The sequence below is a fragment of the Rutidosis leptorrhynchoides genome, chromosome 9, assembly GCF_046630445.1.
Source record: "Rutidosis leptorrhynchoides isolate AG116_Rl617_1_P2 chromosome 9, CSIRO_AGI_Rlap_v1, whole genome shotgun sequence".
Lineage (NCBI taxonomy): Eukaryota > Viridiplantae > Streptophyta > Magnoliopsida > Asterales > Asteraceae > Rutidosis > Rutidosis leptorrhynchoides.
In genome coordinates, this window is record NC_092341.1 from 305291897 (window position 1) to 305363985 (window position 72089).

The 72089-nt window shown below is 33.1% G+C and overlaps 2 protein-coding genes and 2 long non-coding RNA genes across 6 annotated transcripts; all 4 read left to right on the forward strand.

Moving 5' to 3' along the window:
• Positions 1-15638: 15638 nt before the first annotated feature.
• On the forward strand, positions 15639-17154 carry LOC139865662 (uncharacterized). Of its 2 annotated transcripts, none has more exons than XR_011765050.1 (3): positions 15639-15886; positions 16059-16313; positions 16882-17154. It is a non-coding gene; the product is annotated as an uncharacterized lncRNA (long non-coding RNA). The 2 variants fall into 2 exon arrangements; XR_011765049.1 differs by having other exon boundaries at positions 15639-15881.
• Positions 17155-17313: 159 nt separating this feature from the next.
• Positions 17314-23285, forward strand: LOC139866320 (uncharacterized). 2 transcript variants are annotated; one of them, XR_011765376.1, is made up of 4 exons: positions 17314-21444; positions 21639-21755; positions 22559-22619; positions 22960-23285. It is a non-coding gene; the product is annotated as an uncharacterized lncRNA (long non-coding RNA). The 2 variants fall into 2 exon arrangements; XR_011765377.1 differs by having other exon boundaries at positions 21680-21755.
• A 991-nt stretch (positions 23286-24276) lies between these two features.
• On the forward strand, positions 24277-26770 carry LOC139867350 (uncharacterized). Its single transcript, XM_071855720.1, has 6 exons — positions 24277-24538; positions 24973-25047; positions 25166-25254; positions 25367-25451; positions 25549-25630; positions 26401-26770. Exons 1-6 carry the CDS (start codon positions 24380-24382, stop codon positions 26490-26492), a joined length of 582 nt encoding a protein of 193 aa, XP_071711821.1. The 5' UTR covers positions 24277-24379; the 3' UTR covers positions 26493-26770.
• A 3062-nt stretch (positions 26771-29832) lies between these two features.
• Positions 29833-31793, forward strand: LOC139868525 (uncharacterized). Its single transcript, XM_071856863.1, has 5 exons — positions 29833-30021; positions 30303-30435; positions 30902-31026; positions 31158-31304; positions 31526-31793. Exons 1-5 carry the CDS (start codon positions 29833-29835, stop codon positions 31658-31660), a joined length of 729 nt encoding a protein of 242 aa, XP_071712964.1. The 3' UTR covers positions 31661-31793.
• Positions 31794-72089: the final 40296 nt, after the last annotated feature.

The following is a 72089-nucleotide window of genomic DNA, read 5'->3' on the forward strand; positions in this document are numbered from 1 at the left end:
TTTGTCTTCTGCTTTGTTGTTTACAGCTTGCAAGCGAGACCCAAAAGCTCTTGTGGTGCCATTATGTTGCTTGCTACCATCAACCGGCCACACAACCACCATCATCCTCGTCATAATTGTTTCTGTGTTCTAAATTCAATCAAACAACCATCAAAAACCCATCTTGAACTGCCTCCTACTGCTACAGCCTTTCTGTTATCTGGTTCCGATCAGCTTAAGGATCCAACCATAACCCATGATTGAAGAGCATTTTAGCGTACAGGCGTGTGTTGGGGTTTCGAGAGGTCACGGGTTCGAGTCTCGTCTGGGACATTTCTTTTTAGCAAAGCTTGGAGAGGGTATACACTTTTATTTTATTGTTATCATTATTATTAGTTATTATTATGTTTATTAGTATTATTATTATTGTGATTATTATTGTTATTGTTATTATTAGTATTATAATTATTATTATAAGTAGCATAATTGTATTTATTATTATCATAAAAAATAAGTATTATATCTATTATTATTATTATTATTATTATTATTATTATTATGAGTATTACTTATGATATTATTATTAATTTTAAAACTTTAATATTATTATTATGATGAAAAGGTTTACTATTATTATCATTATGAAAATAATATAAATTATTATTATTTTCATAAATACTAGTATTAGTATCTTTTTGTAAATAATAAAATTTTTAATATTAATATAAGCATTATTATTTATATTATCATGAGTAATATTATTATGTAATTACTAAAATCAATATCATAACAATCATTAACCGTAAAAATTATATTATTATCATTAATATCATTAATATTATCACTAATAGAATTATTAGCATTATTACCTTTATTAGTAAAATTAAGTATTATAATTATTATTATTATTTTTACCATATTTAATATAATTTTAGTATTGTTATAATTACTAATTTTAACAAACAAATGATATATATATATATATACTTAATATATATAACATAACAAAATTTAATATTTTTATGTATAAAATGAATATACGAAACATATATATATATATATATATATATATATATATATATATATATATATATATATATATATATATATATTAATATAAAAAGAATATAACTAATAAAATTTGTATATATATTTATTCGAATACAACTATGTATATTAATAAAAATACAAATGATATAGGTTCGTGAATCCGAGACCAACCCTGCATTGTTCAATGTCGTCATATGTATTTTTACTACAAAATACAGTATGATGAGTTCATTTGATTCCCTTTTACTCTTTACATTTTTGGGACTGAGAATACATGCGCTGATTTTACAACTGCTTTATTAAATGCTTTTGAAATATATTTTTTGAACTGTGAATGCATGAAATGCTTTTATAAATGTTTGACGAGATATTCCTCGAATGAATTATTATGCAGACAGAAGTTCTGTGGATTATTATTGAATTAGTTGGACGTTATAATTTCCACTAATTGTTGTGAATATTTCCCTTGATTATTATTGCTTGGTAACCTAAGAATTAGAATCGGGTATGGCCCTAATTCATGAGAATCCTAAAGGTAGCTACCGGGTTTAACACCCCCACCCAGAATGTTTACTAGACGGAAGGGCTAGTGGGCGTGGTGTTTAGTACTTCGAAGTTTATATATTATACAGACGAGATGTTATGTTTTGGGGATATTATTGATGCGCATTATATGTTAAGGTCAGTTACCAAGCCAAGCAATGAAAGTAAAGTGAATGTTATGTATCGAGAGAATGATTTTTATACACAGGTTATGTGTATTATTTTTGTGCACGAGATATGTTTACGGTTATTTAAAAATCGTGAGGCAACCTATGGGGGAGAAAAGGATACGAACCTACTCTGCTAAGCATTATGAAAAATGGTTTTGTACACAAGATATGTGTACTGTATTTAAATCTTATGGTCTATCAAAATGATGAATTTTATTGTTTATGATAAACTTATGAACTCACCAACCTTTTGGTTGACACTTTAAAACATGTTTATTCTCAGGTATGAAAGAAATCTTTCGCTGTGCATTTTCTCATTTTAAAGATATTAGTTGAAGTCGTTCATGGCATATATACGTCGGATCATCGCAATGGGATCAAATGTTGAAGACTTCGTCCAGGTGGATTAGGACGGGTCTCTACAAAATTAAATATGTAAATTAGGATACAAAATAATTAAGTGTAAATTTAAAATGAATCTATATATATAAATATATCTGATTTCTATGATTAATTATTATTATTACATGTATATTGCAATATATATATAATTCATAACTAATAAATGTTCAATAAAGGTTATCATATTATATATGATTATATTACGTAATTAATAATATATAATACAAATTAAAATATACTACGTAGTTGTTATATTAATATTAATACTTTCATTGTCATTATAAATATTAACGTTAATAAATTAATATCAGCATTATTAATTGTGTTATATGAAATTTGTTACGTTTGAGTTGTTACACTATTATTAATATTATCATCAGTACTTTTATAGATATTAAAACTTGTACAATAAATATTATTATTTTTAATACAAAAGATATATATAAAATTTGATATGTATAAGTTATTATATTATATTTATTATTAATTATTAATAATATTAACATTATTATAACTAATAAGATTGTATTATCATTTTTTAATATATTATTAGTAATTAAATTATTTAAAATTATCATATTTTTTTAGTAATAATATTATTTATCAATTATTATTACTAATTACTTTATTAATATTTATACTTGTTAAATATCAAGTTAAAGAATTTAATATATATATATATACATATATATATATATACACACATATATATATACATATATAAATACATATATATATATATATATATATATATATATATATATATATATATCAATACATATTTTTATACAAAAAAATACAGATTTTTATATATATAAATACAGATACAGATATTAGTATACATATAATTACAATCCTGTATATATAAATAAATAAATAAATACGTAATTAAAATTATAAAATCCAAAATCAATTTTCTATCCTTGTCGAACTATTCTGTAATTGATTTTAGGGACTACAAACTGGTACAAATTGAATCTAATAAGTCATATTAACAGAAAAATTCTGTTAGAGGTCGATTGCGATATTTTTTATCCAGACTAATTAACTTTTCGTACCAATCAAACTAGCAAACAAAGTTTAAGTGGAAGAAAATGAGCTGTAATGTGGTTAATTAATTGATATACATCTATCTGCTGGTCCCTTTGCACCCAAAACATCGAATTTAATATCATAATTTTAAGGAAACAGACGTGCTACTCTGTTCATGAGTGAAATTTCAAAAACTTCGAATTTGAGTCTTAATTCAAAATCTATTAGTGCAATTCTATTAGAAAGCTTTCATCTAAACTATCTGGAAAATCCCAAGTTTCAATTTTATCTACTGAGTTGAAATTTCGAAGTCAAAGTTTAGATTTTAAAAGTCAACAGTTTTGTTCATGGGGAAATTTGAAATTTTTTTGATGTTTAAGGATCAATTGAGGTTACATAAAGATTCTAGGAGTGAATTCACATCTTTTTCATGTTGTAATTTCAACCTAAAAAGGTCTAGATTTTAAAATCACGTTTTAAGTTCATAAGTGTCCAATGTCGTCATATGTATTTTTACTACAAAATGCAGTATTGTGAGTTTCATTTGCTCCCTTTTTAAATGCTTTCGTAATATATATTTTTGGGACTGAGAATACATGCGCTATTTTTATAACTGTTTTACGAAATAGACACAAGTAATTGAAACTACATTATATGGTTGAATGGATTGAAGCCGAATATGCCCCTTTTAGCTTGGTAGCCTAAGAATTAGGGAACATTACTAATTTTGAGAATTAGTGCACCCCTAATTGACGCGAATCCTAAAGGTAGATCTACGAGAACTAACAACCCCCATTCTGGAATTTAGAATGCTTTAGTACTTTGATTTTATCATGTCCGATGGGTGTCCTGAAATGATGGGGATATTCTATATGCATCTTGTTAATGTCGGATACCAGGTGTTCAATCCATATAAATGATTATTTTTGTCTCTATGCATGGGACGTATATTTATGAGAAATGGAAATGAAAATCTTGTGGTCTATTAAAATGATGAAAATGATTGATTATGATAAACTAATGAACTCACCAACCTTTTGGTTGACACTTTAAAGCATGTTTATTCTCAAGTATGAAAGAAATCTTCCGCTGTGCATTTGCTCACTTTAGATATATTACTTGGAGTCATTCATGACATATTTCAAAAGACGTTGCATTCGAGTCATTGAGTTCATCAAGATTATTATTAAGTCAATTATAGTTGAATATATTATGAAATGGTATGCATGTCGTCAACTTTCGATGTAATGAAAGTTTGTCTTTTAAAAACAAATGCAATGTTTGTAAAATGTATCATATAGAGGTCAAGTACCTCGCGATGTAACCAAATGTAATGTATACGTCCAGATGGATTAGGACGGGTCATTTCACATATATATCAAAGTATGATCGAAATATATTCACAACATTTTTTTATTACGTTTTAATGATTTAAGTTTGTTAAGTTAGCAGTCCATCGTTAGTAATCTATAACTATTTGTCCGCAGTTAATAGTATAGAAATAAATCAATATATATTATCTCAAATCAATCCACGACCCAGCGTATACAAGTCTCAGGATAGATCACAACTCAAAGTATATATATTTTGGAATCAACCTCAACCCTGTATAGCGAACTCTGGCATTACAGCATATAGAGTGTCTATGGTTGTTCCAAATAATATATATATATGACGTCAATTTGATATGTCAAAACATTGTATACGTGTCTATGGTCTATCAAGGTTACATAATATGTTAGAGTACATGTATAATACAATATAAGTTAGTTAAGTTATGGTTAGAATAGATTTGTTACAAATTTCACGTAGCTACAACAAGCAAAAATATCAAATTTTGTCTTACCCATAACTTCTTCGTTTTAAATCCGTTTTGAGTGATTCAAGTTGCTATGGTTTCATAATGAACAGAAATTTATGAAACTAAAAAGAAAAAGTATAAGTTTATAGTCGGAAATAGAGGTTACAAGTCACTTTTGAAAGAGGTAGTCATTTCAGTCGAAAGAACGACGTCTTGATGACTATTTTGAAAAACATACTTCCACTTTGAGTTTAACCATGATTTTTGGATATAGTTTTATGTTCATAAGAAAAATCATTTTCCCATAAGGACAAATTTTAAATCAAAGTTTATCATAGTTTTTAATTATCTAACCCAAAACAGCCCTCGGTTTTACTATGACGGCGTATGTCCGGTTTTACGGTGTTCGTCGTGTTTTCAGGTTTTAAATCATTAAGTTAGCATATCATATAGATATAGAACATGTGTTTAGTTGATTTTAAAAGTTAATTTAGAAGGATTAACTTTATTTGCGAACAATTTTAGAATTAACTAAACTATGTTCTAGCGATTACAAGTTATAATCTTTGAATAAGATAGTTTTATATATATGAATCGAATGATGTTATGAACATCATTATTACCTCAAGTTTAGTAGTTAAACCTACTGGAAGTGACAAAAATTGATCTAGCTTCAAAGGATCTTGGATGGCTTGAAAGTTCTTGAAGTAGAATCATGACATGAAAACAAGTTCAAATAAGATTATCACTCGAATTAAGATTGTTATAGTTATAGAAATTGAATCAAAGTTTAAATATGAGTATTGCCTTGATTTAGAAATATAACCTACTATAAATAACAAAGATTTCTTGAGATTGTATGATCATTTGAAATGGATTTGCAAGATTGGAAGTAAGCTAGTAAACTTGAAAGTATTTATGAAGTGTTCTTGATGTGTTCTTGAATGATGATGTTTCTTGATTGTAATTGAAGCTAGATTGACCTAGATGATCAATATTACTGAAGTATAGACGTTCTTAAGCTTAGAGAGAGTTAAGATGGAGAGAATTTGGATTAGAAAATCAAAGAAATGTGATGTGTGTGTTGTTTGAAAAAAATGCCTAATGCTTAGTCAATATAAGGTTACTAGTTTTTGTTTTCATGCTCATAAGTCATGCTAGTTGTCAAATGATGGTTCTCACATGCCTTGGTGACTCACAAGGGCTGCTAAGAGCTGATCATTGAAGTGTATATACCAATAGTAAATAAATCTAGAAGCTGTGTATTGTACGAGTACGAATACGGATGAAAACGAGTAGAATTATTGATGAAAACGAATGAGAATGTAATTGTAAGCATTTTTGTTAAGCAGGAATGCTTTGATATGTGTCTTGAAGTCTTTCAAAAGTGTACTAATACATCTTAATGCACTACATGTATATACATTTTAACTGAGTCGTTAAGTCATCGTTAGCCGTTACATGTAAATGCTGTTTTGAAACTTTTAAGTTAACAATCTCATTTAATGTAGTTAAACCATTGTTTATTAAATCTAATGGGATGTTAAATTATCATATTATTATGATAACATGGTGTATGAATATATCTTAATATGATATATATATATATATATATATATATATATATATATATATATATATATATACATTAAAATGTCGTTACAACGATAATCGTTACATATATGTCTCGTTTCGAAATTCTTAAGTTAGTAGTCTTGTTTTACATATGTAGTTCATTATTAACATACTTAATGGTATATATAATTATAATTTTATCATGTTAAATATAGTGTAACAATATTTTAATATGATACATATGTATTTAATAAGACGTTGTTATAACGATAATCGTTATATATATCGTTTCGAGTTTCTTAACTTAGTAGTCTCATTTTTATGTATATAACTCATTGTTAATATACCATATGAGATACTTACCTATAATAATATCATGTTAACTATATATATATATATATATATATATATATATATATATATATATATATATATATATATATATATATATATATATATATATATATATATATATATATATATATATATATATATATATATATATCCATATATATATATCATCATATAGTTTTTACAAGTTTTAACGTTTGTGAATCGCCGGTCAACTTGGGTGGTCAATTGTCTACATGAAACTCATTTCAAATTATCAAGTCTTAACAAGTTTGATTGCTTAACATGTTAGAAATATTTAATCATGCAAATAAAGTTTTCAATTAATATATAAACATGGAAAAGTTCGGGTCACTACATCATAGCCCCGTTTTTACTATTTCATAACTGTTTACAACTTGGGGTGAGACACATGATTGCTTTTAAACTGTTTTACGCTTAGACACAAGTACTCAACTGTTAACTATGATGTCTTGCTTTAATTCATGCTAAATCCCTACCGTAATATCATTAATTTCTACATATAAATGCAAACTTAATTATTGTGAGTAGGCCTATTGAGAGTAACGTCTCTAACCATTCGACCGTTGGTCTTTGGTTACATAATAATGATTCCACGACACTGACAGTACAAGGTGTCATAGGGTAAATTGTTTAGTAGCGATATTACAAACTGCAGCAACACTTTTAGATTGGTATTTCTATATCAATTAACTTTAAACTAAATCTTGTGGTCTATTACTATTACCGAAATCATGATTTATGATAAACCTATGAACTCACCAACATTTTGGTTGACATTTTTAAGCATGTTTTGTCTCAAGTACTTATATATTATGCTTCCGCTGTAGAACTTTGATGTACTTAGAAGTCAAGTCATGCACTGGGACCAGAGTTAACATCTGCGTTAATGTCGATTTTGACGAGGTGTTACAGTTGGTATCAGAGCGGTGGTTGTAGGGATCTAGGCAGTCTTAATGTGGATAACCCAGATTAATAGGGTGCATTAAAGTCTAGTCTACAGCCTGACCTATAGCTTTAAGATATTATTACTTGCATTATACATATACATATCTCTTATTCTGTAACTCCGGGAGGAAACTCCCATTGTGATTTAAAATATTCTATAACTCACGCGAGTTATCTTTATAAACCTACCTTGGTTAAGGGAACCAAGGGATGTCACTCATGATTTTTGAAATTCTTGACATTCCTATGTCATCTATCATGGTTTTGTGTATTACGTATGTATTACATGAAATGTTATCTATGATTTTTAAAATTTCTATGTTTGTTACTACTCATACTCAAACGTATATAACTCCCTATTATATTACGTACCTATGTGCCCTTATGCCTTTGTGCATTAGTTTGCGAACCGAAAAATTTCATTATTGGCTCATAAAGATTCTCGATAACTCTAAGACATTATAATGTCATCACTATTCATATTCATTACTTTTAAATTTTTGTTTTCTCGTTATTTATGATCATTGAACTTTCTTGACGGTTGACGTCTACGAAACTCTAGGATGGAAGAGTTTGGATTACCGATTTAAAGGATCCTATAGCTCAAGCCCCTAGATCTGAATAGGCCATTACGAATTGAAAGTCTTTAATCGAAAGTTTATCTAGTTACATACTTATCATTTTTAATCTAGACACGTCATACTGCAATTATTGCATAAATGGAGTATAGACAAATCATATCTTATCAGATCTATCCCAATAGACTTTGTCTAACACTTTTCCTAAATTTCCTTCGTAAATTACGGAATCTCTTTGCTATATATACGTATTCGAGGAGACGGATATATCATTCAGTATTCAACACCCATCTCATATCGAAAATCCTTTATTCGATCATATAATATGGATTTCTCACTTGATTCCTCGAACTCCTCGAGCTCCAATGGCAGCGTAACCGGAATGAACCAACCAATTAGTCATCATCTTTTCTGGATGAATTGAGGGTGAGTTCGTAGTCGACTTAATCAATGGAGACATGAAGAAGGTGATCCCTTTCACCCACAAAATTGTCCTATTGACGAAGAACCTGAAGCACTTACCGGCGAACCAATCCGGAACACCATTTTCACCCTCATTTCCAGGATATCCCGCCACGAGTATATAATATCTAGAATTCTAGATCTTATTCATCCCCTTGTTCCAACCGCCAATCATCCGGGAGTAATAGAAGAAGTCAACGAGCTTCACGTTCGAGTAGTGGCTTTGGAGAATATGGTGCAAAATTTACGAGCACCAGCAGCATCACCAGCATCAACACCAATAGTACCATTACCACCACCACCAACAACATACGCATCACATGTCTCAACATCACACTCGGTACCTCGAACATCAACATCATACGCCCCATAGATACCAAGGAATACCAACAACAATAACCGATGAAGTATTGATTCATAACTTCATTGGAGAAATATTCCGCGACGATTATGTAATCTCTAAAGTTTTAGAGATTATTCATTTCTAGTTCCAGCTAAAATTAAATGAGTTTAATAGTATATTAACTCATTAAATCTATATTACATATGCAGAAAGTATACATTTTCATAAAGATTATAAAAAAAATACTCTTGTACAAAATATTACTTGTGAAATTTTTTAACGGGTAGGTAATGCCTGAGAAATATTTAAGTTCACAATTAAATATGTTACACTGTACATTCTTCAATTTTGATTCAAAAATTATCAACTATACTCACTACTTTCACGACGATATACATTCTTTCATAGAAATCTAAACAACCATACTAATTCAAATCCAATTACATATTCTGATTTTAATAGATCAGAATCCAAGTCAAGATATAACCGATATCATCCCTCTCAGATTCTTACATCTTTCAAAGCTATACTTTGACTTCAAAATTGTGATAGAACATCACTTCTATTCATAAGACTCAGAAAAATATTCGTATCATTCAAAATTCTAGAACATCATATGTATATTGACGATTACAATTTGCATTCAAACTCTTCATGATTCTTGAAAACACCTCAATTAAGAAACAATCGAGAGGATGATCCAACCACACGTTACCTACGAAAAGAAAGACTTATGCATATAGTCATACATCTGGAAAACTCCCAGAACCTAAGTAGAAGTTTAACACGTACTTGTGTCAGATCCTTTGGCATTAACTTTGCAATTCCTTTTCAAAATAGCCAATTTTGTCACACCTCCAACAAATCAACTTTGACTTTTTATTCGGATTAACCTTATTATATACGTTTGCCCTTTTCGTCATCGTTACCGGGAAACCTTTTATATCCCACCACATTAGCAGTAAACTTACCAACAACTGCATTGACCTTTGAATTTTCAAAAAATCATTATATTTATCGAAACCCTATCATGTGCTCATTCGCATTTTGTAACGATAATTTCTATACCAAAAACCAGGAACCATCAATCATTATTTCAAATCTTGCAGCGTTTCTACGTCAACAGTTATACATATACATATAACGTCTATCTCCTGGACTTATGTATTTCAAGTCTGAACTTTTGAATAAGCAACCCAATTTACGAATCAGTTCTTGAAAGTTTGAAAATGCTGATGAAGAAGCAAAAACTATAAACGACCTTAACAGCCAAAAGTTTAATGATAAAGAATAGTGTGTTGGCAAAGCTCAGAAAAAGAGAATGTTTGGTACTGAAAAACAGATTGAGCAAACCATGAAGGAGGATGTGGATAAATCACAAGGACTAAACCTGCCTTCAAAGAATCTAAATGATTCAGTATCTGCTGGAGTCTTTAGCGAATACTTTGCTCCTTACTCTAAACCCTTGCGGACAAATCTTCTTCATCATCCCTCGATCTTAGAAATTCTAAGATATCATCGTATCTTTAAGTATAAATATCCTCAATATTTCTGAAGATACCTTCATAATTATTCTTGTCTGAAATCACTTATCTCCTTGTGCTATCTTTATTACATTATAAAGGAAACTGTTTAGTTTCTATATTCTGTAAATATTCGAATTTAAAATATGAATGTTTTTGAAGTAGTGTTGGAAATTGAAGCATGAGTTAGTATAATATAATGACACTTGATCAACGTGATTATATTACAGTAAGTCATGCTAAGTTTCTAATGGAACGTGATGATTCACAGACCATAACGTCATCATGTGCCATGTTACACGACTCTTACATTCTACCTAATCTCCAAACATATCGAGAACATATCTTCCTGATAGTTCTATCTTTTCTCTTGAATTCTGGTAATTTAACCAATCAAGATCGTGCTATTACAATTTCTCTCTTAGAACATTAGTCATGTTCATTCGAAACTCCATATCTACGAATTCTGGACCATTACTTGTTGTACTTAAAGTCGAGAAGAGAAAACAAAAGCATGAAGCTTTGAAATAGAGATAAGAGTATAAATCACAGCAAATAAGAGAGATCATTAAACATGGATGTCAATGTTTATAGAAAGACAGAAGCATGGATTCCGAAATATAAGGGAAGATATAAAGCCCAACAACAACCCAGAAATTACAAACCATATATATCGATGCGTATAACAATATAAAGACACGGGAGAACTAAAAACACTATAAAACCAAGAGTATAGTAGAAATGAACAGATTCTTCTGGCGACAGATGAAAAGGAAGAATGACAGATATGAAAGTTAGGAGTATATCAAGAATCAGAACTGGATGGAGCATATTGATGAATGCTTTAAAGTATGAATTAAGGAAGAAAATATTGGGGTGATGAAAATAATGAAACATAAAAGGTTAATTTATAGTGGAAATATCAGACATAGTAATCGAGGCAGATTACGAATTTAATTAAAGAAAATCCTAATTTCCTTAATTACCGAAGAATCGAATCTTGTAAAGATCACGAAGACTTCTTTAAATTCCTTGAATTCCGAAAATCAACCGTGACTACGTCAAAAGTTAAGGCGAAAATTTAATTTCCTCATTTCATTCTTTTGTGATACCTTCACTCATACTCTTCACGTAATCGAATTATTTTATTACTCAATAAGTGATAAAACTCTATTTTTTTTCAACTCATATTCGTCATGAATATATTTTTATTGTTAGCCATGATGACCACAATCAAATTTCGGGACGAAATTTCTTTAACGGAGAGGTACTATAACAACCCTCACATTTTCATACTTGAATTGACTAATTTGCCTATAGGGTTGTTATCCATACGTAATATATAATTAAATTTAACGTTGATCAAATATTTATTTTTAGTCGACACGTTTTGTTAACTAAAGTTTACACTAATTATATAAAATAACTTTAGTTAATATTAATATTAATGTTTATTACATTTAAAACTACATGTAACATAATTATTAATTAAATGATAAGTTATTTTAATCATTATATATATTTTTAGCTTATAATTTTTTTTTATAAATTAAATATTGAGCCCATGAATTTTGACTAAATATTTTTAAAGATAAAACTTATTAAAAACATTTTTAACATGTTTTTTTTGTTTGTCAAAATTGGCACCTTTATTTTATTTTATTTTCACCAACTATTTTTACCTATAAATACATGGCTCCTCATTCATTTTTTCTTGCCAAAAATAAAAATTTAAGTTATTCTCTCAAAACCTTGAAGAAAATTTGAGGTACTTTCTATTTTTATTATTTTTTTTAATATTGTCGATTATATTTATATTTATTGTATATTCTTTGTAAAATTCGAAATTAATTGTGTTTATATATTATAATTAGTATTATAAGTATTATGATGTATAAAAATAATTTTGATAATTTAACGAATATTATTTTTAATTAAATACGAATTATGTAGTATTTAAACGTAAAAAAAATGTAAAATTCGTAATAAATATTTTAACCAAAAATAAAATATATATAATTTTTTATGAGTTTATAAAACTTATATAGATCTGCAAAAATTATAAAAATAATTACTTGGGTTGAATTGGTAATTATTATATAATTAAACTCTATTATTATGTAATTCGAAGGTAAATTAAGAATAAATATAAAATAATAAAAAATATTTTTTAAATATTTTTTTTCTACAGGTTATTAGACTGATAGAAACTTATAAAAATTATAAAAATAATTTTTTGGATTTATTTAGTAATTATGTAGAATTAAACTTGTTTTATGAATAAATTAAGGGTAAAAACAAAAATAAATACAAAAATATAATAAAAATATTTTCTTAAATTTTTCTACTAATCTATATGATTAACTAAGACTATAAAAATTATGTATATAATTTTTAGATATTTAATTAATTATTTAGACATTTTTAGATAATGTTCGATTAATAAAACACTATTATTTTTGAAGTAATTTAGATATTTATTTAAAGGTAATTATATTATATTTAATATATATAAGACATACTAAGGTATAATAACTAAATATCAAATAATACTTAGGTTATATTATCACATATATAATTCTTAAGTACATTAATAATTCATTGTGTGTATACACCTATAACGTGAAGGTTATAATTAAAAGATAACGTGCACTTTATACGAACCTCACCGCTACTTATGGCCTAGGGTGGTCCTTGTTGCCTTTGGGAACCGCTTGTGAATTTCGACTGCCATGACTTAGATTCTGGTCAAGAATCCTGGGCGCCGGGTAACAACAGATCATTCGAGTGACTTGCATGATAGCAGCGAAGTTTGGGCAAGATTGTACAACATCTTTGTGAAGAATTATAACCCGAACTTCTTTAAACTAGGGGCTTACTATAAGTGGAAGCTTTTCATAAATAGTAGGTTTTCAAAAATAGAAACTTTTGAGAAATAGAAACTTTTCTCGAAAACCGTCACTGTTAATATAGTTGCTATATTACTAAACAAACTTTATGTCTATTAGACATTAACTAATCAAAGATTATATCTCTAGGTTAAGATCTCCGATCACTTACTCCGTTCATTCTTCTTTGCGTGGAATAACTTACTTGCTACTAAGGTGAACTTCATAGCCCCGTTTTTACTATTTCATAATTGTTTACAACTTGGGGTGAGACACATGATTTCTTTTAAACTGTTTTACGCTTAGACACAAGTACTCAACTGTTAACTATGCTGTCTTGCTTTGATTCATGCTAAACCCCTACCGTAATATCGTTAATTGCTACATATAAATGCAAACTTAATTATTGTGAGTAGGCCTATTGAGAGTAACGTCTCTAACCATTCGACCGTTAGTCTTTGGTTACATAATAATGATTCCACGACACTGACAGTATAAGGTGTCATAGGGTAAATTGTTTAGTAGCGATATTACAAACTGCAGCAACACTTTTAGATTGATATTTCTATATCAATTAACTTTAAACTAAATCTTGTGGTCTATTACTATTACTGAAATCATGATTTATGATAAACCTATGAACTCACCAACCTTTTGGTTGACACTTTTTAGCATGTTTATTCTCAGGTATTACAAATTGCTTCCGCTGTGCATTTTCTAATTGAAAACAACATTACAACGAGTCATTCATGGATAATTTGAAAGACTCTGCATTCAAAATCATCACTGTGCATCATATAGATGTCAATACTTCTCAATGGGACCAGATGTTGAGGTACCGCGTCAATGGCGATTTTAGCGGGTCGTCACAAAAAGGGATTGATCGAAATGTAAAGCTCATATTTTGGTGTATCAAGAGTCAATCCGGTTAAAAGATCAAAAATATGCACTTACAAATTTGAGCTAAATCATCTGGATTCAAAAATTTGAAGTAGTGAAGTGTTATAGTTGTACATTTCGTCATATTGAAAACGTTTTGCATTTTTGTAGACAGAATTGAACATGATTATTTCATTACTGGTTTGTTTCATCATTGTAAGTGCATATTGCAAATAATCGGTACTTATTAAACAGATTTGAATACTATATTTTTGAACTTTCGTGCAACGCATGTGCTCTTAAATCTAGTTAATTAATATAACAAAAAAATAAAAATAAAATACCACATTAACATTCCGCTGACAACTGACACCAAAGAACCACCCAAATGGGGTGTGTTTGGCGTACCAGTTTATAAGAGCTTATGAGAGCTCATATGAGTTTGAGCTTATAGGAGCTTGAGCTTATGATTTTAATAAGCTCCAAATCATAAGCTTTATTTGGTAGACATAAAAAATAGAGCTTATGAAAATCATAAGCTCTTAAAAATAAATTACTTATGGGTGTGTTTGGATGAAACTAGCTGGAGTTGGAGCTAGAGCTTATGGAAGCTGGAGCTTATCTTTAAAATTGGAAGCTGGAGCTTATTATTTTTCATAAGTGTTTGGTAAACTAGCTGGAACTTATTTTCCAATTCATACGCTCTACTTTTTTTCATAAGCTACTAGAAGTAGCTTATTTTTCCAGAGCTTATGAATTTAACAAGCTCTACTTTTTATGTCTATCAAACGAAGTTTATTTCTTGGAGCTTATTAAAATCATAAGCTCAAGCTCCTATAAGCTCTCATAAGCTTCCATAAGCTGCTGCGCCAAACACACCTATAGTAGCTTATGAAAAAAAGTAGAGGTAAAATCCAGTTAATTTACAAAACATTTCTAAAAATAATAAGTTACAACTACAACTTTAAAAATAAGTTTTAAATCTAGTTAATCCATAAACTCCAGCACTCCAGCCGTAGCTAAAAGCCTTAACATAAAGCTATTACTTTCACCCCTCTCTCTTTAGCAAACACACCCCATTCCAACTCAAACACAAAAAAACCGATATCTCAAAGTATCTTTACCAAACCACCGCCTGTCCACCTCCATATCAACACCATTCCACCATCAAACCACCACCAAGATCGATCTCCATTTAATCTCTTAAATTTTCTACATCTATATATTTACACCACCGTACGTAGCTCCGGATAAAAAACTCTCGTCTCTCTCATTAAAACTAAAATGTGAAACCCTACTCCGCCGTAGCTCCGCCAAGCCACATCTCTGTCTGTTGGTTAGGTTCAACACATAAACACTTCGCATGTTATTTTATATATGTGCTTAATTTTATACACTTAAACGTTCTAGTTGCATTCTTCTTAATATCTTTTTAGTAAAATGAATCGCTAGTAAGAATATTTCTTCATATGGTACTTCATCAATTAAACATCTTTCAATTTCGAATTTGCAGAGATGTCAATTGAGTTGCATCACAGTTGGTCGATTTTATTTACATGACATTTGATGATCGAGGGTCAAGGAAAGCTGTGGATTCATATTGCATAGTATTTGCTTCTTTCATACTTACAGACTACAGTCACCAGATATTTTCAGTTTGTACATGGAGGAATTAAATAGCACACAATTCTCGTATTAAATTTGTCCATAGTTATCTGTAATGTTGGACTTTTCAAGTTCAAAGCCATCTTCGTTTGAACAATGGAAGGTAATAGTTTATAAGTTGAATCATATTATGCTGCTATGATGTGTTTTAATTTAAATGTATCTAGAATATTATAGACCCAAGGTTCGATTTTCACCAGGTAAATATCTTGAGGGTGACCAGGAAAAGGGTCGGAAACAGTAATACTCCGGTTAGAAGCTACATACATCTGGGTAAAAACTGATACTCGCCCTCCCCTATAAACATGAACAGTGAAAACCTCATTTGTCCACCTCGTTTAAAATGGATCCAAGGTTTCACTTATAGAGATCAAGATGGGCGGGTCAGGTAGGGTGGGTTATATTTTCCAATGGGTCTGGTTGAAGGAGCTAGTAATTTGTTTTAGTAATAATTAATTTATGTGTGTAAAAATACAAAAACAAGTTTTATCAAATACAATTGTTTGGGTTGTTGATTAAAACACAATCATTGAAATAGAACACAACCAATGAAGGGTGAAATGCTACATCTAGTTTAGTTATTTCATTGTTACATTATCAACTTAATATGCATGCCTGATTGCGATTTCTCACTCTGGATCATGCTAATAAATATGTTTGTATTTTGATAGTTGGTTCTGATAATAGATCGGTGGAAAAATCGAGGCTTCCTCGAACACGGTTCGCAATCTTAATGTGCCATATGAAGGGACATAAGAGTATTAGACTCCTACTCTGATTTGTTTTTTCCTTGTTGTAGCCGTGTAAGTAATCTGTTGTTGTTGAAGTTGGATGTATGTCTAAAGTTGTATGCAATGGTGTGTAATTGGATTGGATGCTTATGCTGACTCTTTTCGAGGTTTAATTGCTTACACTGTATATAGTGTCATGTAATGGATTTCTGAGTGTGTCTTTATTTTGCAAAAAGATTTTAGATTGTCTATATTAACGATGGAAAAAGGGTCATTTTATAGAAATTTGGGTGCATCACCGAGTTTAACTGTTTATAGGATCAAATACTATGTATTAGTATTAGTATTAGTATTTCCATTTTCCATATTTCATTATTAGTGTTTCTACTTTTATGGATTGAATTCTTCTTAACTTGTTTGTTATTTGCAGACTCCAATGCAAACACCTTTTCCTGCTCAAACACAACATATCTACTACCGGAGTTTCATACAACTAAACTTAGTCCATTGTTTTTAGCTTATTTCTTGCGGGCTTGCAGCTATGTCACTTTAAGTCATATTTTCAATAGCAAAAGATCATCATATTTATCCGTTGGTGAACTTGTTTCCGTACCTGTAAGTAGTTCTATTTGCATATCTGCAACATGTCAGGGTTACTTTGATTTACCTTGCTTCTCATATTTATGTAGCTTGTCAATATAATTAGCTGTTATTTTTGTGATATGCATAAATACAAATGAGTTGATCATGCTATACATGTTTGTATTTTACATCAAATGAATGTCTATAAATTGATGTATGATTTTGCTATTTTCTAAATACCTATATTTTCGAGGGACTAATTTTGCAGTTTTATGAAAGTTGGAGCGAATGTATAAAATGCATCATTTTTCTCGGCATAAAATCAAAAATAAAAATAAAAATCCATAGTGCCACCTCACGATCACGATGTTCTTAGCTTTCCGTTCCCAAAACCAGATCTCACATTTTAGCCCTAAACATAATCAGTTAAAGTTTAATGTTTTTTCTTATTGCAGTTTTAGCCTTAGCCCTAAACAAGAAACTATGTAGTTCTAGTTGTATTATGCAAATTTATATTGGTTTCTAATTTTAACATCGATCTTGTACCCAAAGTGGTTGATGAAATGCCTAAATAAATATTTCTTAACTTTGTAGATTACTTCTCTAGTTCTTGTTGTGGTATGATAGTTTGTTACTTCTTTAGTTTTTGACCTTGTATCATAACTTGATGTACAACATACGAGTTTTCTTTATCATAACCACTTACTTCTTACAGGGAAGAAAACATGTTGCGTAAATTTTGTACAAATGCTTTGAAGTGGTTAGATAAAACCACTACAATGGATTTTCATGTTCAATTTCTTTTTTGAAATATGTTTCTTATAACTTTAAAGTGTCAGTTTCAACCCGTAAATATGCTTTTCAATTTTTTATTTTAAACTTGCCAAACACTTTTAATTAATCATTTACGACATGAAAATGTAGTAATTAAATATCACATTCTAAACGTGAATCCAAACACCCCTTAACCAACCTACTTCTTTTGACACCTCTTTTTAGTAATCTACTAATACTAATTAAATTTAAATGCACATATCTATTGTTTGTGCACTGGTAGTAACTGTAATGGACATATCTGCCATGGCAAAACTAGTCTCCTGGATACACTGGGACGAATTCCATTGGTATCTAATGAAGTTTAACTCATAACCTAACATTTTGATATTTCTGTTATTACCATGCCATCACGTGCGTCTATAACTTTCAAAAGGGTTAACACTTAGAAATGAAAGGTGATGTAGGAGTTGTTGAAGTATCTGCAATCGACTAAGTTGGGCTATAAAAATTAGAGTAGGCGTTGCTTCTTCAAACAAAATTAATTTACATGAAAGCACGTGTAGATGGTTGAGGCGGCACCTACCATGTTGAAGAATATCGAGGGCCTGAAAGGGTTTCTCATGGCGGGTGATGATATGATTGTTGTTGATAGTGTAAAGAGGGTTAGAATGCTTAGTGCATAGAAGAAGAAATTGGAGTAAGATAGGCTTAGGACATTTAGAGAAGAAAATTTTGATTAGTTTGAAATGCTTTTCATACTAAAAGTCTATGCCCATGACACTCTTCAAGCTATCAGAGATTCAATTATAACTTTCAATAGCCCATATATGTTTTAATTGAATCTGTGCTAGCTTGAAGAGTGTCATGGGTGTCGGCTTTTATTATAAACTGCATTTCAAACCGATCAAACTTTTCTTCCCTCAATGTCCTAAACCTATCTTACTCCAGCTTCTTTCTCCTCTGTGCACTCAGCATCCTAACCCTCTTTATACTATCAACAACAATCATGTCATCACCCGCATGGGAACCCCTTTCAGACCCTAAATATTTATCAACATGGTAGGTATCGTCTCTAACCATGTACACGTGTATTAATGGAAATTATTTTGTTTGAAGAAGCAACGCTTCCTCTAATTTTTCTAGCCCAACTTTGTCGATTGCAGATACTTGAACAACTCTTACATCACCTCCCATTTCTTCAAATGTTAACCCTTTTGAAGATTTATGGACTCACCTGATGTCATGGTAATAGCAGAAGTATTAAGATGTTAGGTTATGAGTTAAACTTTATTAGCTACCTTTGGAGTTTTCCCCAGTGTATCCAAAAGATTAGTTTTGTCGTGGCAGATATGTCCCATCACAGTTACTACCGGTTCACGGACAATAGATTTGTGCATTTAAATTTAATTAGTGGATTACTAAAAAGAGGTGCCAAAAGAAGTAGGTTGGTTAAGGGGTGTTTGGATTCACGTTTAGAATGTGATATTTGATTATTACATTTTCATGTCGTAAATGATTAATTAAAAGTGTTTGACAAGTTAAAAAATTGAAGTTCAGATTTACGGGTTAAAACTGGCACCTTTAATTAATAAGAAACATATTTCAAAAAAAGTAACTAAACATGAAAATCCCATTGTAGTGATTTTATCTAACCACTTCAAAGCCCTCGTACAAAATTTAGGCAACATGTTTTCTTCCCTGGAAGAAGTAAATGACAAAGATAAAGAAAACAGATTCATATGTTGTACATCAAGTTATGATACGAAGTCAAAGCAGTAGCAGACTATCATACCACAACAAGAAGTAATCTACAAAGTCAAGAACTATTCGTTTAGACATTTCATCAACCACTTCGGCTACAAGATCAATGTTAAAATCAGAAACCTATATAAAATTGCATACTAGAACTATATAGTTTCTTATTTGGGGCTAAAATTGCAAAAAGAAAAAACGTTAAAACTTTACTAGATTATGTTTAGGGCAATGTGGGATCTGGTTTTGGGAATGGAGAAGTAAGCGTGAGGTGACAGTATGTGGATTTTTCTTTTTCCAATTTTATGTTGGAAAAGAATGATACATTTTATATACCTTAACTTTCTGAAAATAGCAAAATAAGTCCCTCGGAATTTTTTTGGTATTCAGAAACTAGCAAAATCATCATCAATTTACAAACATTCATTTGATGTAAAATACAAACACCTTAGCATGATCAACTTATTTGTATTTAGGCCTATCACAAAATCAAAAGTTAATTATATTGACAAGCTAAAGAAATATGAGAAGGAAGGTAAAACAGAGTAACCCTAGCCTGTTGTAGGAAAGTGGTTTTACCAAAAAAACACAACAATTGGATGGTATTTGTTCATTGTGGTGAAAGATTGCGGCTGCTGATATTAAAGTAGGTATCCCATTAATATCTTTTTAAGTTTATATACTTGTATCCAGTTAAAGCTGAAAGTGTCTAATCGAAATAATAATTTATTTTAAATATATTTGCTCGAGATGAAACCGTGTTGAATGAAATTAAGGGTGTGGTCTTTAATTTCACCAAATGAATCTTCACTTATTCCTGTAGCCATGGTAATTTGTTTTGCTTAATTCTTTATTTCGGTTTTCTATAGTTTGTTTCTTTTTTTTTTTTTCTTTTTTTTTTTTTTTGGGTATTTTACATGCTTCATATTTGTATATTTCTGATATGATTAGTATGCAGGCTCCTAAACTATCCGTACAGGACTATGACACTTGTATTGATTTACTCGAGTCGCTATTTGTAGATCATCTCATTTTTTTTTTTTTGCACATTCAATTCACAACTTGTGTTTGCTGCTTTAGCACTTAGTATGCTTAGTGCACATACTACCTGGGTTGATGCCCTAGTTGGAGATAACATGTCTCTAAACTTGTGCTGGCATGATACTTTATTAAGGTCTGACTTTGACAAATAAAATAATAGCAGGCATCAGATGGTGGGGTCCGCGAGGCAATTTTGGTCAGCTTTAAAAGGCATTGTCAAGCATGCTGGAAAGAGTGTTAGTGCTCCTGTTAAGATGCGTGTCTTTGACCTTCTGAAGGAATTCATATACAATGATGATGACCAAATACGAAGTTCTTTTGCAAGAATTTTGGGCATCGTACGTATCCCAGGTATGTGTTATTTGCCACTTGACTTATTTTAGTTTCCCTTGTAAATTTTGACGACGAACTGAACATAAATAACCAGCTTATTTACAAAATACTGATTGGGATCCATATTATCACTGTCTTCTGTTATATCTGTTTTTTATATGTTTTGTTGATTGGTTTCTGCGATCGCCTTAGTCGTATATACGTAATTGCAGTATTTGGAAGATGTTCAAATTTCTCAGTTACTTAATTGCAGTATTTGCGTATGCTTCTCCAATATTCAAAGTGGTTGCTGACTGTCAATAGCTTGAAAGATTTGGAAGGATGACAAGGTATTGTCAACTTTTAGTCGTTAGACGTTGCAAAATGAAAGGAGTCATTATGGGTACTCCTTTGTATGGGTCGGTTTGGGTTTATCTGGAGCAACGTTTAAAACTTTTATTTGTGTTTAAGTAGTTATGCTAAAATAAAATTTTGGTGATTTGCATGGTTGCAAATATCGCTACTCGGGAGTACTCAGAAACTCGGACAGTACTCGGATCTTGACCTAGTTTGATTTTGACCAATTTTGCCCGAGTTTCCTATTTCGACTGATTTTCCGAGTATTCCAGAGTTTTTGGCCGAGGTTTGACCGATTTTGAGTTTTGACTGAGTTTGACCGAGAACTCGCTGAGTACTCCCGTAGTTGTAAAAACGAGTACTCGCCGAGTAATTCCGAGTTCTTCAACACTGGTGATTTGTGATATATATTTTTTAAATGCAGTTCCCGGTTCGTGAAACATCAACTAAAGCATTAGGTTGTAAACATCGGTGTTTTCCATGGTACCAAAAACGAAATGGTTTAAATATTTATTTTTAATTTTTGTTAGATGGCAAATGGTTAGAATAAAATAATTTTTTGATGCATGCATCAAAGTAGACTTTGGACCTTCACTCCTATTACCCATTTGGGCCGATCCTCATTTAGCTACAATTTAATTTAATTTGGTCCATTGAGATAAAACACACAAATTAACCCACTCATAACTATAGCGATAAAATTGCCACAAGTAGGTCTAATGTTCAATAAAGACCGTAGCTTCTTGTTCCCTACGTTTTGTTTTCTTATAGTATCTGTTATAATTATAATTTTCAGGGACAGAAAATGTTTAGGCAGCCCAAAAGTATATTACTGGCTTAGATGCACCCGAGTACAGGTATTTTATTTCTTTGTATTTAGATAGATTTGGATCATTGCTTATGGTTGTGTTTGTATGCATTTTTACCCATATCAAAGGAACTTTTATAGAATGTGCAAATGGTACGAGACCCTTAGCCGATTAAAATAGTAAAATCGTCTAGGTAATAGTTTGAATCATCTATTCATGCTTGCCAAATAACATATGCAACATTGACCTTTTCAATTCTTACACATTGACAAAACTTGTGATGAACCATTACATGACCTTGTACATTTAGTCCATTCCATTGTATTTGATTCATAACTTTGTGTTGCAATGTATACGCCTAACCATTTTCTTGATTAAACGCCTGCAGTGATGACAGTGTAGATGACTCAGCAAGTGGGTGATATATAAGCTGTCAATACGTATGTAGGTTCTACATTTTGGAGTTCATCTATAGCATACAAGTTCTTCGCTAGGCTAAAGTCATTGGATTTTACATTTTTGTATTGATAGGAAAAGCTACACACGATAATTTTATATCACACGATGAAATCCAATACTCATTTTTGGTCAATGGGTTCACGACTGTTTTTAGTGATATATAATACAGTAGTCGTCAACATGTTAGATTTTAAATGTTGTGATTAATGAAGAGCATACAAGGGTTTTGTAATGAGAATTATTGTTTTGGTTTTATTGCTTTACAACTCCAACTTCAATGGTTCGATATCAAGGGCTGAGAGTAAGTTGGTCTATCAAGTATCGATCTCTCATCTAAACATTTAGCTGACCATCAGGTGAAAAACTTTTTGAGTAATATCAAGCTCTTTAGTAATTAGTAATAGTAAGTAGTGAGTTAATGTTTATAAAAAGATGAAATACTTACGATCAATGATTTGCACATTTTGCAGCGATGCTGTCTTTTTGGCCTCCTTAATCAATGTCTCACGTAATTCTGAAATTTAAGAGCCTGTACACAGTGGGATAACTTCAAAATCCATAATTCTGAAATTTAAGGCCATTTCAAGGCACAATTTTGGCAGGTTTACAACATTTTGATCATATAATATTCACTACATACTTGGATCATATGACTATATATATGACTGACCATATCATTAGCCGCATTAAACAAATCATTCTTGATCTCACAAAAATGTATCATCATATGTTGTGTATCTCAACCCTCAAAAAGAGAACCACATTATCTTGAATGAAAATGATTCGAATTCATGAATACTTGTGCTTAAAAAGTACTCGATAATAACTTAAAGATACTTCTAAAAGATGACATAAGATTGACGCAAGCGAAGCATGGTGAGACCACTTTTAAAACAATGATTTAAAATTAAAGTCATGTATAATAAATTCATGAAGGCCACTTGTGTGAAAAATATTGGTCAAATTCGATTTTCGGTTTGAGTTCGGTTTCAGTTTTGAATTCTTTCGGTTTTTGGTTACTCAAAAAATTTTAAAAGCAAATACACCGAACTGAACAAACCAAATAAACCGAAAGTCGAACCGATGAACACCCCTAGTTTCATCTCATTTGTTTTTTTTTAATAAAATAATAAAATACTGTAAAAAAATTTCATTTCACAAATATAAATATTTAAATATTAAATATTACTAGTAAATATAAATAAATATGAATATGAATCTCAATAATCCTGATTTCTAACACTCGTTAAACCCTTCCCTGTTGCCGTTGGAATTAGGTTTTGTCGCCAAAAGATCAAAGAATTAGAAAAACCCTGCAATTCAATCACACACACACAGAGAGAGGAAGAATGCAAGAAGATATGGTGACACCAGGTGAGATATTAGGTAAAGGAACTCAAATTAAACCAGGAAAAGGAGCATACTTGTCACGTGACACTCAGACCGTCCACGCTTCTCTCACCGGCCGTCGTTCCATCCTCCCTCCTCAACCTCAATCTCCAGATCAGGTATATCCATACATATACGTATATGCTTGTGCTTATATGTATATCAAATAAATACGATGCTGCTTAGTTAGAGATAAGCCTTGAAATTGATGCGATTGCTTTACATGTTTGATGAAATTTGAACTGATATAGTGAAATCTATGTCAAAAAATTGTTGTATTGGATGTGAATTTAATATCTAATAGTACTACTTTTGAACCTGAAAAACCTAGGGCACAATTTCGCTTTAAGTATAAACTTAGTGATGTGGAAGATAATTATATTTTTACTAGTCAGGGTGGTTTATTTTCGAGGGAGACATTATATATTTGCTTGAAGTTAGATTATGAATAAGTAGTGTACCCTATACACACACAAATTGGCATGTGACATACTATCTCCAGTAATTTTGGATGTTTTTTATATATCAATTGTTTATCCTAATAAACTTTCAGAGGCCAACTGTGGAAGTAATTGGACACAAGGCACATGGTCCCGTTCCCGAGCCTGGTTGTGTTGTGATCGCTCGAGTAAGTATCTTTACTGAGATCTTATTTAAATTATTTTTCTCATAAATTACCTAACAAAATAGTTATGGTAGAAAAGGTGTCATTATCGGTGATGTGGTTTAATCACTTATGAATATAGGTAACAAAGGTGATGGCTAGGATGGCTTCAGCCGATATTATGTGTGTTGGTTCGAAATCTGTACGAGAAAAGTTCTCTGGTATCATCAGGTAATCATTTAACATCAATCTTCTTTTAAGTGGATTTGGTTATTGAATTAGTGATGATTACTAATCATTAATTATTAATGTGCTAAATTATATATGTTGTCTATATCAACAGGCAACAAGATGTAAGGGCCACCGAGATTGACAAAGTTGACATGCATACGTCCTTCCGCCCCGGTGATATTGTTAAAGCTTCAGTCGTATCCTTTTGTTTCCTACTTCAAATATATATTTATATGTTTTTAGGTTTTAGCAATAACTTTTGTCACTTTGTCATCATTAACAAAATTTGAAAAGATTTCATTAGGAGATGCTCGTGCTTATTATCTTTCAACTGCACAGAATGAACTGGGTGTCGTATCAGCGGAAAGCATGGCAGGTGACGGCTCTTTCTGAATCTCGAATATTTGATGCAATTATTAACCCATTACTCATGAAGGGGCCATTTTGGAATGTGTTTTATCCATTGTTGTAAACGGTGGCTGTTTCGCCTGACTAGTCAGTTTGGTAACTAGCCCCGTCTCGTTTCGACCAAAAACGTTTAATAACTCGGTCATCACTAAAAAGTCGAGTCAAAATCGATAAAAGTGGGTCTGAGTCGAGGTTGGTTAAAGCTAGGTCAAAATATAAATATTTTTTTATACGTATGTTTAAAGTATTTATATTTGATATTTTTTTAAGATAAATATTCATATCACTAAAAGTCAACGTTAGTCAACGTCAACGTCTGGCTCAACCCCGACTCGACCGACTAGTCGTTTCAAAATCCCGACCAACTAGTCGTTTCAAAGTCCCGACCGACTCGTCTTCGTCTCCGTCTCTCGAATTTTCCAACTTTGGTTTTATCTTGGTTCATACAACCTCCTATATTATTTTATTCAAAGATTTAGTTATAGAATACTTATTTACGTTGTAGTCATAAGTAACTCATTAATTGTTTATTATTTATTTTAAGAACCAAGACTGGCCAAGAAAAGTGTTTGGGGATTGACTCATTCTATCCCAACCCAACCTGTAAATCTTGCCACCTCTATGTGTAACCGAGAAAGTTCTGCTTTGTGAATTATTAGTTGGCCCTTTTAGTTTGCTTCTGGTCAAAATAACAAACAATTTAATTGTTAAATGTATTTTATGGGGTTGTTTTTGTAGGTGGAACTATGGTTCCTATTAGTTGGACAGAGATGCAGTGTCCATTGAGTGGCCAAATTGAACAGAGAAAAGTTGCTAAAGTTGGAGCTTGAATTTTGAATTTGTGATTCGGTGTCCATTTATGTTCGTTGTTGAGAGCTTCTTTCATGTACTTCTGCAAGATCTTACCCTATGGAATTGACCTTATAAATCATCAACTGCCCAGGTTGTCATTGTTACTATCAAAGTTCTCATGGCGTGTATTTCTTTTAGAAGTATTAAGATGATACTTTTTAGGATTTTAGGCCAATTCTCAATATGATTTGGAATTTGACTCCTTAATTGTTGTTTTTGTGATTTAATATTTATATATGTTGCTATTGAAGCAACAATACTACTACGTATCTTTTATCTTTTTCTCTCTATGGCACAACAACAACAACAACAAAACCCAATACCACATAATTAGTGTATGAGGAAGGTGAGATGCACACAATCCTTCTCCTATCCCAGAAAAAAGACAATACTATCTTTTATCTATTATCTTTTTCTCTCTGTGGCACATTTTCAAGAATTCAAATACCGGTCATCCCGCTCAATTTCTTATCATCTGTGGCCGACTTTGTGATTGTCGGCCGACTTTAGTCCCTCCTTGCTTCACCCTTCATGTACCTTCCCATTTTTTTCTCCACCGTATGCATCTTCTTTTTCCTTCATGTTCCTCTTGCCCTTTGGTCGTTGCTTGTTCTTGGTTTTCTTCGTTTAATCGGTTTCGTGGTTGGTTTCATATATTTTTTTTCAGAGGTTTTTTTTACTATTGTTTTGCTGGCCTTCGTCAATCTAATTGAGACTAACTATTGAGTTAACCCCTACGCACCTAATTGATTAGGTCCGTCGATGTAATTGAAACTAATTATTGGGTTCCCTACGAACATTGCATAAGCATTAATCTGAATCCAACATACAATTGACATTAACAACCGAGACAAACAAAACTCGTATCTACGAATATCACAACCCAAACAATCCATCAGAGAGTAAATGCCGACTTATAATTGATGACGTTGCAATTGGCGAAAATCTGATGAAAATGTAAGCATCCCTCCATAAGAATCACCAACCCACTGAATGCTTGAAAAAACGTAAAAGTGGCTAAACACCTGAGACGAGACAGAGAAAGAATTTGAGACCCGAGTCATATAAAGACACCCGACAAATCTGCTGCAAAAGTGGAATCATTTCTTTATTGTTGCAGACACTCAACTTCGTCCCGGATATCATGAAGGTGAAGCCTCAAGGACAAACTGGCAATGTGTGCAATTTCTGAATAGAAGAGCAAATCATTGAGCAAGAAAACACTGGAAAGCTCAACTTGTGTCGAGGGGACTGAGAGCAGTACTGATGATTCATCTGGGTGCTGCTACAGCAAGGTACAGGAAGAGATGTAGAAGCGAGAAACGAGAAGCCACCATAGATAGACCAAAACAACGATACCGAGAAAATAGCTCATGAAAATCCAAACAAACTCACCAACTGATACTCCTAAACCTCCATATCCCTTAATCAACCTAATAACACAAAATATATCAATAAAGCTACCACCCAAACCACAGACGAAACCTAAGGAGATCAGCCTAATTGCGACCATAGCCTCGATCCCAACACCACAAAACCATCAAGAACACATCGAACAGTAAGGTTTTCCCAGCCGAGGCGAAGCCAGTAAATGACCTACGTAGATGGAATAATCTATATGAACAGTGGCGATTCTAGGATTAAAATTCAATGGGGTCCCAAAGTCCTATTTGATAACTTTCTTGCACAAATATTGAATTTATCGAGTCAAATCGGGTCGGGTCGCGCTCAAAACACAAATATAAAATTGGATAATACTCGCAAAATATAAGGTTGTTCGTATTTTTTACTATTGTCATTATAACAACCATCGTAAAATTGGATAATCCATTTCATGGAGTCTCACACCTAACATACTTATTGGCCGGAGGTCCATTCGGAAGCAGTCTCTCTATCCATAGAACATTGAGAGGGAAACTTTCTCTATTCTAGGATATGGGAAGGATTGTACATCTTACCTCCCCCATACCTCACTTATGTGGGATTGCTATTGACTACAGTAATTTACAAGAAACATAATTAAGAAAGTTACTTGCTACAATGTTATTGTAATTTTTTTAATAGATGGTATGGTTGATCAATGTTACTCTCTCCGTCCCTAATTTATAGTTCAATATTTTATTTTGGGATGTTTGAAATTAATTGTCCACTTCTATAAATAAAAAATAATATGAAGATTAAGTTCTATTCTGCCTTTAATATATGTAGATATAATTAGAAAACGAAAAAGTAAGGGTAAAACTGAAAAGTAAGGGTAAAACGGAGGGAGTATTTTATAATGTTTACATTGAAGTGTCAAAAAACAATTTATATCATTCCATAACATAATATATGGTTAATCTACTCAAATGACCCACTTATATGTATTGGACCAATAATTGTTATTATAAGTAGAGTGATGATGAGATAAATATGGTGTGATTCTCACTTAAGGGTGTGTTTATTTTTTATAAATATTTAATATATTTAATACTCATACTATAAAATTATAAGTAGGCTAATTTCAAATACTGTATTAGTTCAAACTATCAAATTATAATCTTCAAAAATTTATGGGGTCCCATTATTATATTTAGTGGTGTCATATACCAAAAAAAGTAAAATTTTGCAATAAATTTCGAAAAACTAGTGGTGTCACATGACCCAGTAACTTACTTACTGAACTCGCCACTGTATATGAACCCATAAGAGCAACATGCGGGTGGAGTGGGGAGACGGTGTCACAAAAAAGATCGATCAGAAAGCCACATCAAAAATAGAACACGCAGCGACACAAGGAAACAAAATCAACCATAATAAATGATAAAAACCTAAAGATATTTGTGTATTGGTGATGTCCCAACTTCCCACAAGGAGGTAAGAGGTTCGATCCCCTATAAAATATTTCGCTTGAGGTAACAGCTCATTTCATGGCCTCGGAGGTTGCGGACATTTTGCGAGCCTCAGCTGAGGGGTTTTACCACACGCGATGCCCGTATTAATTCACCATGAGTGTTTCCTTCTGAGGGGCAGTACATTCGTCACAGAAAATTATCGGGTGGGTGGGTTCCGACATCACGTTTAACCTAACTCATAACCGCCTTTAAAAAAAAGCGTGATAAAAATTGTGGTGAGATACATTCTTTGATGCGAAAAGTTACACCTGTTTATATGTTTTTAACTACAAGTAATAAAGTTTTAATCTTTCTTTATTACTCCATACAAGTTACTCCGTAAGTATTTCTTTTCTTTTCTTTTCTTTCTTTCCAAGCTACCACACCCAAAAATTAAACCGAAAACCTTCAATCTTACACCGAATTTGAAATTACATACACAGAAATGGAGATTGATCCACCGAATTCCGCGGCTGAAATCATTAAGGAAGACGACCTGTTCAAAGCTGCCGAGAACGGTAACCTTTCATTCTTCAAAACCCTAACTCCGTCGCAGCTCGAACGGTCTCTCACTCTTCGTAATGAAGATCAAAGATCGCTACTTCATGTCGCCGTTTCTTCACTCCATACCGAGGTCATACTTTTTCTAAACTCAATTTGAAGTTTGTTAACGACGCTTTTATCGTATATTTTGAAATTGAACGAACTAGTTAGTTCTTTTAGTTTATTTGGTGCATTTTGAAGTGCTTGTTTTAATTAAATGTATCATTTTTAGGGTTTTCGGTTTGTTAGGCGTATATATTGTCTATAGATATAAATATATGGATATAATTGTTAATGGTGAAGCTACAGACTTTGATTTGAATAATTATATTTATTTTTAATACTTATGAGACATTGATTTTGATAAATCAGGCGGTTAAGATACTTTCAGATTTTGATGAGTCAGTTAGTGGTATTAACAGTACTGATGAAGAAGGTTGGGCACCACTGCATTCTGCGGCAAGTAGTGGTGATGCTGAGATCGTTAAGATTTTGCTCGACAGAGGTTCGATTATTGTTTTACTGAGTTCGTGTTATAACATTAATACTTCTAGTAATGAATAATGTGTAGTATTGGTTATATGGATACTTCAAATTGTTTACTCTATTGATGAAATTTGGGGTAATTAAGCAATATGTTTATGTAAACTGCAAATATATCTGAGATGTGTTATTTTATATGTTTAAGTAAAACAACAACCTTGTAGCGTTAACATTAGTTTTTGGAGGTAAACTAATTCAAATGGAACAATCTTTTGACTTAGTTTTACTATTGCGTTTTTACTCCTATAAAAACAGTCGCTGTTGGGTACCCTGAATAGTGACAAAACTTATCAATTTATCCGTATTAGTATTTTCTTTATGTTGAAGCTTTTCTTTAGAGTTATAATTTTGAAATTATACTTATTTCTTTATTAGCCAGTCATTTCCAGTTTGCTATATTTGCTAAAAATGACCCATATGATGAACAGGTGCTGATGTAAACTTAAAAAATGATGGTGGCCTCACTGCTCTTCACTATGCAGCCAGCAAGGGTTGGGTCAAAGTAGCTGAAGTTCTGCTTTCAAATGGTGCCAACATCAATTCAAAAGACAAGGCTTGTAACTAAACTCATATCTGTTCCTTTATTAGTATTTATCTTTCTGAAAATGCCTTTTGGACTCGAATTCATTTTCAGTTCTCATCTTGATTTTGGTTACCAGTTTATAATGTTCACCGTATATACAGGTTGGCTGCACCCCGTTACACCGGGCCGCAAGTACAGGGAAGTCGGAGTTATGTGAACTCTTAATTGAGGAAGGCGCCGACATTGATGCTCAAGATAGAGCAGGACAAACTCCTATTATGGCTGCTGTAGTATGCCATAACAAAGAGGTACATAAACTATTTTCTAGGTGGACTTGAATTCAAATAAACGGGTAAACGAATAATTCCTACACTGTTCAGGCAATAATTCTAGTAACTAGAACCAATTTGCTAAGGTGTCACCTTTGTTTGAACTTTTTTATTTTATTTTATTAATATTTTTTTTCCATATACCTGAAATAAATGCAAATATTATTTGATATATATTTTGTGTTTGTTTGGTGGAATAGGTTGCACTTCTACTTATAAGACATGGTGCAGATGTTGATGTGGAAGATAAGGAAGGATACACGGTGCTTGGTAGAGCGTCGGACGAATTCAGACCGATACTAATCGATGCTGCCAAAGCAATGCTCGAAGGATAATATTGCTACACCGGAACCTTTACGAGGAAAACTCTGCAGATTTGTTTAAAATTTGTTTTTTTACAGCTAGTCCAGATTAGGCTTTAGAACTGAACATGTCATTGTTTTGGTTTTTGACCCTTAAAATCTCTTATTGCAAATGATATTAAAATCTCTCTGTTTTTAACATAGATTGATGAAATGATAATAATTACAGTACTATATATTGAGATCTCCATAGAAAATCAAATACTGTAATAATGTATTTTAAGATCAACGTCTTCAATAAAATATTGTACATTAATTACGTGAAATTATGATACAACATATGCTATAATTATACCATAAATAACTTGCATAAGTAATATTCCATTTTTTCTATATATACTGCCACATCTTACAAACCATTTTCATCCATTCAAACCGGGTGTATAAGTTAGGAACTTCAAATGAAACTCTTCATCGTTTTTTTGCTTCTTACCTTGGCAACTGAAGGTTAAAAAATTCTACTTTCTAATATGGAGTAATTTTTTTCTTCAAATGTTTCTATTATTTTTAATCAATGATCGATATACTCATATACAATTTCCAGCTTTTTATTACGGAGTATTAATTTTATAGTAATAATTATTATAATTATTTAGTACAATATTTTTTTGTAATTCAGAGTTGATCAGAAATAAATTATTGCTTAATAGAATAAATTTGTTATTATTGTTATTACAGGTTTGGAAGCAAAATGGGATGGGAAAAAATATTGTTCAAGTAAGGTGTGTAAAATGGGAACGGGGGATCAATTTTGTACACAAGATTGCACCCGTCGTGGTTGGACTCATGGTGAATGTTTACACCTTCCTGGTGAAACCGATCCATCTGGCTACTGTTGTTGTTGGACTCCTTGAAGTTTTTGAACTCACATTTTTTAGTTAAATGATTAGTGTTTTTTGTTACGTGATGGATAGTTGGACTTCGTCGTGTGGTTTTTTCATTTTTCATATTCTATATAACAAAATGACCTTTTATCTGATATGCAAAAGAACTAAAATATGAAAATGTTTATTCTGTCACGGAGATTTATCATGCACAAATTTGAATAGTTTGCAAAACAGGTTCTTTTCTTAAAATTAGTCAGCTTATAAAGTGAGTTAGAAAATCAGATCTGAAAGAGAGTTCAAAAACGTTTATTCTGAAATATAATTACCATTTTTATAACATTATCTTTGCTAAGTTTTATCAAATTGTGTTAACACTTTAAATGGTGTTATTTATACTCAACAAACAAAAATAATGACTCAAGATTCAATTCCTTATTTAAGATAACAATGATGATAAATAAACAAATCAATCAATTAATACATTTTATTATTTATTACATAAATAAGTGAAATAATCAATATGTTTAAATGTAAATGTTTTTGTTTTTATGTATGTGTGGGTTGGGTTTAAGGATGGCAATGGGCCGGGAAAAAAATTGTGACCGGCAGGTTTCCGTGTTCAACTGTTAATGACGGACGGGTCTTTATAAAAAGTGTAATCGCAGGCACGGGTCGGGTAAAATGTTGTACCCGTTGACGGGTTGCGGGTATCTCATACCTTTCGTGGGTAAAATCCGATCCTTCAATATGTGATATTCGTTTGAGCTATCCGCGGGTATACTCGTTTACCAACATGCATATACTTAGTTATAAAATTTATAATTATTTTTTTAATGTATTTTCATAATTATTTGCTAGCTTACTAGCGGGCAGTGATTATCCGTGATTAAAAATTAGTTAAAGTTCCCATCTTGTAAACTTACGAGTTGAAAGGACTCGTCCTAATCTATCCGGACGAAGTCCATATCGATTATAAACGATTCACAACAGTTGATTACATCGCGAGGTACTTGAGCTCTATATGATACATTTTACAAACATTGCATTCGTTTTGAAAAGACAATCATTCATTTACATCTGAAGTTGACAGACATGCATACCATTTCATAATATATTCAACTATAATTGACTTAATAATGAACTTGATAAACTCAAAGACTCGAATGCAACGTCTTTTGAAATATGTCATGAATGACTCCAAGTAATATCTTTAAAATGATCAAATGCACAGCGGAAGATTTCTTTCGTACCTGAGAATAAACATGCTTTCAAGTGTCAACCAAAAGGTTGGTGAGTTCATTAGTTTAGCATAAATACTCATTTCATAATTTTAATAGACCACAAGATTTCATATTTCCAATTCTCATAAACATACGTCCCATACATAGAGACAAAAATATCATTCATATGGTTTGAACACCTGGTAACCGACATTCACAATATATATAAGAATATCCCCATCATTCCGGGATCCTCCTTCGGACATGATATAAATTTCGAAGTACTAAAGCATCCGGTACTTTGGATGGGGCTTGTTGGGCCCGATAGATCTATCTTTAGAGTTCGCGTCAATTAGGGTGTCTGTTCCCTAATTCTTAGATTACCAGACTTAATAAAAAGGGGCATATTCGGCTTCGATAATTCAACCATAGAATGTAGTTTCGATTACTTGTGTCTATATCGTAAAACATTTATAAAAGCAGCGCATGTATTCTCAGTCCCAAAAATATATATAAAAAGGGAGTGATGAAAAACTCACCTAATGTATTTTGTAGTAAAAATACATATGGCGATATTGAACAACTGGGCAATACAGGGTTGGCCTCGGATTCACGAACCTATATCATTTGTGTATTCATTAATATATGATTGTAATTGAGTAACTATATATATATATATATATATATATATATATATATATATATATATATATATATATATATATATATATATATATATATATTATTTGTGATGTAATTGTTATATATATATATATATATATATATATATATATATATATATATATATATATATATATATATATATATATATATATATTATCTCTCATAAGTTTCATTTTTATATTTTTCATTCTCTCTCTATATATATTGTTTGTTGAAACTAGTATTTATAATAATAGTAAAATAATATTTGTCATGGTAAAATGTTAATATTAGTAATACTTAATATTACAAATAAAGATAATAATGTTAATATGAATCATATTAATAATAATGATAATAGTGACATTAATAACAATACTTGTAAAAATATAAATTTTATTTTTAATGATAGTCATGATAATGATTTTAATCATTATATTAATAATACTCATAATAATCTTAATGATAATATTTATATTGATACTAGCAATTCATTTATTTACAAAAAGTTACTAATACTAAAAATACTAATAATTTGTATTATCTTCATAATAATCATAATTAAACATATTCATATTCATGATAATAATATTAAAGTTATAATAATAATATCATAATTACTACTTATAATCATACTAAAAATAATAGTAGATACAATATTTATGATAATGATATTAATTTTAATACTTATAACAATAATTTATAATACTACTAATAGTAATAATAATACTAATCACACCAATAACAATACAATAACAATTTATAATAATAATAATAATAATAATAATAATAATAATAATAATAATAATAATAATAATAATAATAATAATAATAATAATAATAATAATAATAATGATAATAATAGTTAATGGAAACTACCTTAGAAAAGAGTTTCAAAAAAATAATGCCTCTTGCTAGGCTCGAACCCCCGACCTCCTGAAACCCGACACAACCTCCCAACCATATGATCCGTGATATCTTTCTGATTTAAAACCGATTCAATATATATATATATATAGCCCGTATTTATTATCATCTGGTTCACCTTCTTCCTCAAACCAATTCGACCATTAACCCAAACCAATTCATCATCTATTAACCGACGCAGCATTAACACATCAACATCTGATCATCACGGTAACCATTAACAGAGAAAAAAAAAATTACTCGGATTAAAGAATAAAAAAAATATCGTTGTTTCATCATTATGAACTCCAAATCGGTTTTCAACTTTGAAAACGTTTTAGGCTACACTTATAACATGAAACTGATAGTAAAACGTTCCTAAAAACTTTCCCCATTCTCAATTGAACTTAAAACATAATAACGAATTCTAATTTTTGTGAAGAACGTAAAGTTTGACTTTTTAGATAATATCTTTGACCTCGAAATTCTGTTTACTTGAGAAAAATTGGAGGATGAACTTTTGTAGATAGTTTGAGAAATTGAATTCTAGTAACTTGGCATTATTAGATTTTAAAATGGATTTCAAAATCGTTGCTTTTGAAAACGGAATCAAGAACAGAGGTACCGGGTTCCTCTCTTTATTTTTCTGTTTTAAATTTGATAACTCGAACTGTTTAATATTGATAATGGAATAAGTTGTTGTGTGTGAATTGAAATAGCTATAATATACTCTGAATTGATCAATTAGTTCGAGCATCTGGTCCCGATTTTCTCACTCAGACAAATAAAATATATGTATAAAAAAAATATAGGAATTAAAAGTCATCTATGATTGTTACAGATTTTTGGATTGTAATGGAATTGTGATCTGTATTGGTAACAAGAGGAGACAGAAACAAATTACATAGAAAAAAAGATAGGGATGGCTAACCAAAAAGATTCTTCATTCTATTTTTATTTATAAATATAATTTAATATTAATAAATATATTAACAATAATATTACTAATATTATATAAAAAGTATACTAATAATAAGAATGCAGAAAAGTGATAAAATAATTGTATGATAATATTATTAATATTAATAATAATAAAAATAATAATAATAATCACATTAACACTAATAATAATTATAAAAATGACAAAAATCATAATATTTATTATTTAAGTATAATAATAATGATATTAACAATAAAAATGGTAATAATAATAATAATCATAATAATTGTAGTTTTTGTCATTCTTACAATAATATTTGTATTTAGTATCTTTATCTTGATAATCATAACATTTTAATTATAAATATAGCAATAATAATAATAATACTAATAATACTAATATTGATATTATTATTAGTAGTAGTATTGAAAGTAATAATAATATTACTAATACATCTATACTTTCATCTTGTAATTACTTTTAACACATTGTTACTTATATTTATTAATTTTATTGAATAACATATCTTGAATATTTAATTTATTATAACATACATACAATCAATAGATATGTATGTCCATCATATATATATTTCAACTACTACATAACTAATTATATTTTAACTACCAAGTAATTAAATATATATATATTACAAGTATTCTCAGAGTATATCATTTAATACACTATAACATGTTTTAGTTATTTAAAGTTATATTTTTCATAATAACTAATTCTCATAATAGTTCATTAATATATTTAAATTTTATCCTATATAATTATTTACGTATATAATTATTTATATTTCTGTTTACATTTAAAGGTTCGGGAATCGTCGAACGCAGTCAAAGGGTAATTGAATTCGTGAAAACAGTTCGAACATTTTGAGACTCAACATTACAGACTTTGCTTATCGTGTCGGAACATATAAAGATTAAAGTTTAAATTTGGTCGGAAATTTCCGGGTCATCACAGTACCTACCCGTTAAAGAAATTCCGTTCCGAAATTTGAGTGAGGCGGCCATGGCTAACAATAAAAATGTTTTCATGACCAATATGAGTTGATTATTAGAGGTTTATCATCATTGAATAATAATGATAAAATAATTCGATTATTCTAAGGATACGAATGAAGCTATCGCAAAAGAGTGAATTGAAGAAAAATAAGATTTTCCTTAGCTTTTGACATAAACTGAAATGTCCCGTTCTTATTGATTAAAAACGTTCCATATTAATTGATTTCGTTGCGAGGTTTTGACCTCTATATGAGATGTTTTTCAAAGACTGCATTCATTTTTAAAACAAACCATAACCTTTATTTCATAGATAAAGGTTTTAAAAAGCTTTACGTAGATTATCAAATAATGATAATCTAAAATATCCTGTTTACACACGACCATTACATAATGGTTTACAATGCAAATATGTTACAACAAAATAAGTTTCTTGAATGCAGTTTTTACACAATATCATACAAGCATGGACTCCAAATCTCATCCTTATTTAAGTATGCGACAGCGGAAGCTCTTAATAATCACCTGAGAATAAACATGCTTAAAACGTCAACAAAAATGTTGGTGAGTTATAGGTTTAACCTATATATATCAAATCATAATAATAGACCACAAGATTTCATATTTCAATACACATCCCATACATAGAGATAAAAATCATTCATATGGTGAACACCTGGTAACCGACATTAACAAGATGCATATATAAGAATATCCCCATCATTCCGGGACACCCTTCGGATATGATATAAATTTCAAAGTACTAAAGCATCCGGTACTTTGGATGGGGCTTGTTGGGCCAGATAGATCTATCTTTAGGATTCGCGTCAATTAGGGTGTCTGTTCCCTAATTCTTAGATTACCAGACTTAATAAAAAGGGGCATATTCGATTTCGATAATTCAACCATAGAATGTAGTTTCACGTACTTGTGTCTATTTTGTAAATCATTTATAAAACCTGCATGTATTCTCATCCCAAAAATATTAGATTTTAAAAGTGGGACTATAACTCACTTTCAAAGATTTTTACTTCGTCGAGAAGTAAGACTTGGCCACTGGTTGATTCACGAACCTATAACAATATATACATATATATCAAAGTATGTTCAAAATATATTTACAACACTTTTAATATATTTTGATGTTTTAAGTTTATTAAGTCAGCTGTCCTCGTTAGTAACCTACAACTAGTTGTCCACAGTTAGATGTACAGAAATAAATCGATAAATATTATCTTGAATCAATCCTCGACCCAGTGTATACGTATCTCAGTATTGATCACAACTCAAACTATATATATTTTGGAATCAACCTCAACCCTGTATAGCTAACTCCAACATTCACATATAGAGTGTCTATGGTTGTTCCGAAATATATATAGATGTGTCGACATGATAGGTCGAAACATTGTATACGTGTCTATGGTATCTCAAGATTACATAATATACAATACAAGTTGATTAAGTTATGGTTGGAATAGATTTGTTACCAATTTCCACGTAGCTAAAATGAGAAAAATTATCCAATCTTGTTTTACCCATAACTTCTTCATTTTAAATCCGTTTGGAGTGAATCAAATTGCTATGGTTTCATATTGAACTCTATTTTATGAATCTAAACAGAAAAAGTATAGGTTTATAGTCGGAAAAATAAGTTACAAGTCGTTTTTGTAAAGGTAGTCATTTCAGTCGAAAGAACGACGTCTAGATGACCATTTTAGAAAACATACTTCCACTTTGAGTTTAACCATAATTTTTGGATATAGTTTCATGTTCATAATAAAAATCATTTTCTCAGAATAATAAATTTTAAATCAAAATTTATCATAGTTTTTAATTAACTAACCCAAAACAGCCCGTGGTGTTACTACGACGGCGTAAATCCGGTTTTACGGTGTTTTTCGTGTTTCCAGGTTTTAAATCATTAAGTTAGCATATCATATAGATATATAACATGTGTTTAGTTGATTTTAAAAGTCAAGTTAGAAGGATTAACTTTTATTTGCGAACAAGTTTAGAATTAACTAAACTATGTTCTAGTGATTATAAGTTTAAACCTTCGAATAAGATAGCTTTATATGTATGAATCGAATGATGTTATGAACATCATTACTACCTTAAGTTCCTTGGATAAACCTACTGGAAAAGAGAAAAGTGGATCTATCTTCAATGGATCCTTGGATGGCTCGAAGTTCTTGAAGCAGAATCATGACACGAAAACAAGTTCAAGTAAGATCATCACTTGAAATAAGATTGTTATAGTTATAGAAATTGAACCAAAGTTTGAATATGATTATTACCTTATATTAGAATGATAACCTACTGTAAGAAACAAAGATTTCTTGAGGTTGGATGATCACCTTACAAGATTGGAAGTGAGCTAGCAAACTTGAAAGTATTCTTGATTTTATGAAACTAGAACTTTTGAAATTTATGAAGAACACTTAGAACTTGAAGATAGAACTTGAGAGAGATCAATTAGATGAAGAAAATTGAAGAATGAAAGTGTTTGTAGGTGTTTTTGGTCGTTGGTGTATGGATTAGATATAAAGGATATGTAATTTTGTTTTCATGTAAATAAGTCATGAATGATTACTCATATTTTTGTAATTTTATGAGATATTTCATGCTAGTTGCCAAATGATGGTTCCCACATGTGTTAGGTGACTCACATGGGCTGCTAAGAGCTGATCATTGGAGTGTATATACCAATAGTACATACATCTAAAAGCTGTGTATTGTACGAGTACGAATACGGGTGCATACGAGTAGAATTGTTGATGAAACTGAACGAGGATGTAATTGTAAGCATTTTTGTTAAGTAGAAGTATTTTGATAAGTGTCTTGAAGTCTTTCAAAAGTGTATAAATACATATTAAAACACTACATGTATATACATTTTAACTGAGTCGTTAAGTTATCGTTAGTCGTTACATGTAAATGTTGTTTTGAAACCTTTAGGTTAACGATCTTGTTAAATGTTGTTAACCCAATGTTTATAATATCAAAAGAGATTTTAAATTATTATATTATCATGATATTATGATGTACGAATATCTCTTAATATGATATATATACATTAAATGTCGTTACAACGATAATCGTTACATATATGTCTCGTTTCAAAATCATTAAGTTAGTAGTCTTGTTTTTACATATGTAGTTCATTGTTAATATACTTAATGATATGTTTACTTATCATAATATCATGTTAACTATATATATAACCATATATATATCATCATATAGTTTTTACAAGTTTTAACGTTCGTGAATCACCGGTCAACTTGGGTGGTCAATTGTCTATATGAAACCTATTTCAATTAATCAAGTCTTAACAAGTTTGATTGCTTAACATGTTGGAAAAATTTAATCATGTAAATATCAATCTCAATTAATATATATAAACATGGAAAAGTTCGGGTCACTACAGTACCTACCCGTTAAATAAATTTCGTCCCGAAATTTTAAGCTGTTGAAGGTGTTGACGAATCTTCTGGAAATAGATGCGGGTATTTCTTCTTCATCTGATCTTCATGCTCCCAGGTGAACTCGGGTCCTCTACAAGCATTCCATCGAACCTTAACAATTGGTATCTTGTTTTGCTTAAGTCTTTTAACCTCACGATCCATTATTTCGACGGGTTCTTCGATGAATTGAAGTTTTTCGTTGATTTAGATTTCATCTAACGGAATAGTGAGATCTTCTTTAGCAAAACATTTCTTCAAATTCGAGACGTGGAAAGTGTTATGTACAGCTGCGAGTTGTTGAGGTAACTCAAGTCGGTAAGCTACTGGTCTGACACGATCAATAATCTTGAATGGTCCAATATACCTTGGATTTAATTTCCCTCGTTTACCAAATCGAACAACGCCTTTCCAAGGTGCAACTTTAAGCATGACCATCTCTCCAATTTCAAATTCTATATCTTTTCTTTTAATGTCAGCGTAGCTCTTTTGTCGACTTTGGGCGGTTTTCAACCGTTGTTGAATTTGGATGATCTTCTCGGTAGTTTCTTGTATAATCTCCGGACCCGTAATCTGTCTATCCCCCACTTCACTCCAACAAATCGGAGACCTGCACTTTCTACCATAAAGTGCTTCAAACGGCGCCATCTCAATGCTTGAATGGTAGCTGTTGTTGTAGGAAAATTCGGCTAGCGGTAGATGTCGATCCCAACTGTTTCCGAAATCAATAACACATGCTCGTAGCATGTCTTCAAGCGTTTGTATCGTCCTTTCGCTCTGCCCATCAGTTTGTGGATGATAGGCAGTACTCATGTCTAGACGAGTTCCTAATGCTTGCTGTAATGTCTGCCAGAATCTTGAAATAAATCTGCCATCCCTATCAGAGATAATAGAGATTGGTATTCCATGTCTGGAGACTACTTCCTTCAAATACATTCGTGCTAACTTCTCCATCTTGTCATCTTCTCTTATTGGCAGGAAGTGTGCTGATTTGGTGAGACGATCAACTATTACCCAAATAGTATCAAAACCACTTGCAGTCCTTGGCAATTTAGTGATGAAATCCATGGTAATGTTTTCCCATTTCCATTCCGGGATTTCGGGTTGTTGAAGTAGACCTGATGGTTTCTGATGCTCAGCTTTGACCTTAGAACACGTCAAACATTCTCCTACGTATTTAGCAACATCGGCTTTCATACCCGGCCACCAAAAATATTTCCTGAGATCCTTGTACATCTTCCCCGTTCCAGGATGTATTGAGTATCTGGTTTTATGAGCTTCTCTAAGTACCATTTCTCTTATATCTCCAAATTTTGGTACCCAAATCCTTTCAGCCCTATACCGGGTTCCGTCTTCCCGAATATTAAGATGCTTCTTCGATCCTTTGGGTATTTCATCCTTTAAATTTCCCTCTTTTAAAACTCCTTGTTGCGCCTCCTTTATTTGAGTAGTAAGGTTATTATGAATCATTATATTCATAGATTTTACTCGAATGGGTTCTCTGTCCTTCCTGCTCAAGGCATCGACTACCACATTTGCCTTCCCCGGGTGGTAACGAATCTCAAAGTCGTAATCATTCAACAATTCAATCCACCTACGCTGCCTCATATTCAGTTGTTTCTGATTAAATATGTGTTGAAGACTTTTGTGGTCGGTATATATAATACTTTTGACCCCATATAAGTAGTGCCTCCAAGTCTTTAATGCAAAAACAACCGCGCCTAATTCCAAATCATGCGTCGTATAATTTTGTTCGTGAATCTTCAATTGTCTAGACGCATAAGCAATCACCTTCGTTCGTTGCATTAATACACAACCGAGACCTTGCTTTGATGCGTCACAATAAATCACAAAATCATCATTCCCTTCAGGCAATGACAATATAGGTGCCGTAGTTAGCTTTTTCTTCAATAACTGAAACGCTTTCTCTTGTTCATCATTCCATTCAAATTTCTTCCCTTTATGCGTTAATGCAGTCAAGGGTTTTGCTATTCTGGAAAAGTCTTGGATGAACCTTCTGTAGTAACCAGCTAGTCCTAAAAACTGGCGTATGTGTTTCGGAGTTTTCGGGGTTTCCCACTTTTCAACAGTTTCTATCTTTGTCGGATCCACCTTAATACCTTCTTTGTTCACTATGTGACCGAGGAATTGAACTTCTTCCAACCAAAATGCACACTTTGAAAACTTAGCGTACAATTCTTCCTTCCTCAATACTTCTAACACCTTTCTCAAATGTTCACCGTGTTCTTGGTCATTCTTTGAGTAAATAAGTATGTCATCAATGAAAACAATGACAAACTTGTCAAGATATGGTCCACACACTCGGTTCATAAGGTCCATGAACACAGCTGGTGCATTAGTTAAACCAAACGGCATGACCATAAACTCGTAATGACCGTAACGTGTTCTGAAAGCTGTCTTTGGAATATCATCTTCTTTCACCCGCATTTGATGATACCCGGAACGTAAGTCAATCTTTGAATAAACAGACGAGCCTTGTCGTTGATCAAATAAGTCGTCGATTCTCGGTAGTGGGTAGCGGTTCTTGATGGTAAGTTTGTTCAACTCTCGGTTGTCGATACACAACCTGAATGTACCATCTTTCTTCTTGACAAACAAAACAGGAGCTCCCCACGGTGATGTGCTTGGTCGAATGAAACCACGCTCTAAAAGTTCTTGTAATTGGCTTTGCAGTTCTTTCATCTCACTGGGTGCGAGTCTGTAAGGAGCACGAGCTATTGGTGCAGCTCCTGGTACAAGATCTATTTGAAATTCAACAGATCGATGTGGGGGTAATCCCGGTAATTCTTTCAGAAATACATCGGGAAATTCTTTTGCGACGGGAACATCATTGATGCTCTTTTCTTCAGTTTGTACTTTCTCGATGTGTGCTAGAACAGCATAGCAACCTTTTCTTATTAGTTTTTGTGCCTTCAAATTACTAATAAGATGTAGCTTCGTGTTGCCCTTTTCTCCGTACACCATTAAGGGTTTTCCTTTTTCTCGTATAATGCGAATTGCATTTTTGTAACAGACGATCTCTGCTTTCACTTCTTTCAACCAGTCCATACCGATTATCACATCAAAACTCCCTAACTCTACTGGTATCAAATCAATCTTAAATGTTTCGCTAACCAGTTTAATTTCTCGATTCCGACATATATTATCTGCTGAAATTAATTTACCATTTGCTAATTCGAGTAAAAATTTACTATCCAAAGGCGTCAATGGACAACTTAATTTAGCACAAAAATCTCTACTCATATAGCTTCTATCCGCACCCGAATCAAATAAAACGTAAGCAGATTTATTGTCAATAAGAAACGTACCCGTAACAAGCTCCGGGTCTTCCTGTGCCTCTGCCGTATTAATATTGAAAACTCTTCCGCGACCTTGTCCATTCGTGTTCTCCTGGTTCGGTCAATTTCTAATAATGTGGCCCGGTTTTCCACATTTATAACAAACTACATTGGCATAACTTGCTCCGACACTACTTGCTCCGCCATTACTCGTTCCGACACCATTTGTTCCTTTCGTTCTATTAACCACTGGTCCGTAGACCTCACACTTCGCCGCGCTATGACCATTTCTTTTACACTTATTGCAAAATTTGGTGCAGAACCCCGAGTGATACTTTTCACACCTTTGGCATAGCTGCTTCTGATTGTTGTTGTTGTTGCGGTTATTATTGTTGTTGGGATGATTGTTGTAGTTGCTGTTGTTGTTGTTGTTGTTGTTGTTGTTGTTGTTGGGCCGTTTGTTGTAGTTGCGATTGATGTTGCGATTGTTGGGATAATTGTTGCGATTATTGTTGTAATTGCTGTTGTTGTTGTATTGGTGATTCTTATCACCGTTTTCCTCCCACTTTCTTTTGACTTGCTTCACATTGGCCTCTTCAGCAGTCTGTTCCTTAATTCTTTCTTCAATCTGGTTCACCAGTTTGTGAGCCATTCTACATGCCTGTTGTATAGAGGCGGGCTCGTGTGAACTTATATCTTCTTGGATTCTTTCCGGTAATCCTTTCACAAATGCGTCGATCTTCTCTTCCTCATCTTCGAATGCTCCCGGACACAATAGGCACAATTCTGTGAATCGTCTTTCGTACGTGGTAATATCAAATCCTTGGGTTCGTAACCCTCTAAGTTCTGTCTTGAGCTTATTGACCTCGGTTCTGGGACGGTACTTCTTGTTCATCAAGTGCTTGAATGCTGACCACGGTAGTGCGTACGCATCGTCTTGTCCCACTTGCTCTAGATAGGTATTCCACCATGTTAACGCAGAACCTGTGAAGGTATGCGTAGCGTACTTCACTTTGTCCTCTTCAGTACACTTACTTATGGCAAACACCGATTCGACCTTCTCTGTGACGCCCCGTACTAAATCATCGTGTACGGACCATCATCAACAGGATCATTACAAGGTTAAGTACTATATGCGTTTTCAAAACAGAGTTTGCATTCATTAATAAAAGTGACGTCATAACATACGTCAATTGTTTTACAAATCAAAAGTATGCTTCACTAAGTAGAAGCATTAAATAAGTGTACGTGACCATAATGGTCGTTACATAACATAAGTTCATAAGTAAAAAGTTTGAATGCAAGATAAGTAGTCATGCGATAACAACTCTAGGCAGCGGGTTCTACAGCATGACTAGTAAGATAGCGGAAGCGACTTCAAGCACCTGAGAAAATACATGCTTAAAAAGGTCAACACAAAGGTTGGTGAGCTATAGTTTAAGTATAACAGTAATGTAAGTAGGCCACGAGATTTCAGTGCTACAACGAGCGTTTCAAAAGTATGTAAAAGTATATGCTTAACCGTGGGCACCCGGTAACTAACTTAACGTTTAATGTACCCCCTTAAAGTGCACTTGGCAAGTGCGTATAACCTCGAAGTATTAAACACCCGTTAAATGCTAGCGCTACTAGCCCGAGTGGGGATGTCAAACCCTATGGATCCATATCTAAGATTCGCGTTCACGGTTCAAAAACCAATGATTAAACGTTACCGAGCTAAAGGGAATGTTTATGCCGTTGTATAACCCACACATATATAAAGTTTAAGTACTCGTGCCTAGTATGTAAAACATAAAATCCGCATGTATTCTCAGTTCCCAAAATAAGTTAAAGTAAAAAGGGAATGCTATAACTCACAATGGTTAGTAGTAATGGTAAGGTAGTAGTCGGAAAGTGGTGTGCAAGTAACGGTCCAAACGTCCTCAACCTAAGTCAAATAGCACTAAGTCAATAAGTCGTCTCAAAAGGTTTACAAGTACGTAATTAAGGTCATAAGGGTCATCATCAATCATCATTAAACAAAAGGTAACAAGTAAGACTCGTTTATGAAAGTCGTTTAAAACAAAGGCTGACTTCGGTCAGTCACCACAGCCTCTACCCTTACTGAATTAAGGTGAGACCAGTGGTCATGGCTCCGTCTACGAGTCCCTTAAGTATGGTAAAATTTACAGAAGCAAACTCGTCTTGGTTTGACCGTGGCGACGGTCTAAGTGCGAGTAGGTCAGAAATTTCTGCACAACGTTAAAGGACATGGTAACGATCGGAGGGCCATAAATCCTAAACCGTAACTCGGATTAAGACGAGTCCTATATGAAAAGTTATCTACTCGAAAAGTTCTATCTAAAAATCAAGGTTAGAACAGCCCAGGTCTACTGGTCTGTTCCAGAAGCATCAGGTCAGTAGGTTTTGGACAGAACAGTGGGTTTTGGAGAGTTCCGGTTGTCTCGGTGCTTGATGTTCATCACGGTTCTCATTCTTGATGCGTATAGCTTCAAGTGTACAACTCGTTGATGTGTTAACATCATTTTGACCAAGGTTTGTCCATCATAACTCAAGTGCAAGTGTTGTAAGTGTTTGATGAACCAAGGTTACATCAAGGCTTAGTTTCAACACTTACATGAACTTTAGAAGTAAAAACAAGTTATAAACTTAAATCAACAACTAGTAAAGTGTATGTAAGCTTTATAGCTTTTGTTTATGACAATTTAAGAAGACCATAAGCTAGATAACCTAGATCTTTCAAAGGTATTTGAAGTTGTAACTTGTAAGTTACACTTCTATGTTCTTGAAACTTATAAGTTAACTTTTAAGTTCAAGAGTATGAGATCAAGGCCAACTTGTAGTTCTTGACCAACAAACCAACAAACAAGTAATTTAAATGCATAAAGTAAAGAAACAAGTTAATTAAACAAGTAGCTAGTTCAAGTGTTGCTCATACTTTAAAGATTCAACCAAAGTTGATCTTTAAGTAAAGTAAACCTTAAGTTTACTTCCATGACTTGCAAGTATGATTTTAACAACAAGAACTCATAATCTTTGAAATAAATAAAGTAGAAAGCTAACTAAACAAGAAGATGATTTATAGTTGCTCTTACTTTTAAAGATTCAACCCAAGTTGATCTTTAAGTGAAGTAACTTCAAAGTTACTTCAAGAACTACAAGTAAAGAGTTTATACAACTATGAACTTTAATATTTTGAAACAAAATATGTAGAACATAACTAGATAGATTATGTTCTTGAATGTTCTTGTTATAACAAGATAAAGATGAAGAAATCAAACTAGTAAGTTTGTTCTTGAAAGTTAGAAAGTAAGTAACATATAACTAGTAACTACATGTATTCAAATATTAAGTAAGAACAAGTAAACAAACAACAATTGATGATGATGTTTAAGGGGTAAAAGGCCACGGTTTTAGTAACCAAAAGAAGAAGAAGAAAAGTTCCTAGTAGCTTACAAGTATTAGAGAAAAAGAGAGGAAAGTTGAGAGGTTTTCAAGTGTGTGTGTTTGAAATGAAGATTGCAAGTGAACAAGTGAGTAAAAAAAAAGATTTGAATCTCTTTTGTGTACTCCTAGCCCACGGCCAGCAGCTCCCAAGGGGAGTAGAGAGTTGTTTGATGGTTACTTGGTGGAAAAGCTTACAAAAGTTGGGTAAAAGGGTGGTGTTCATGGGGATAATGAGCCAACTATATTCCAATTGAACAAACTAACTAGTTAACCTCCAAACTAATACTTACAAGTAGCAAGAGTGGGCTAATTAATCCATAATATAAGTAGGGTGGGCTTAGAAGCCCAAGTCAAAAGTCCATTATACTAATAAAGCCCAAGTGCAAGTAGTTTAACAATTAAATCCAATTAAAGCCCAAGTACTTAACTAATCACCTTAGTTAATTAAAATGATTAATAAAATTAATCATGAATGTAAATAATATCTTAAAATATTATTCGTGCAAGTTCCGGGTGTCACAAAGACGTTTCGGGCATTTAAAGTTCAAGTACGGGCAATTAAAGCAATATGTAAATGTAATAACATACATTCGTTTAATCAAGCGTATTAATAATAATAATTATTAATAAATAACGTTGGAAAAACCAGGGTCGTTACATTACCCACCTGTTAAAGAAAATTTCGTCCCGAAATTTAAGCTGAAGTAGATGGAGGAGTCGGGAAAAGATGAGGATATTTCCGCATCATTTGATCCTCTCGTTCCCAAGTAAACTCAGGTCCTCGTTTGGCATTCCATCGTACTCGTACAATCGGAATCTTGTTGCGTTTCAAAGTTTTGATCTCACGATCCATAATCTCAACCGGTTCCTCCACAAAGTGGAGTTTGTCATCAATAGTAAGTTCTTCCAATGGTATGATGAGTTCGGGTGCAGCAAGACACTTCTTCAAGTTTGACACATGGAAGGTAGGATGAACTGAGCTCAATTGTGCTGGTAGATCCAAACGGTATGCAACTGGTCCAACACGTTCCAAGATCTCGAAAGGACCAATGTATCGTGGGTTCAACTTTCCACGTTTTCCAAAACGGATCACACCTTTCCAAGGTGCAACCTTCAACATTACACGATCACCAACATTAAATCAAAGTCTTTCCATTTAAGATCGGCATAGCTCTTTTGGCGATCACGGGCAGTCTTAAGTCTAGCTTGGATCTGAGCAATCTTCTCCGTGGTTTCGTGAACTACCTCGGGTCCAGTGATTTGCTTTTCGCCTACTTCGGCCCAACAAATAGGAGATCGGCACTTACGACCATACAATGCTTCAAAAGGTGCAGCATTAATGCTTGAGTGATAACTGTTGTTGTACGAGAATTCGGCGAGTGGCAAATGCCTTTCCCAGGCCTTTCCAAAATCAATGACACATGCACGCAGCATGTCCTCCAAGGTCTGAATCGTTCGTTCACTTTGCCCGTCAGTCTGAGGATGATAAGCAGTACTTATGTCAAGACGAGTTCCCATGGCTTCTTGCAAAGAACGCCAAAATCTGGAGGCAAAACGGGGATCGCGATCGGAGATGATTGATAGAGGTACACCATGACGAGATACAACCTCTTTGATGTACAGCTGAGCAAGTCTTTCCATTGTATCAGTTTCCTTCATCGCTAGGAAGTGTGCAGATTTGGTGAGGCGGTCAACAATAACCCAAATAGTATCGCATCCGCCCACCGTCTTCGGCAGCTTAGTAATGAAATCCATTGTGATCCTTTCCCACTTCCATTGTGGGATTTCCGGCTGTTGAAGTAACCCAGAAGGTCTCTGATGCTCGGCTTTAACCTTCGATCAAGTCAAACACTTACCAACATAAGTCGCAACGTCCTTCTTAAGATTCGGCCACCAATACTGTTCTTTAAGGTCGTGGTACATCTTACCTGCACCGGGGTGAATCGAATATCTCGATTTGTGTGCTTCATCAAGTATCAGGCTTCGTAGATCTCCATAGTAAGGTACCCAAATTCTTCCGGCATAACATCGGAGTCCAGAATCTCTAACCTCGAATCGAGAGACAAGTATGTTCAAATGCTCGTGAGATATGTTCTCCTCCTTGAGAGCCTCAACTTGGGCTACTCTGATCTGGTTGTTGAGGTTCGAATGGATGGTGATGTTCAGAGCCCTAACACGGAGAGGTGCCGTCCTCTCCTTTCGGCTTAAAGCGTCAGCTACAACATTGGCCTTGCCAGGGTGATAACGGAGTTCACAATCGTAGTCGTTGAGCGTCTCGATCCATCGACGCTGTCTCATATTCAATTGCTTCTGATCGAAGATGTGCTGGAGACTCTTGTGATCGGTGAAGATAGTGCTCTTAGTTCCATACAAATAATGTCTCCACAATTTGAGTGCAAAGACAACGGCTCCAAGTTCAAGATCATGTGTAGTGTAGTTCCGCTCGTGAATCTTCAATTGGCGGGAGGCATAGGCAATAACCTTTGATCGTTGCATCAGTACACAACCAAAACCACTCTTCGATGCATCGCAATAAACAACAAAGTCGTCACTGCCTTCAGGAAGTGATAGGATAGGTGCGGAGGTTAACTTCTTCTTCAAAGTTTGGAATGCTGATTCGTGTGTGGGTTCCCAAATGAACTTCTTGCCCTTGTGAGTCAGTGCGGTCAAAGGACGCGCAATCAGAGAAAATCCTTCGATAAACCTTCGATAATAACCGGCGAGACCTAGAAATTGGCGAATATGCGTTGGAGTAGTGGGGGTCTCCCACTTGCTGATGGCTTCAATCTTGGCGGGATCAACTTTGATACCCTGGTCGCTCACAACATGACCCAAAAACTGTACTTCCTTCAACCAAAATTCGCACTTGGAGAATTTGGCGTAAAGTTGCTCTTGTCTTAAGAGTTCAAGCACTAGTCGAAGGTGTTGCTCATGTTCTTCTTCGCTCTTAGAGTAGATGAGGATATCATCTATGAAGACGATAACAAACTTATCCAAGTAAGGCTTGCAGACACGATTCATGAGATCCATGAACACGGCAGGTGCATTTGTCAAACCGAATGGCATCACGAGGAACTCATAATGACCATAACGGGTCCTGAATGCAGTTTTCATCACGTCACTTTCCTTCACCCTCAGCTGGTGATATCCGGATCGCAAATCGATCTTTGAATAAACGCTCGATCCTTGTAGTTGATCAAAAAGATCATCAATTCGTGGAAGAGGATATCGATTCTTGATAGTCAATTTGTTGAGTTCACGGTAGTCGATACACATACGGAAGGATCCATCCTTCTTCTTTACAAACAACACAGGTGCGCCCCAAGGCGAGGAGCTTGGTTGGATAAACCCTCGATCTAATAGCTCTTGTAGTTGACTCTGTAATTCTTGCATCTCGGAAGGTGCGAGTCTATAAGGTGCGCGAGCTACAGGTGCAGCTCCTGGCACTAAGTCAATCTGAAACTCTACTGCTCTCTGCGGCTGTAATCCAGGCAATTCCTCTGGGAAGACATCAGAAAATTCGTTCACAATTCGAACGTCGTTCACGTTCTTCACCTCAGTTTCTACCGCTTTCACATGTGCTAGGACAGCAAAGCGTCCCTTCTTCATAATCTTTTGCGCTTTCATGCAACTAATGAGGTTCAACTTCGAGGTACATCTCTCTCCATAGATAACCAGTGGTTCGCCATCTCCTTGTGGTATGCGAAGTGCTTTATCTCCACAGATAACATCGGCCTTTATCTTGCTCAACCAATCCATACCGACGATCACGTCAAAACTTCCCAGTTTGATAGGTATCAAATCAATTTCGAAATCTGCACCAGCTATGTTGATAATAGCTCCACGACTAACATGGTCGACCTTTTCAAGTTTTCCATTGGCGACCTCGACAAGCATACTTTCCTTCAAAGGAACTAACGACCAATCTAACTTATCACAAAAATGTCTACACACATAGCTCCTATCGGCACCAGTATCAAATAGGACAGAAGCTAAAAGATTGTTGATTTTGAATATACCTGTCACCAAGTCGGGGTTGTCGCGAGCGTCCCTTGCATTAACATTGAAGGCTCTAGCACGTGGTGGTCCGCCATCCTTACGCTTGTTAGGACACTCGTTTCTGAAATGGCCCGTCTTTCCACATTCATAACACTTCTTAGGCCCATTGTTGTTGTGGTTTGGCTTCACATTCAAAGTGGTAACCTTGAAATCCTTGCCAACATGTCCATATCGTTGGCACTTCTCACAGATAACATTGCAATACCCAGTGTGGTGCTTGTAGCACCTATTGCATTGTGGTAAGGTTCCTTTGTAGTTCGGATTGGTGCGGTTGTTGTTGTTGGGGTTGGTGTTGTTGTTGTGCATGTTGTTGTTTTGCCTGAACCCTTCATGTCATTTTGCCGGGTTTTGATCATAGTTCCTACCCCTGTTGTTGTTGTGGTTGTTGTCCCATTTCCTCTTTTCACCACTACCAGTTTCAAACTTAGCCTTCTCCGGCTCGTCCAGGATGATTTGATTCAAGAGAGTATGCACCATGCGCATTGCTTCGGGAACGCTTGGTGGCTTGGATGAGGTAACATTACCCTTGATGGACTTAGGAAGTCCCGAGAAGTATTTCTCCAAACGCTTAAATTCGGGGGTGACCATGGTTGGACACATAAGAGCCAATTCCAAAAACCTACGGTTGTAGCTGTTAAGGTCGTTCCCTACGGTTTTCAATTGCATAAATTCGATTTCCATCTTTTGAATCTCGGTTCTCGGACAGTATTCCTCGATCATAGCACATTTAAATTCTTCCCAAGGCGTAGCATACGCCTCATCAATTCCTTGCGCTTGGGCCATGGTATTCCACCATGTAAGCGCGCCATCAGAAAGTGTGCAAGATGCAAATTTTGTTTTGTTAGCCTCAGAACAATTGCTAACCCTGAATACCCGATTCCAACTTTTCGAACCATCTGGTGAGACCGACGGGTCCCTCAGTGCCATTGAAGTAGTGTGGCTTGCAGCTTTGAAATTCCTTGTAAGTACACCCATCTCGAACGACAGGTGGATTGACAGGCGGTGGTGGTGGAGCTTGGGGTTGTCTTTCAGCTAGTGCAGCAGCGACTCGCTCGTTAATCATTTCCTCAATTTGTGCCGCGGTGGGGATAGATCTCCCGTTGGCCATGATGTTCTATACAATCATTTTGACTCAAGTCAAAATCCATTATGCAAATAATAATAGTACATTATATAACAACCAACATGAAAACAGCACAACACATGTTGATTAAATAACGCAAGTAGATATAAGTACCACAAAACCATGAGATGATAACGTAAATAGAACACTTGCGCAAGAAGTAAGCAACACAAATTCCATTCATTAATGATAATAAGTTCATACATTACAATAAGTTCGTACATTACATAAGTGAAATATGAAATTATAAAAGAAATTACAATACAGAATCTAGTACTAAGTCCTACGGCGATGGTGGGTACAAGATGTCCAAAACATGAGTCAACTGCTCCTCGAGCTCAGTAACTCGAGTCTGTAGAATCTCAATCTCCCGCCTCATTTCCTCATTAGAGGAAGATGGTGGGGCAGGTGGTGCTGGCGGTGCAGGTGGAGCCGGTGGTGCTGAAGTGGATGGTCCGGCTCTGGGTAGAGACGGTAATATCTGTGGGTCGGCGGGGTACAGCACCAGCCGTTTACGAGCAGTGATCCTACGACGCCGACCATAAGCGTCAGTGACAGTACGACCAGGAATTATGCCAGCGAAGCGATACCGCTTCTTCGGCGGGGTAGAAGGTGCCTGAATCGGTCGGTCAGCGGGATCCTCCTCATCACTGGAGTCGTCAGATGAGGTGTCGTCTGAAGAAGCATCGGTGGAAGAACCGTCGTCTGAATCATGCGGTGGTGGCGCGGGTGGCTCAACATATCCGAAAGCGGCCAACATCTGTCGGTGTCGGCCTGGCGTAATCACGGCTAAGCGGCCGTCGGCAGTGCGTCGGCAAGGTGTGCGCCAGTGATTACGGAAGGGACCTTCCCCGAACTTCGCGGGGATCTCCATGCCACCAATGCGAGCCAGTTGCCTCGGGGGTCTGGAAGAAGACGCCGGGATAGGCACACTAGAGCTAGCTCCAGAACTAGAGGCGCCGGGGTCGCCAGTGGGTGTCGGGGCCGGAATGTCGGCAGCAGCAGCAGCAGCAATAGGTGCAGCAGTGGGTGGAACAACGGGGCCTGAGCCGCTCGGGATGTCAGCAGGTGGAACGTCCGACATCTGAACAAGGAAAAATAAATTTTCCATGTCAGTATGTCATAAAGCAAGCAAATAATAGGCCAACAGTTTAAATCATGTATAACAATAAGTAGCATGGCAATATCAGTAATCGTACGAAACTAGCATGCAATCGAAAGCAAGTAATAGCATGCAGTAGTGAAATCACGTAGTAGCATACGGCATATAGCAGTAACAGTAAGCAGCAGCATGCAGTAAGTTCAGCGGAAACAAGTAAACCAACAAGTTGTAGATTAGCCCTATTAGTGAATCCTACTCGGGTCGGTCTTAGACTCACTAATGCATCCTAATTCCCTACAACCAATGCTCTGATACCAAATGTGACGCCCCGTACTAAATCATCGTGTACGGACCATCATCAACAGGATCATTACAAGGTTAAGTACTATATGCGTTTTCAAAACAGAGTTTGCATTCATTAATAAAAGTGACGTCATAACATACGTCAATTGTTTTACAAATCAAAAGTATGCTTCACTAAGTAGAAGCATTAAATAAGTGTACGTGACCATAATGGTCGTTACATAACATAAGTTCATAAGTAAAAAGTTTGAATGCAAGATAAGTAGTCATGCGATAACAACTCTAGGCAGCGGGTTCTACAGCACGACTAGTAAGATAGCGGAAGCGACTTCAAGCACCTGAGAAAATACATGCTTAAAAAGGTCAACACAAAGGTTGGTGAGCTATAGTTTAAGTATAACAGTAATGTAAGTAGGCCACGAGATTTCAGTGCTACAACGAGCGTTTCAAAAGTATGTAAAAGTATATGCTTAACCGTGGGCACCCGGTAACTAACTTAACGTTTAATGTACCCCCTTAAAGTGCACTTGGCAAGTGCGTATAACCTCGAAGTATTAAACACCCGTTAAATGCTAGCGCTACTAGCCCGAGTGGGGATGTCAAACCCTATGGATCCATATCTAAGATTCGCGTTCACGGTTCAAAAACCAATGATTAAACGTTACCGAGCTAAAGGGAATGTTTATGCCGTTGTATAACCCACACATATATAAAGTTTAAGTACTCGTGCCTAGTATGTAAAACATAAAATCCGCATGTATTCTCAGTTCCCAAAATAAGTTAAAGTAAAAAGGGAATGCTATAACTCACAATGATTAGTAGTAATGGTAAGGTAGTAGTCGGAAAGTGGTGTGCAAGTAACGGTCCAAACGTCCTCAACCTAAGTCAAATAGCACTAAGTCAATAAGTCGTCTCAAAAGGTTTACAAGTACGTAATTAAGGTCATAAGGGTCATCATCAATCATCATTAAACAAAAGGTAACAAGTAAGACTCGTTTATGAAAGTCGTTTAAAACAAAGGCTGACTTCGGTCAGTCACCACAGCCTCTACCCTTACTGAATTAAGGTGAGACCAGTGGTCATGGCTCCGTCTATGAGTCCCTTAAGTGTGGTAAAATTTACAGAAGCAAACTCGTCTTGGTTTGACCGTGGCGACGGTCTAAGTGCGAGTAGGTCAGAAATTTCTGCACAACGTTAAAGGACATGGTAACGATCGGAGGGCCATAAATCCTAAACCGTAACTCGGATTAAGACGAGTCCTATATGAAAAGTTATCTACTCGAAAAGTTCTATCTAAAAATCAAGGTTAGAACAGCCCAGGTCTACTGGTCTGTTCCAGAAGCATCAGGTCAGTAGGTTTTGGACAGAACAGTGGGTTTTGGAGAGTTCCGGTTGTCTCGGTGCTTGATGTTCATCACGGTTCTCATTCTTGATGCGTATAGCTTCAAGTGTACAACTCGTTGATGTGTTAACATCATTTTGACCAAGGTTTGTCCATCATAACTCAAGTGCAAGTGTTGTAAGTGTTTGATGAACCAAGGTTACATCAAGGCTTAGTTTCAACACTTACATGAACTTTAGAAGTAAAAACAAGTTATAAACTTAAATCAACAACTAGTAAAGTGTATGTAAGCTTTATAGCTTTTGTTTATGACAATTTAAGAAGACCATAAGCTAGATAACCTAGATCTTTCAAAGGTATTTGAAGTTGTAACTTGTAAGTTACACTTCTATGTTCTTGAAACTTATAAGTTAACTTTTAAGTTCAAGAGTATGAGATCAAGGCCAACTTGTAGTTCTTGACCAACAAACCAACAAACAAGTAATTTAAATGCATAAAGTAAAGAAACAAGTTAATTAAACAAGTAGCTAGTTCAAGTGTTGCTCATACTTTAAAGATTCAACCAAAGTTGATCTTTAAGTAAAGTAAACCTTAAGTTTACTTCCATGACTTGCAAGTATGATTTTAACAACAAGAACTCATAATCTTTGAAATAAATAAAGTAGAAAGCTAACTAAACAAGAAGATGATTTATAGTTGCTCTTACTTTTAAAGATTCAACCCAAGTTGATCTTTAAGTGAAGTAACTTCAAAGTTACTTCAAGAACTACAAGTAAAGAGTTTATACAACTATGAACTTTAATATTTTGAAACAAAATATGTAGAACATAACTAGATAGATTATGTTCTTGAATGTTCTTGTTATAACAAGATAAAGATGAAGAAATCAAACTAGTAAGTTTGTTCTTGAAAGTTAGAAAGTAAGTAACATATAACTAGTAACTACATGTATTCAAATATTAAGTAAGAACAAGTAAACAAACAACAATTGATGATGATGTTTAAGGGGTAAAAGGCCACGGTTTTAGTAACCAAAAGAAGAAGAAGAAAAGTTCCTAGTAGCTTACAAGTATTAGAGAAAAAGAGAGGAAAGTTGAGAGGTTTTCAAGTGTGTGTGTTTGAAATGAAGATTGCAAGTGAACAAGTGAGTAAAAAAAAGATTTGAATCTCTTTTGTGTACTCCTAGCCCACGGCCAGCAGCTCCCAAGGGGAGTAGAGAGTTGTTTGATGGTTACTTGGTGGAAAAGCTTACAAAAGTTGGGTAAAAGGGTGGTGTTCATGGGGATAATGAGCCAACTATATTCCAATTGAACAAACTAACTAGTTAACCTCCAAACTAATACTTACAAGTAGCAAGAGTGGGCTAATTAATCCATAATATAAGTAGGGTGGGCTTAGAAGCCCAAGTCAAAAGTCCATTATACTAATAAAGCCCAAGTGCAAGTAGTTTAACAATTAAATCCAATTAAAGCCCAAGTACTTAACTAATCACCTTAGTTAATTAAAATGATTAATAAAATTAATCATGAATGTAAATAATATCTTAAAATATTATTCGTGCAAGTTCCGGGTGTCACAAAGACGTTTCGGGCATTTAAAGTTCAAGTACGGGCAATTAAAGCAATATGTAAATGTAATAACATACATTCGTTTAATCAAGCGTATTAATAATAATAATTATTAATAAATAATGTTGGAAAAACCAGGGTCGTTACATTCTCGGTCCACCGTTTCAATCCGATCGGTCCTTCGGTTCCATCAAATTCCAAAGGTTTGCAGGCAGTGAATTCTTTGTAGGTGCATCCTACACGATTTCCTGTACTGCTAGATCCAAGGTTATTGTTGGTATGTAGCGCAGCCTGTACTGCGGCTATGTTTGAAGCTAGAAAAGTACGGAATTCCTCTTCATTCATATTCACGGTGTGTCGAGTAGTCGGTGCCATTTCCTTCAAAATAGTCAAATGGAACAAGTTAATCATACAGAATATTAAGAGTAGTTAATAGTATTTCGTAGCATAATATGAACTCATTTATAAAAGCTTTTTCTTCATATTAGCATTTTATAAGTTTAAATTCGGGTAGTACCTACCCGTTAAGTTCATACTTAGTAGCTAATATACAATTCAACTACTACAATTCTATATGAAAAACTGATTATAATAATATTTCGCGTTCAAACTTTTATACAATATTTTATAAACTTACAATACCGCTTATTTTACATAAAGCATGAAATATAGCACACAATAACTTTGATACAAGATAGTTGTGAAGATAATTCTAGCTAGTACACAAGTCGTTCAGCAAAGGCAATAAAGACACGTAATTCATACGTCCAGAAACAAGTCATGCATTCTGGTTTTACTAGGACTACTTCCCATCCTTGGTCTTGTGGAACATAACCGTTATGGCCGTTGATAAGACAGCGTGTTGTAACGTCGTCAAAGGGACGAGGGTTACGTAATGTCCAACAGTCCCGTAATAATCTAAAAACCTCATTTCTTACCCCAATTACCGACTCCGTCACTTGTGAAAACGTTTTGTTTAATAGTTGTAGCCCGATGTTCTTGTTCTCACTTTGGTGAGAAGCGAACATTACTAATCTGTAAGCATAACATGCTTCTTTATGTTGCATGTTAGCCGCTTTTTTCTAAATCACGAAGTCCAATATTCGGATATATTGAGTCAAAATAATTTCTTAACCCGTTGCGTAAAATAGCATTTGGGTTCCCCGCAATATATGCGTCAAAGTAAACACATCGTAACTTATGGGTTTCCCAATGTGATATCCCCCATCTTTCAAATGAAAGTCTCTTATAAACCAAGACATTCTTGGAACGTTCTTCGAATGTCTTACAAACTGATCTCGCCTTAAATAGTTGTGCCGAGGAATTCTGGCCGACTCTAGACAAGATTTCATCAATCATGTCTCCGGGTAGGTCTCTTAAAATATTGGGTTGTCTATCCATTTTGTGTTTTTAAACTGTAAAATAGACAAGAGTTAGATTCATAAAAAAATACTTATTAATACAAGCAATTTTTACATATATCATAAAGCATAAGAACACTATATTACATATATTACACCACACGAATACAACTATCTTATTCCGACTCGCTCGTTTCTTCTTCTTCGGTTTTGGTTCGTTTTGCCAAGTTTCTAGGGATATATGATGTTCCCCTAATACGATCCGTCGTTGTCCACATTGGTTTAGAAAAACCTGGTGGTTTAGAGGTTCCCGGGTCATTGTTACAACTTAAGGACTTCGGGGGTTGACGATACATATAAAGTTCATCGGGGTTGGAATTAGATTTCTCTATTTTTATGCCCTTTCCCTTATTATTTTCTTTTGCCTTTTTAAATTCAGTTGGGGTAATTTCTATAACATCATTGGAATTCTCGTCGGAATCCGATTCATCGGAGAATTGGTAATCCTCCCAATATTTTGCTTCCTTGGCGGAAACACCATTGACCATAATTAACCTTGGTCGGTTGGTTGAGGATTCTCTTTTACTTAACCGTTTTATTATTTCCCCCACCGGTTCCGATTCTTCTTCCGGTTCCGATTCTTCTTCCGGTTCCGATTCTTCTTCCGGTTCCGACTCTTCTTCCGGTTCCTCTTCGGGAACTTGTGAATCAGTCCACGAATCATTCCAATTTACATTTGACTCTTCATTATTATTAGGTGAGTCAATGGGACTTGTTCTAGAGGTAGACATCTATCACATAATATCAAACACGTTAAGAGATTAATATATCACATAATATTCATATGTTAAAAATATATAGTTTCCAACAAAAATGTTAAGCAATCATTTTTAAAGAAAATACGGTCGAAGTCCAGAATCACTAATGCATCCTAACAAACTCGATAAGACACACTAATGCAAATTTTCTGGTTCTCAAAGACCAACGCTCTGATACCAACTGAAATGTCCCGTTCTTATTGATTAAAAACGTTCCATATTAATTGATTTCGTTGCGAGGTTTTGACCTCTATATGAGATGTTTTTCAAAGACTGCATTCATTTTTAAAACAAACCATAACCTTTATTTCATAGATAAAGGTTTTAAAAAGCTTTACGTAGATTATCAAATAATGATAATCTAAAATATCCTGTTTACACACGACCATTACATAATGGTTTACAATACAAATATGTTACAACAAAATAAGTTTCTTGAATGCAGTTTTTACACAATATCATACAAGCATGGACTCCAAATCTCATCCTTATTTAAGTATGCGACAGCGGAAGCTCTTAATAATCACCTGAGAATAAACATGCTTAAAACGTCAACAAAAATGTTGGTGAGTTATAGGTTTAACCTATATATATCAAATCATAATAATAGACCACAAGATTTCATATTTCAATACACATCCCATACATAGAGATAAAAATCATTCATATGGTGAACACCTGGTAACCGACATTAACAAGATGCATATATAAGAATATCCCCATCATTCCGGGACACCCTTCGGATATGATATAAATTTCGAAGTACTAAAGCATCCGGTACTTTGGATGGGGCTTGTTGGGCCCGATAGATCTATCTTTAGGATTCGCGTCAATTAGGGTGTCTGTTCCCTAATTCTTAGATTACCAGACTTAATAAAAAGGGGCATATTCGATTTCGATAATTCAACCATAGAATGTAGTTTCACGTACTTGTGTCTATTTTGTAAATCATTTATAAAACCTGCATGTATTCTCATCCCAAAAATATTAGATTTTAAAAGTGGGACTATAACTCACTTTCAAAGATTTTTACTTCGTCGGAAAGTAAGACTTGGCCACTGGTTGATTCACGAACCTATAACAATATATACATATATATCAAAGTATGTTCAAAATATATTTACAACACTTTTAATATATTTTGATGTTTTAAGTTTATTAAGTCAGCTGTCCTCGTTAGTAACCTACAACTAGTTGTCCACAGTTAGATGTACAGAAATAAATCGATAAATATTATCTTGAATCAATCCTCGACCCAGTGTATACGTATCTCAGTATTGATCACAACTCAAACTATATATATTTTGGAATCAACCTCAACCCTGTATAGCTAACTCCAACATTCACATATAGAGTGTCTATGGTTGTTCCGAAATATATATAGATGTGTCGACATGATAGGTCGAAACATTGTATACGTGTCTATGGTATCTCAAGATTACATAATATACAATACAAGTTGATTAAGTTATGGTTGGAATAGATTTGTTACCAATTTTCACGTAGCTAAAATGAGAAAAATTATCCAATCTTGTTTTACCCATAACTTCTTCATTTTAAATCCGTTTTGAGTGAATCAAATTGCTATGGTTTCATATTGAACTCTATTTTATGAATCTAAACAGAAAAAGTATAGGTTTATAGTCGGAAAAATAAGTTACAAGTCGTTTTTGTAAAGGTAGTCATTTCAGTCGAAAGAACGACGTCTAGATGACCATTTTAGAAAACATACTTCCACTTTGAGTTTAACCATAATTTTTGGATATAGTTTCATGTTCATAATAAAAATCATTTTCTCAGAATAACAACTTTTAAATCAAAATTTATCATAGTTTTTAATTAACTAACCCAAAACAGCCCGTGGTGTTACTACGACGGCGTAAATCCGGTTTTACGGTGTTTTTCGTGTTTCCAGGTTTTAAATCATTAAGTTAGCATATCATATAGATATAGAACATGTGTTTAGTTGATTTTAAAAGTCAAGTTAGAAGGATTAACTTTTATTTGCGAACAAGTTTAGAATTAACTAAACTATGTTCTAGTGATTACAAGTTTAAACCTTCGAATAAGATAGCTTTATATGTATGAATCGAATGATGTTATGAACATCATTACTACCTTAAGTTCCTTGGATAAACCTACTGGAAAAGAGAAAAGTGGATCTATCTTCAATGGATCCTTGGATGGCTCGAAGTTCTTGAAGCAGAATCATGACACGAAAACAAGTTCAAGTAAGATCATCACTTGAAATAAGATTGTTATAGTTATAGAAATTGAACCAAAGTTTGAATATGATTATTACCTTATATTAGAATGATAACCTACTGTAAGAAACAAAGATTTCTTGAGGTTGGATGATCACCTTACAAGATTGGAAGTGAGCTAGGAAACTTGAAAGTATTCTTGATTTTATGAAACTAGAACTTTTGAAATTTATGAAGAACACTTAGAACTTGAAGATAGAACTTGAGAGAGATCAATTAGATGAAGAAAATTGAAGAATGAAAGTGTTTGTAGGTGTTTTTGGTCGTTGGTGTATGGATTAGATATAAAGGATATGTAATTTTGTTTTCATGTAAATAAGTCATGAATGATTACTCATATTTTTGTAATTTTATGAGATATTTCATGCTAGTTGCCAAATTATGGTTCCCACATGTGTTAGGTGACTCACATGGGCTGCTAAGAGCTGATCATTGGAGTGTATATACCAATAGTACATACATCTAAAAGCTGTGTATTGTACGAGTACGAATACGGGTGCATACGAGTAGAATTGTTGATGAAACTGAACGAGGATGTAATTGTAAGCATTTTTGTTAAGTAGAAGTATTTTGATAAGTGTCTTGAAGTCTTTCAAAAGTGTATAAATACATATTAAAACACTACATGTATATACATTTTAACTGAGTCGTTAAGTCATCGTTAGTCGTTACATGTAAATGTTGTTTTGAAACCTTTAGGTTAACGATCCTGTTAAATGTTGTTAACCCAATGTTTATAATATCAAAAGAGATTTTAAATTATTATATTATCATGATATTATGATGTACGAATATCTCTTAATATGATATATATACATTAAATGTCGTTACAACGATAATCGTTACATATATGTCTCGTTTCAAAATCATTAAGTAGTAGTCTTGTTTTTACATATGTAGTTCATTGTTAATATACTTAATGATATGTTTACTTATCATAATATCATGTTAACTATATATATAACCATATATATGTCATCATATAGTTTTTACAAGTTTTAACGTTCGTGAATCACCGGTCAACTTGGGTGGTCAATTGTCTATATGAAACCTATTTCAATTAATCAAGTCTTAACAAGTTTGATTGCTTAACATGTTGGAAACATTTAATCATGTAAATATCAATCTCAATTAATATATATAAACATGGAAAAGTTCGGGTCACTACATAAACAGGGTTGATTAAAAAAAAAAAGGTGCGTCATAACTTTTGACGTAGTCATGTTTGAATTTAGAAAATAAGATGTATCTTAACTTTTGACGTGGAAGGTTGAATTCCGGAATTCAAGGGATTTTAAGAAAATTTTAGAAATCTAAAAGATTTGATTCTTCGGTGAATAAGGGAATTAAGATCTCTATAATTAAATACGGTGATCTGCCTCGATTACTCTGTCTGCTATTTCCATTATAAATTAAATTCTTCCGTTCCATTATTCTCATCATTCCTATACCTTCTTTCTTAGTTCATACATCCAAACGATTGTGAAAATGCTTAATCCATTTCTGATCCTTGTCCTCATCCTGACTATTGCAACAATCATTCTCCTTTTCCAACTTCCATAGGATGAATCTGTTTATTTCTACTATGCTCTAGGGATTATTGTATTTATACTCCTCCCGTGTCTTTATATTACTATTCATATTAATGTACACGATTTGTGATTTCTGTGTTGTTGTCGAGTTTTATATCTTCCCTTATGTTTCGATGTCTCTGCTTCTGTCTTTCTGTAATCACTGACACCACAGTTAATACTCTCCCCTATTTGCTGCGATTTATACTCAAATTTCTATTTCAGAGTGTTGTCCCTTCGTTTCTTCTTCTTGCGATTAGGCATCTCTTGTAATGGTCCAGAATTCGCAGATATGAATTTCAGAATGAACATTGCTAATGTTCTAAACAAGAAAGAACGAAATTGCACGATTTTATTTGTCAAATTACCTGAATCACTGAGAATAGATCTATCAAGAATATACCTTCTTGATATGTTCAGAAATTAAGCAGAATGAAAGAGTTATGTAACATGGCACATAATGACGTTATGCTCTGTGAATCATTACGTCCCATTAGAAACTCAGCATGACTTAATGTAATATAATCACGTTAATCAAGTGTCATTATATTATACTAACTCATGCATCAGTTCCCAACATTACTTCAATAGCATTCATATCTTAAGCTCGAAAGTTTACAGAATATAGAAACTAACAGTTTCTATATGATGTAACACTGATAGCACGAAGAGATTAATGATTTCAGATAAGAATAGTTATAAAAATATCTCCAGAAATATGGAGGATATTTATAATGAAAGATACGATATTATCTCGGAATATCTAAGATCAGAGGATGATAGAAACTAGTGCCTGCAAGGGTTTAGAGTAAGGAGCAAGATATTCACTAAAGACTTCAGCAGACACTGAATCACTTGGATTCTTTGAAGTCAAACTTATTCTTTGTGATTTGTCCACGGCTTTCTTCATAGTTTCGCATAATCTGCTTTTCGGTACTAAATCTTCTATTGAATGTTTCCAATATAATGATACACAGGAAGCACGAAGAGGTATATAATTTCGGACGAGAATATTTATGAAAATATCCTCAGAAATATCGAAGATATTGATGAGGATATTTTGGAATTTCTAAGTTCGATGGTTGATGGAGAAAAATTTTCCGCAAGATTTTAATATGACTTCGGAGCAAGATATTCTCTAAAGATTTCAACGGATCCATAATTACCTGAATCCTTTGAATATAGGGTTTGGTCCTTGTATTTGTCCTTGGTCTCCTTCATGGGTAGCTCAATCTATTTTTCAATACTCAATTTTCTATCGAGCGTTCCTAACACTCCTTTCTTTATCATCAAACTTTTGGCCGTTTAAACCATCTACCATTTTTCTGTTTCCTCTGCATTTAATGTTATGATATCTGAATCATCGGTTATTAATCCGAGGTTGTTTCAGGAGAATTGTGTTTTTAGATGATTAAACGCTGATGGTAATATGATGGAATATGAAAGGTTCCCTGGTAACAATAAAAGAGCACGCGTATATATCAACGTTATAATAAGGTTTTTTTTTTTTTTTTTTTTTTTTTTTTTTTTTTTTTTAACTAAAAGTCGAAGTTGTCTTGCTGGAGCTGTGACAAATTTGGCTATTTTGAAGAAGAACTGCAAAGTTATTTTGGGTAATAATAACACTAAAGAAATTAGCACAGTTATGTGTTGAACATTTACTCAGTTTTCGAGAGTTTTTTTTCCAGATGCATACCTAGATACATAAATCTTTCTTCTCGTAGATGAAGTGCGGTTGGTTCATCCTCTCGATTGAGGTGTTTTCAAGAATCATGAAAGGTTTGAACGCAGATTTGTAATCGTCAAGATATAAATGAAGTTTAGGATGAAATCAAGTGGCAACTTGAAGAATTATTTAGTTTCATATGTTATAATTAATATTTTAATTCATTTTAATTGTCCAATGTTGATAGTCCACAGTTAACAGTCCAATAATTCATATATAGTTTAATATATAATATTCGAATTAATTAATACGTGTCGTGACCCGTATACGTCTCAGACTCGATCACAACTCAAAGTATATATATTATTATAGAATCAACCTCAACCCTGTATAGAGAACTCGATCATTACTGCATATAGAGTGTCTATGGTGATTCCAAATAATATATATAGATGCGTCGATATGTTATGTCAAAACCTTGTATACGTGTCCTGATATTTAAAGTGCGTAAAATAAATAACAGAAATTAAATGACAATAAATAAAATTGCGAGAATGTAAATTGCGATATATAAAATGTAATCAGTTAGCTAGGAACAATTCGTTAGGAACAGTTAGCGTGGATTCTTAACACAATTTCTCATAGTTAATTAGTCTGTTTCTAACAAATTTTATTTTGTCATATGTTTTCTTCATTATGACACCTGTTGGATTCTGATAGGTCAAAATTCGAATATGAAATTGAATAAAAATGGTTGTTCTGCGGTGAACGGATACGTATATCGGTGGTTGTAAGTAAGATAGTAAATGACTGTTGAATCGGATTCGAAGAATGTACAGTGTAACTTATTAATGTTAAATCTAAATATTCCTCGTGTATTACCTACCCGTTAAAATATTTTCATCATTAGCAGTTTGTACGACAGAACTTTTAATTACAATCCTTATGAAAATATATACATATATATTTTCTTCAGATGTAATCATGGATTTAATGAGTTAACATAATATTAATCTCATCTGATTTTCGGTTGAAACTAGAATGAATAATTTCCAAAACTTTAGAGATTACATAATCGCCATGTCGAACGAAGATAAATGATGTAGAACGATACGTAGAACGATGATTATACTCGAGGTACAGATTGTGATGTTGAGGCGTGTGTTGTTGTTGTTGGTGGTACTAGTGATGTTGGTGCTGAGGCTGGTGATGTTATTGGTGTTGGTGATACTGCTGATGCTTGCAAATTATGTACCGTGTTCTCTAAAGTTAACACCCGAGCTCGGAGTTCTTTGACTTCTTTTACTAACCCTGGTTGGTTATCAGTGTGAGGTAGAGGTCGGATATTTTCTCTAGTTCCGTTAATGGTAGCCTCAAGATGAAAAATTCTTGCAAAAAGGGTATAGACGGTGTTGCGAACAGGTTCGCCGGTGAGCGGGTCGAGTACTCCAAGGTTAGGTGGTAGATTCGATTCATGATATGGAGTACCTTCTTCCCTTCTCCATAGGGTGAGTATGTCACGAATCCACCCCCATTTTCTCCAGTAATCACGGTAGTTGATTGGTTGTTGTGCTCCCGTCACACTGTCTTCGGAGTCAGAGGAACTTGGTCGATTCGTAGAGGCTATCTTACGCGATCACAGAAAAGATTTTTGGTATGAAGAGTTTAGTGACAACAATTGATAATTGGATGTATTCTCAATGCATAATATGCATAGATATATATAGTACCAGGATCCCTTAAATTACGGAGAAATTTACGAGAGATAACAGGAAAGGTCTACAGTAACATATACGCTAAGATATGAATTGCCAGATACGCTAAGATATGAATTTTGTCTTTACACTATTCATGCAGTCAATGCAGTAAAACGTGTCTAGACTAAGAATAATGAGCAAGTAATTCCCTAAGGATGATAAGCAGATGATTTCCGACAAAAATGATAAGCAAAACTTTTGTCATGCAGACACGGTCGAAGTCCAGACTCACTAATGCATCCTATCGACTTATCAGTTAGACACACTAATGCAGACATGGTTCGCTAAGACCACCGCTCTGATACCAACTGAAAGGACCCGTCCTAATCCATCCGGACGAAGTCCAAGTTGATTACATCGCGAGGTACTTGACCTCTATATGATACATTTTACAAACATTGCATTCGTTTTGAAAAGACAATCTTTCATTTACATCTGAAGTTGACAGACATGCATACCATTTCATAATATATTCAACTATAATTGACTTAATAATGAACTTGATAAACTCAACGACTCGAATGCAACGTCTTTTGAAATATGTCATGAATGACTCCAAGTAATATCTTTAAAATGATCAAATGTACAGCGGAAGATTTCTTTCGTACCTGAGAATAAACATGCTTTCAAGTGTCAACCAAAAGGTTGGTGAGTTCATTAGTTTAGCATAAATACTCATTTCATAATTTTAATAGACCACAAGATTTTATATTTCCAATTCTCATAAACATACGTCCCATACATAGAGACAAAAATATCATTCATATGGTTTGAACACCTGGTAACCGACATTCACAATATATATAAGAATATCCCCATCATTCCGGGATCCTCCTTCGGACATGATATAAATTTCGAAGTACTAAAGCATCCGGTACTTTGGATGGGGCTTGTTGGGCCAGATAGATCTATCTTTAGAGTTCACGTCAATTAGGGTGTCTGTTCCCTGATTCTTAGATTACCAGACTTAATAAAAAGGGGCATATTCGGCTTCGATAATTCAACCATAGAATGTAGTTTCGATTACTTGTGTCTATATCGTAAAACATTTATAAAAGCAGCGCATGTATTCTCAGTCCCAAAAATATATATAAAAAGGGAGTGATGAAAAACTCACCTAATGTATTTTGTAGTAAAAATACATATGGCGACATTGAACAACTGGGCAATACAGGGTTGGCCTCGGATTCACGAACCTATATCATTTGTGTATTCATTAATATATGATTGTAACTGAGTATATATATATATATATATATATATATATATATATATATATATATATATATATATATATATATATATATATATATATATATATTATGTAACACCGGCCATTTTTTTTTTTAAACACACAGGGGAAGACTTTAATTACAAACACAATATATGTCACGTCATTACATTAATCCGTGTAATTACATTTAAGTTTACACAACGGTATTACGTTATTACAAAACATTATTTATACAAAAGTCCACATCATAGTTGGGTTGTCAAACATGTCTTCTGCAACAGCACCCATCCCGACTAGCAGTACCTAAACCTGCAAGGGGAGAATATGTGGGGGATTAGCGCACCGCTAAGTGAATGGAATCTATCTAACAGATATAGATTAAGCCACACACAAGCTATATACTAACAACAACACTTTCTAACTACCAACTAGCATACAATAAGACAATACGAGGATCGGCGGCTTGTACGAGCACACGACTCTCAGCTGATCGGGCCTGAGTCTACCGATAGTCCCTGCTACTCAATTCACAGTATAGTTATCCAGATGCAGGGGATGAATCATTCACACTATACTCCACAATCAGTAGCCTATGGACCCAACCTCCCCTAGGCACGGTTGAACTCATACGGACTCTAACCTCTCCTAGGCACGGTCTCGAGTCCCCAGTCTCCCTAGGCCCGACTGGCGCCATTCACATAGTGTACACATAATTCATATACAACATCAGGCAAACGATATTATTCTATAATGGTAATTCCTACACTATGCATGGTAAAAGAGTCGACCACAGTAGCATGAAATGCTACTTAAACTCTATCCGTAGATAGACCCACTCACCAATTACCAGCAACTGCTCAGTTATTATTTCTGAGCTTCCTCCTTATCCTTATCTCCTGAGAACAGCAAAAACCAAGTTAGAATAGTGTTCCCATCAAGATTAGACACACTGACAGCGAATTATAGCAAATTAGTAAAAAAATGCGTCCGCTAAAATTTTCATGCTTAACACTTATGCACTTTCAAAATTTACATCCTGAACACCAAAATACAAACGGGCAGCATAACGGCTAGAAAAAGGCACTTTGGTAAAACATTTTGTCCTGGACACACAGTCGGTCGACTGTCTCCTCAATCGGTCGACTGACGTAGACAGTCGGTCGACTGTTGATACAACCGGTCGACTGATTTTCCCAATCGGTCGACTTATTTGGTATTTCCACAATCGGCCGAAAGTCAAACTCAGTCGGTCGGTTCACTCGCCAGTCTGTCGGTTCACCCTCAGTCGGTCGACTGTCGACCGACAGTCGGCCGACTGTGTTCATCTTCCTCAGAAACTGAACAAAGGCTACGGACTTCACTATGAAATCCTCAAATCTCGATCTAGAGCTCTTTTTAAACACCAAAATCGACCACAACTTGTTCACTACATGTTATAGACTCAAAACCCACAACAATTTGACCATAACAACACTTAAATCACTTGTTTTGACACAAATTCAAGCTTTTTACAAAACTCACACAAAACCAAGAATTTAACAACGAATTGAACACAAAAACACATGTTACTTACCTTGATAGACTCAGTAATCTGTAAGAAACAAGATGGTATGAACAATTTGAGCTCTAGAACACAATTTAGGAATTAGGGTTTGAAGAGGTGGAAGTTAGGTACGGGAGTGAAGAATGAATTTTCTGGAAACATCACAAAATAAGCAGGTCAAAGCTTATATATTTGTGTTAAACACAATACCCCATCACACACGGGTATTTACCAGTTATCTAATATCTTTCGTACAGGATTAGGTAACCCAAAAGAGGTCCAAATAAAATAAACAAACCTGTTCTGGGACCCTTGTCACAAACTGGACACAACATAAATATAATAAAAGACTAATTAAATAATTAAAATAAAAAGCACTTAAGACTTAGCACAAACCCTAAGGGCAAAATAGGTCACTTACAACTAGCCCGGGTTTCAGTCTGTTACATATTATTTGTGATGTAATTGTTATATATATATATATATATATGTATATATATGTGTATGTATATTTATATATGTATATATATAATTATATATGTATATATATATTTATATATGTATATATATATATATATATATATATATATATATATATATATATATATATATATATATATATATATATATATATATATATATATGTATATATATATATATATATATTTTATCTTTCATAAGTTTCATTTTTATATTTTTCATTCTATATATATATATATATATATATATATATATATATATATATATATATATATATATATATATATATATATTGTTTGTTGAAACTAGTATTTATAATAATAGTAAAATAATATTTGTCATGGTAAAATGTTAATATTAGTAATACTTAATATTACAAATAAAGATAATAATGTTAATATGAATCATAATAATAATAATAATAATAATAATAATAGTGACATTAATAACAATACTTGTAAAAATATAAATTTTATTTTTAATGATAGTTATGATAATGATTTTAATCTTTATATTAATAATACTCATAATAATCTTAATGATAATATTTATATTGATATATTATTAATAATAGTGACATTAATAACAATACTTGTAAAAATATAAATTTTATTTTTAATGATAGTTATGATAATGATTTTAATCATTATATAAATAATACTCATAATAATCTTAATGATAATATTTATATTGATACTAGCAATTCATTTATTTACAAAAAGTTACTAATACTAAAAATACTAATAATTTGTATTATCTTCATAATAATCATAATTAAACATATTCATATTCATGATTATAATATTAAAGTTATAATAATAATAATATCATAATTACTACTTATAATCATACTAAAAATAATAGTAGATACAATATTTATGATAATGATATTAATTTTGATACTTATAACAATAATTTATAATACTACTAATAGTAATAATAATACAAATCACACCAATAACAATACAATAACAATTTATAATAACAATAATAATAATAATAATAATAATGATAATAATAATAATAATAGTTAATGGAAACTACCTTAGAAAAGAGTTTCAAAAAAATAATGCCTCTTGCGAGGCTCGAACCCCCGACCTCTTGAAACCCGACACAACCTCCCAACCATATGATCCGTGATATCTTTCTGATTTAAAACCGATTCAATATATATATAGCCCGTATTTATTATCATCTGGTTCACCTTCTTCCTCAAACAAATTCGACCATTAACCCAAACCAATTCATCATCTATTAACCGACGCATCATTAACACATCAACATCTGATCATCACGGTAACTATTTACAGAGAAAAAAAATACTCGGATTAAAGAATAAAAAAATATAGTTGTTTCATCATTATGAACTCCAAATCGGTTTTCAACTTTGAAAACGTTTTAGGCTACACTTATAACATGAAACTGATAGTAAAACGTTCCTAAAAACTTTCTCCATTCTCAATTGAACTTAAAACATAATAACGAATTCTAATTTTTGTGAAGAACGTAAAGTTTGACTTTTTAGATAATATCTTTGACCTCGAAATTCTGTTTACTTGAGAAAAATTGGAGGATGAACTTTTATAGATAGTTTGAGAAATTGAATTCTAGTAACTTGGCATTATTAGATTTTAAAATGGATTTCAAAATCGTTGCTTTTGAAAACGGAATCAAGAACAGAGGTACCGGGTTCCTCTCTTTATTTTTCTGTTTTAAATTTGATAACTCGAACTGTTTAATATTAATAATGGAATAAGTTGTTGTGTGTGAATTGAAATAGCTATAATATACTCTGAATTGATCAATTAGTTCGAGCATCTGGTCCCGATTTTCTCACTCAGACAAATAAAATATATGTATAAAAAAAATAAAGGAATTAAAAGTCATCTATGATTGTTACAGATTTTTGGATTGTAATGGAATTGTGATCTGTATTGGTAACAAGAGGAGACAGAAACAAATTACAGAGAAAAAAAGATAGGGATGGCTAACCAAAAAGATTCTTCATTCTATTTTTATTTATAAATATAATTTAATATTAATAAATATATTAACAATAATATTACTAATATTATATAAAAAGTATACTAATAATAAGAATGCAGAAAAGTGATAAAATAATTGTATGATAATATTATTAATATTAATAATAATAAAAATAATAATAATAATCACATTAACACTAATAATAATTATAAAAATGACAAAAATCATAATATTTATTATTTAAGTATAATAATAATGATATTAACAATAAAAATGGTAATAATAATAATAATCATAATAATTGTAGTTTTTGTCATTCTTACAATAATATTTGTATTTAGCATCTTTATCTTGATAATCATAACATTTTAATTATAAATATAGCAATAATAATAATAATAATACTAATAATACTAATATTGATATTATTATTAGTAGTAGTATTG

What these genes read in the sequence shown, in the direction of transcription:
- LOC139867350 (XM_071855720.1), top strand. Translation starts at nt 24,380, where the DNA reads ATGCAAGAAGATATGGTGACACCAGGTGAGATATTAGGTAAAGGAACT. An exon ending in AACCTCAATCTCCAGATCAG is followed by an intron (nt 24,539 to 24,972) that starts GTATATCCATAC and finishes ATAAACTTTCAG; the next exon opens with AGGCCAACTGTGGAAGTAAT. An exon ending in ATATTGTTAAAGCTTCAGTC is followed by an intron (nt 25,452 to 25,548) that starts GTATCCTTTTGT and finishes AAATTTGAAAAG; the next exon opens with ATTTCATTAGGAGATGCTCG.
- LOC139868525 (XM_071856863.1), top strand. Translation starts at nt 29,833, where the DNA reads ATGGAGATTGATCCACCGAATTCCGCGGCTGAAATCATTAAGGAAGAC. An exon ending in TTTCTTCACTCCATACCGAG is followed by an intron (nt 30,022 to 30,302) that starts GTCATACTTTTT and finishes TTGATAAATCAG; the next exon opens with GCGGTTAAGATACTTTCAGA. An exon ending in TAAGATTTTGCTCGACAGAG is followed by an intron (nt 30,436 to 30,901) that starts GTTCGATTATTG and finishes TATGATGAACAG; the next exon opens with GTGCTGATGTAAACTTAAAA.